The 72,089-nt window shown below is 34.8% G+C and overlaps 1 protein-coding gene across 1 annotated transcript; it reads left to right on the forward strand.

Moving 5' to 3' along the window:
- The first annotated feature begins 17,824 nt into the window (after window positions 1-17,824).
- Window positions 17,825-48,126, forward strand: LOC142349055 (uncharacterized). Its single transcript, XM_075400468.1, has 5 exons — window positions 17,825-17,866; window positions 21,736-21,847; window positions 25,677-25,825; window positions 47,476-47,606; window positions 48,022-48,126. The coding sequence occupies exons 1-5, from the start codon at window positions 17,836-17,838 to the stop codon at window positions 48,124-48,126; spliced, it is 528 nt and encodes a 175-aa protein (XP_075256583.1). The 5' UTR covers window positions 17,825-17,835.
- Window positions 48,127-72,089: the final 23,963 nt, after the last annotated feature.

The raw sequence follows: 72,089 nt of genomic DNA on the forward strand, positions 1-72,089 counted from the left end.
ATTTTTGTTATCTCAATTTCGAGCGTCTTTTCGTGCTTAACTGGCATCTCCAATGACTGTGTACTGAAGTGTGCTACACTCGGTAACACTATTTGATAATATTAGTGCTATTTTGAGAATTTACGTTATAGTGCGTGAAGCACAAACTGGAATTGGACAAAGTCCACTTTAACGTGTGAACAAATTACTAAGTAGTTTTGAATAAGCTACTATTTTAGGATCACTAACTTAAACTGAGAATACCATGACGTGATATTGTCACGCCACAAAGTGAACACCAACTTAACCTTGGTAACTCTGTCGACACTATTATCTCTATCCAATAGGATACTAGAGAACCACGTGTTCATAAGTATAAAAGGAGCTTGCACGCTCAACCACGACGCACTTCTTCACTTCAGCACAATTTGGTTCTTGATAACTTCTTATTTCTGAACTAAATTTAAATCATACACCCGTATTGCTCCCTTGCTTAAATCTCAGCTACTTGAGATAGATTTTAACTTAGAATATTTTGTGACAAGTTCTTAACTAAGAACTTCTAAGTCAGTAAATATTAACTTAGCACAATTTTGGAAATCAGGTAAGTTCAGTTAATTTTTCTAAGTTATAAAATATCATCTCCTAAATTCTATCTGAGTTAGAAGTTAACTTAGAATATTTCAATCTGTGCTAACTAGTGCTATATCTATTTTAATAAATTTAACTATTCTATCCCTTAATGGTCGGTTCATATTTGATGCTGTTTAACCTAACTTATTAATTCATATTTGCATTTAACTTTCTTTAATACTTAACTATATACCAAGAGTGGAACTAGGGTTAGAACTCTCAAGTTATACATGTGGTCCCGCGATTAACCCCGTCATTTAAGTATTTAATGTACGGACCAGCAGTATAACTGCACCCTAGTTAAAAAAGTAAATTAAATAATATAAAAAATTTCATAACTCTTCGTTATGCGCAATTATTAAATGGCACTCATTCTTATCTGAGATGAAAGACAATCTCAGCAGAGCACTTTGAATCGCAAATGCAGATGAAAAGTTAAGGTTGACGAAGAATTTTGTTTATTGAATTAGAAACCCTGAGCATATCAACTGTTTCAACTAATCAAAAAGTTGAGATTTAACTGTTTCAATCTACCATCCTGTTGCCGGCTTTTGACATTAGCAAAAAAAACTAAACACTAATTGTTAAATTTTTCGTAACGTTTATATGCGTGTATCCTAATAAATTCTTCTTTCCGAAGAGTTATTTTTTGATTTAAGTTTTGGTGATCTTTCTATTTAGCCTATGTTCGCTACCGCTAATCTTATATAATATTAGCGTTTCTGTGCCTAGATCCGACATTATTTTTGTCTATTGAAGCGTAGATCTCACATAGTTTAGGAGTATTGTACATCAGTAATTGCTAACTAATTAATGCTTTTCTAAGTATATGTCGAGCAAAATTTAGCGTGTTCAAGGAATGATGTTGCGAAGCTTCAACGTGATAGAACTTCGTCTGTGAGATTCGAACTGCTAAACTGCTGCGTGGTTGTCGCTTTTTATACTACTGTGCTATCATATTTTGGTTGTCTTTTAACTTTTTTTTTCGTAAACCAGACTATAACAACAAATTTTAAGTGGTGTTGGAGCCGTTAAACTTGCTGAAATCACATAAAATTTGATAAAAGTCGACAGTAAGTATTTGATGAGAAAACTCGCATCCCAATTGCGTCTTCCATCCTACAAATACGCCACTAGCCCATTCTGCTTCCTATTTTCTTCTGATATCTCGTTTTGGATTACCTTTTCCAAATCAAATGGCAACTCTAATGACAAACCTTTTGATTTGGAAAACAGTAAACGAAATTAAGATAAATACAAAAACCTAGCTCTTCTTTATGTACGATTAACTTAATGCGAAACCTTTTGATGTGAGATGATTGACTATCTGAGCTGACCACGTTCAGTCCTAATAGCGGATAAAATATTTACGATAGACAAAAAATTTTATATATGAGGTCAGAAACCCTTCGCAAAATGCGCACAATGTTGATTCTTCAGTTTTCTAATGAAAACAAACCCGAGTCAAGTTCCCAGTTTTATGTCCAGACAACAGGTCGTCTGGGGTGGGGAGTAAACACTGACCATTTTGTAAATGGTCTGGAAGAATTTTTGTTGTCTGGAAATTGTCTGACAATAAGACTGGGAGGTCTGGTCATAGCTCTGCTAGGTCTGATCATGAGACTGGAAATCGTCTGGACATAAGTATGGCAATTTTGGCCATAGTTCATCAACTTGTCTGCGAATAAGTCTGATAAGTCTGATCATGAGTCCGGAGACTGTCTGGATATCAGTCTGGAAAGTCTGGTCATATTTCTGCAACTTGTCTGCGAATAAGTTTGATAACCGCCTGACTGATCTAACTTCACTGCATTCACCGCTTATCTTGCATAATTTTTGCGCTGAAAGACGTTGACCCTACACCCGGGGTCTGGTCATAACCAATCTTTGTCTTAATTACCCGGTTCAATTTTCCACTACCTCACCCCTGGTGGTCTCGATGTTCTGGACATGATGACTTGTTGACTGAGATGCAGGATTGTCTGGGTTGTCTGGACATAATGACGTCGAATGGATTGGCTGGGATGTCTGGGTTGTCTGCGTTGTCTGGGTTGTCTGGTCATTAGACTGGTTGGGCTGGACATAGGCTTTTGGTTGTCTCGGTTGTCTGGAAGCGGTCTGGCTTGTTTGGTCATATGTCAGTGACCTCGACTCGGGAAGTATCTTTCAGATCTTCCTTTGGTCCGATCATTGCTCTGTTAAACCAAATTCAAGCTGAACACACAAAAAATTACACTTTTTTCCTTCAAAAATACCCAAAGAAGGAATAATTTTACTGAGTAGTTTCATAAGTATCATAAGACTTTTTGATGAAAGTGGCCGCTCGAACGATAATTCTGTAATTCGTTTTTGAAAAAATAGTACACATTTTTTTATTAAACTAGGTCGTTTTTTTCGGCGTTTCGAAGCGTACATCTTAATTATTTCTGCCATTTCTGAAAAGAATTTTTTACTAATTTTTCTCTGGGCCAAAACACCTATATTTTTAAGCTCAGTAACCGGCTAAAAGTTAATTCCTTTTCAACAAAAATGAAGAGTTCAATAAGAAGTTATAATTTTTTGCCAAATTTTTCAGTTTTTTGGAAGCAATACAACCTCTGTCAACAAACACACTCTGACTCTTCATTGGCAACAATAAATTTGAGTGCAACTGTTTTCACATTATTTACCTCAATTTTTTAAAAAAAAGTTCTATTAGCTTGACCATTTTTTTAAAAAAAAAAACGTAGACCGCTAAGAAGAAAAACTATGAGACCTAAACATTGGCTAAAAGGAAACCCAAATCCAACCAAATTCTGTGTTGAATTAATGTAAGGTCAAAATTTGTACGATAATTTTCATCAAAAAAATTTGAGTTAAACGCTAAACTTAGTAGATCGTGCATATCATAATTATAAAAGATCTATTTTTAGAAATGCCAGAAATATTCAATGTGTCACAGGTATTATTGTCAAATAAAATTTGAGAAAATCACAGTATTTAAATTAAAAATGGATCGCCAATAGGATTGCACTTTGGTTTATTAAAAGAAAAAACGTTGAAACATATCGGGCAGTTCAGAAGACTATCCTCAGCTATTATACTGATTGTTTGTCATTTACCTAATTTTTTTTAGATTGACACAACTAGTTTTGTGTTTAATTCTATCTAAATTTTGTAAAAATATTTGCAATTCATTGAAATAATGTCTTTTGACATGCTTTAGAGAAATCGAAAGCTAGAATTTTTTTTTGACTGCGAAGGTTTCAATTAGTTTGTCAAGCGTTAAAAGTTCGACAGATTAGAGTGGCAAGCTCGAGTAAAATTCAGCAAAGCGAAGAAAAGGTGAGAAAAATTTTTCGATTGTTTTTTTTGTGGGTGTTGTCGATTGAATGAAATTTACTAACACCCTTTGTTTCTTTTCCTCTGGTCGGTGGATTGGCATTAAAAATGCGTCCTTTTGGCTTCCTTTTTTTTCTTTAATTTCTCTTCATATAGTTTTTAGTGTTTCCAAATTAAGAACAAAGAACAATGAAAACATTCGTGTCTCTGTAAATTAGAAATAAAATTTAAAAAAATTTTTTATCAGAACTTAAAAACTTTGTATAAAAATTTTTTTGTCCGCTTATGGTTTTGATTTAGTAGCTACTATAAATTGCCGGCTATATTGTTATTTTTTCTTGGTAATTTTTGTGGTGGCGATGGTCTTTGTGGGATGCTCAGAATTTTTTTGACTGCTTCGTGAAACAAGTAAATTGAGTTTTTTTGCTCCAGAAACTGTTTACAAATAATTTGTCACAAAATGTTGAGCTTTGAACGAATCGTTAATTAAACCAAAATAAGGAAAGTTAGCAAATGTTGACAGATTTTCCAAAAGCCCCTCGGGAATTTTTTAACGGTTTTTCTCATCAAATACCAAAAAAAGGTAACAAATGATTGCTTTTGCTATACATTTTTTGAACTTTGTTTGTATGATTTGAGAAACGGAATCTTAAGAACTTTCGTTGTCATTTTTTGAAGTTATTGGTTTAAGCACGATGAGATGAAATCAGCTTTGATGTCATAATAATTTGTACAGAAAACTAAACAACAAATTGTAAACTTTCTTTAAAAAATACACACAAAAATAAATCCATAGACAAAATTATGAAACAATAGAGGAAATTAAAAACGAGAAGAAATGATTTTCTGGTTTCTCTTGGAAGATAATTAGTTGACTTTTCAAATCTGTTTTTCTAAGCAAAGAAAGGGCAAGCCTAAGACCTTGCGAAAACACAAAATAGTTTCTTGGTGGTTCATTGGAAACTGTCAGAGGTTCTTTATGGATAAAAGCTTTTACTGGAAACAGCTTTCGCATTATAATTTTTTATTTCAAAGGTAGGTTTTGTAAACATTATCAGAGAAGTGGAATCTTATCAAATTTGTTTTTTCAAACCTAAATCTGCCTTTTTCACTGAAACAACGATTAGGATGATGACTACAACAAAAAATAGGGAGTTCACTGAAGAAAAAAACGGTTTAAAAAAACTCATTTTCCTTGTGAAAAATAGTTATACAAGAATTAAGCTCACATTCACTTTATTAATTGATGCTTCAAGGTATATCCTCTGTCAACAAAAACACTCTGACTCCTCATTTGCAATCATAAATTGGGGCAAAACTGTTTCCACATAAAATTATAACCTTAGAAAGTTTGTTTATTGGCTGGATATGTTTTCAACAGGACAACTAGGAACGCAGGCCATTGAGAAAAAAATATGAAACCTAAAAAATGGCTAATAGGAAAATAAAAATCAATCAAATTCAATGTTGAATTAGTGCAAGGTCAGCGGTAAGTTTGTTTAATAATTTTTTTGGGAACAAACTTGAGTCAAACGCGAAACTTAGTTGATTGTTGATCAAAAATAAATAAGATCTACCTTTAGAAATGCCAGAATTGTTCAAATTTGTCACAGGCAATGTAGTCAATTGAAATCTGTAGAAATCAAAGTATTCAAAATAAAAAATGAGCAGCAATAGTATTGCCCTTTGGTTTATCAAAATAAAAAACATTGAAACAAAACGGACAGTTCAGAAGACTTTCCTCAGCCATTGTACTAATTTTTTGGCATATAATGATTTTATATGAAGTGGGCACAACTAGATTGCGGTTTTATTCTATCTAAAATTTGTAAAAAAAATATTTGCATTTTATAAGAATAAATTTTTTAAACATGTTTTAGAGAAATTGAAAACAAGAGTTGTCACCTATTGACTTTGGGGGTTTCAATTAATTTGACAGGGGTCAATAGTTTGAAAGACTAGAGTAGCAATATTTAGGAAATTTCAGCAAAGAGAAGGAAAAGATAGAAAATAAGTTTGCAGTTATTTGATGGTGTTGTCGATTGAATAACATTTACTAACAACCTTTTATTTGCTTTCCTCTGGTTGGTGGTTTGGCATAACAAATGCGTCCCTTTGGTTTGTTTTTCTTGTTAATATCTTTTCATATAGTTTTAAGAGTTTGCAAATAAGAACAAAGCACAAGGAAAACATTCGATAGCTCTGTATTTTAGAAAAAAATAAAAAACAGCAAATTTTTGTTCGCTTATGAATTTGATTTATCAGCTAGTTTAAATTGTTGTCAATATTCGTATATTTGTTTTTGGTTGTTATTGTGGTGGCGATGGTTTTTGTGGTAAAAAGAGCATTTTATTTACTGTTTTGTGAAACGAGTAACTTGAGTTTTTTTTGCTCCGAAAACTAATTTCAATGAATTTGCCACAAAACGTTGAACTGTGAACAAATTGGCAATAAAACAAAAATAAGGAAAGCTAGCAAAAGTTGACAGATTTGCCGAAAGCCCCTAGGGAAATTTTTGAACTGTTTTTCTCATCAAATACCAAACAAGAAATGTTAAAAACAGTCTGGTTCTGCTATACACTTTTTGAACTTTGTTTGTATGATTTGAGAAACCGAAACTGAAGAAATCTCACTGTCATTTTTTCAAGTTATTGGTTTCATCAAGACTAACCATCACAGAGAGATGAGTCCAGCTTCTGATATCAAAATAACTTGTACAGAAAATTCAACAACAGTTTTTGAACTTTTTTTGAAACACACAAATATGAATCCATAGATAAAATTATCATACGATAGAAGATTTTAAAAACGAGAAGAAATGGTTTGCTTGATTGTTTTGGAAAATAAATAGTTGATTTTTTCAAATCTGCTTTTTTAAGCAAGGAAAAGGCACGCCTAGGAACTTGCAAAAACACAAAAGAAAATTTTCTGTGGTTCATATGAAACTGTCAGAGGTTTTTTTTCGTACCGTACAAGGCCTTTTAAAAACTTTTATTGGAAACAATTTTCCTATTAGAATGTTTTATTTTAAAAGTAATTTGTAATTTTTATCAAAGAAGTAGATTCTTATCAAATCTAATTTTCAAAATTTGAAGTTGCCTTTTTTTCAGTGGAATTACAATTAGGATGATGGCTGCAACAACATCTAGGGCATTCACTGACGACAAAAAAAGATTTAAAAAACTCATTTTCTTTGAGAACAATAGGTAAACAAGGTATAACTTCTGTCAACAAAAAAAAACACTCTGACTCTTTATTTGCATTCATTAATATGAGCGCAAATGTTTCCACCTAAAATTATAAACTTAATTTTCTTTAATTTTGTTTATTAGCTGGACGGCTTTTCAACAAGACTGTCACTTTTTCAACAGTGAAAGTTTCAACAGAACTTTCACTGTCATTTTTTTGAAGTTATTGGTTTCAGCACGTTTTTTCATCACAGAGATGAGATCAGCTTTGATATCAGAATAATTTGTACAGAAAACTAAACAACCAATTGTGAAATTTCCTTGAAACACACAAAAATGAATCCATACATAAAATTATGAAACAATAGAAGAATTTAAAAAAGAGAAGAAATGATTTTCTGGATTGTTTTGGAAGATAATTAAATGATTTTTTCAAAAAAGTGTTTTTCTAAGCAATGAAAGGCAAGACTAAGACCTTGCAAAATCACAAAAAATGTTTTTCGGCGGTTCATTGGAAACCATCAGAGGTTCTTTTTTCGTATCAGACATAGTTTTTAAAAGCTTTTACTGGAAACAGTTTCCGCATTATAATGTTTTTGAAAGCAAGAGTTGTTATTTTTTGACTGCGAAGGTTTCAATTAGTTTGTCAAGCGTTAAAAGTTCGACAGATTAGAGCGGCAAGCTCGAGTAAAATTCAGCAAAGCGACGAAAAGGTAAGAAAAATTTTTTCGATTGTTTTTTTTGTGGGTGTTGTTGATTGAATGAAATTTACTAACACCCTTTTGTTTCTTTTCCTCTGGTCGGTGGATTGGCATTAAAAATGCGTCCTTTTGGCTTCCTTTTTTTCTTTAGTATCTCTTCATATAGTTTTTAGTGTTTGCAAATTAAGAACAAAGAACAATGAAAACATTCGTGTCTCTGTAAATTAGAAGAAAAATTTTTTAAAAAATTTTATCAGAACTTAAAAACTTTGTATAAAAGTTTTTTGTCCGCTTATGGTTTTGATTTAGTAGCTACTATAAATTGCCGGCTATATTGTTATTTTTTCTTGGTAATTTTTGTGGTGGCGATGGTTTTGTGGGATGCTCAGAATTTTTTTGACTGTTTCGTGAAACAAGTAAATTGAGTTTTTTTGCTCCAGAAACTGTTTACAAATAATTTGTCACAAATTGTTGAGCTTTGAACGAATTGTTAATTAAACCAAAATAAGGAAAGTTAGCAAATGTTGACAGATTTGACAAAAGCCTCTCGGGAATTTTTTAACGGTTTTTCTCATCAAATACCAACAGAAACGTAACAAAAAGATTGCTTTTGCTATACACTTTTTGAAATTTGTTTGTATGATTTGAGAAACCGAATCTTAAGAACTTTCACTGTCATTTTTTGAAGTTATTGGTTTCAGCACGATGAGATGAAATCATCTTTGATGTCATAATAATTTGTACAGAAAACTAAACAAAGAACTGTATTTTTTCTTTGATACACACAAAAATAATTCCATAGACAAAATTATGAAACAATAGAGGAAATTAAAAACGAGAAGAAATGCTTTTCTGGTTTCTCTTGGAAGATAATTAGTTGACTTTTTCAAATCTGCTTTTCTAAGCAAAGAAAGGGCAAGCCTAAGACCTTGCAAAAACACAAAAAAAGTTTCTTGGTGGTTCATTGGAAACTGTCAGAGGTTCTTTATAGATAAAAGCTTTTACTGGAAACATTTTTGCATGATAATTTTTTATTTCAAAAGTAGGTTTGGTAAACTTTATCAGAGAAGTGGAATCTTATCAAGTTTCTTTTTTCAAACCTAAATCTGCCTTTCTCACTGAGACAGCGATTAGGATGATGACTGCAACAAAAAATAGGGAGTTCACTGAAGAAAAAAACGGTTTAAAAAACTCATTTTCCTTGTGAAAAATAGTTATACAAGAACTAAGCTCACATTTACCTTATTAATTGATGCTTTAAGGTATATCCTCTGTCAACAAAAAAACTCTGACTCCTCATTTGCAATCATAAATTGGGGCAAAACTGTTTCCACATAAAAATATAACCTTAGAAATTTTGTTTATTGGCTGGATATTTTGTCAACAGGAGAACTAGGAACGCAGGCCATTGAGAAAAAAATATGAAACCTAAAAAAGGCCAAAAGGAAAATAAAAATCAATCAAATTCAATGTTCAATTAGTGCAAGGTCAGCGGTAAATTTGTTTAATAATTTTTTTGAGGACAAACTTGAGTCAAACGCGAAACTTAGTTGATAGTTCATATCAAAAATAAATAAGATCTACATTTAGAAATGCCAGAATTGTTCATATTTGTCACAGGTATTATATTCAATTGAAATCTGTAGAAATCAAAGTATTCAAAATAAAAAATGAGCAGCAATAGTATTGCCCTTTGGTTTATCAAAAGAAAATACATTGAAACAAAACGGACAGTTCCGAAGACTTTCCTCAGCCATTGTACTAATTTTTTTGCATATAATGATTTTATATGAAGGGGGCACAACTAGATTGCGGTTTTATTCTATCTAAATTTTGTAAAAAAATATTTGCATTTTATAAGAATAAAGTTTTCAAACATGTTTTAGAGAAATTGAAAACAAGAGTTGTCACCTATTGACTTTGGGGGTTTCAATAATTTGACAGGGATGAATAATTTAAAAGACTAGAGTAGCAATATTTGAGAAATTTCAGCAAAGAGAAGGAAAAGTCAGACAAAAAATGTTTGCAGTTTTTTGATGGTGTTGTCGATTGAACAACATTTACTAACAACTTTTTATTTGCTTTCCTCTGGTCGGTGGTTTGGCATAACAAATGCGTCACTTTGGTTTGTTTTTTTCGTTAATATCTTTTCATATAGTTTTTAGTGTTTGCAATTAAGAATAAAGTACAAGGAAAACATTTTAGAAAAAAATAAAAAACAGCAAATTTTTGTCCGCCTATGAATTTGATTTATCAGCTAGTTTTCATTGCTGGCAAAATTTGTATAATTGTTTTTGGTTGTTATTGTGGTGGCGATGGTTTTTGTGGTATAAAGAGCATTTTTTTACTGTTTTGTGAAACGAGTAACTTGAGTTTTTTTGCTCCGAAAACTAATTTCAATGAACTTGCCACAAAACGTTGAGCTGTGAACAAATTGGCAATAAAACCAAAATAAAGAAAGCTAGCAAAAGTTGACAGATTTGCCGAAAGCCCCTAGGGAAATTTTTTAACTGTTTTCTCATCAAATACCAAACAAAAAATGTTAAAAACAGTCTGGTTCTGCTATACACTTTTTGAACTTTGTTTGTATGATTTGAGAAACCGAAAAACCGAATCCGAAAATGCTCATTTTCATTTTTTTTTGAAATTATTGGTTTCATCAAGACTGATCATCACAGAGAGATGAGTCCAGCTTCTGATCTCATAATAAATTGTACAGAAAATTAAACAACAGTTTTTGAACTTTTTTTGAAACGCTCAAATATGAATCCATAGATAAAATTATCATACGATAGAAGATTTTAAAAAACGAGAAGAAATGGTTTGCTTGATTGTTTTGGAAAATAAATAGTTGATTTTTTCAAATCTGCTTTTTTAAGCAAGGAAAAGGCACGCCTAGGAACTTGCAAAAACACAAAAGAAAATTTTCTGTGGTTCATATGAAACTGTCAGAGGTTTTTTTTCGTACCGTACAAGGCCTTTTAAAAACTTTTATTGGAAACAATTTTCCTATTAGAATGTTTTATTTTAAAAGTAATTTGTAATTTTTATCAAAGAAATAGATTCTTATCAAATCTAATTTTCAAAATTTGAAGTTGCCTTTTTTTCAGTGGAATTACAATTAGGATGATGGCTGCAACAACATCTAGGGCATTCACTGACGACAAAAAAAGATTTAAAAAACTCATTTTCTTTGAGAACAATAGGTAAACAAGGTATAACTTCTGTCAACAAAAAAAAACACTCTGACTCTTTATTTGCATTCATTAATATGAGCGCAAATGTTTCCACCTAAAATTATAAACTTAATTTTCTTTAATTTTGTTTATTGGCTGGACGGCTTTTCAACAAGACTGTCACTTTTTCAACAGTGAAAGTTTCAACAGAACTTTCACTGTCATTTTTTTGAAGTTATTGGTTTCAGCACGTTTTTTCATCACAGAGATGAGGTCAGCTTTGATATCAGAATAATTTGTACGGAAAACTAAATAACCAATTGTGAAATTTCTTTGAAACACACGAAAATGAATCCATATATAAAATTATGAAACAATAGAATTTAAAAAAGAGAAGAAATGATTTTCTGGATTGTTTTGGAAGATAATTAAATGATTTTTTCAAAAGTGTTTTTCTAAGCAATGAAAGGGCAAGCCTAAGATCTTGCAAAATCACAAAAAAATGTTTTTCGGCGGTTCATTGAAAACCATCAGAGGATCTTTTTTCGTATCAGACATGGTTTTTAAAAGCTTTTTACTGGAAACAGTTTCCGCAATATAATGTTTCTTTCAACAGTAAGTTCTTAAAATTTTATCGAAGAGGAGACTCTTATCAAATTTTATTTTTCAAACGTAAATTTGCTATTTTTTAGTGCAACAACAATTAGGATGATGGCTGCAACAAGATCTAGGGCGTTCACTGACGACAAAAAACGATTTAAAAAATTCTTCCTTTGCAATCATAAATTTCAGCGCAACTGTTTCCATATTTAATTTTCTATAATTTTGTTCAAAGGCGGGACTGTTTTTCAACAAGACAACAGGAAACGTAGGCCATTGGGAAAAATTATGAAACCTAAAAATTGGAACCTAAATAATTGGAAACCAAAAATCAATCAAATTCAGTGTTGAATTTTTGTAAGGTAAACGCTAAATTTGTGCGATAATATTTCTGTTATCAAATTTGAGTCAAACGCTAAACTTTGTAGATAGTGCATATCTTAATTAGGTAAGATCTACAGTTCGAAATGCCAAAAATCTTCAAGTGGGTCACAGTTATTATAATGAATTGAAATCTGAAGAAATCAGAGCATCAAAACAAAAAAAGAGCAGCATAAGGATTGCACTTTGGTTTGTTAAAGAAAAAACGTTGAAACATAACGGACAGTACAGAAGACTATCCTTAGCTATTATACTGATCTTTTGTCAATTACTGATTTTTTTAAGATTGACACAACTGGTTTTTTGTTTGATTCTATCTAATTTTTCTAAAAAATTTTTGCATTTCTTTAAAATAATATTTTTCAACATGCTTTGGAAAAATCGAAGGCAAGAATTGTTATTTTTTGACTTTGAAGGTTTCAATTAGTTTCAAGGTAAGAAAAATTTTTTCGATTGTTTTCTTTTGTGGGTGTTGTCGATTGAATGAAATTTACTGCCACACTATTGTTTCTTTTCCTCTGGTCGGTGGTTTGGCATAACAATTGCGTCCTTTCAGTTTTCTTTTTTTTTTCGTAAATATCTTTTCTTATAGTTTCTTTTGTTTGCAAATTAAGAACAAAAAACAATGAAAACATTCGTATCTCTGTAATTTAGAAAAGAATAAAAAACTTTTATCAGAAATTTTATATAGTAATTTATATAAAAAACGTTTTGTCCGCTTATGGTTTTATTTTAGTTGCTAGTATAAATTGTTGGCTATTATGGTTTTTTGGTCTTGGTAGTTATTGTGGTGTCAATGTGTTTTTGATTGTTTCGTGAAACTAGTATTTTGAGTTTTTTTTGCTCCAGAAAATGTTTTCAAAAAATTTGTCACAAAATGTTGAGCTTTGAATGCATTAATATTTAAATCGTATGAAGGAAAGTTAGCAAATTTTGACAGACTTGCCAAAAGCACTAAGAGAAAACTTTTAACTGTTTTTCTCAACAAAAACCGTAAAAAACTTAACAAAAAAATTGTTTTTGCTCTACACTTTTTGAACTTTGTTTGTATGATTTGAGAAACCGAAAAAACGAATCCGAAAATGCTCATTTTTATTTTTTTGAAATCATTGGTTTCATCAAGATTGATCATCACAGAGAGATGAGTCCAGCTTCTGATCTCATAATAAATTGTACAGAAAAGTAAACATTAATTTGTGAACCTTCTTTGAAACACAAATATGAATCCATAGAAAAAAGTATCATACGATAGAAGATTTTAAAAACGAGAAAAAATGGCTTGCTTGATGGTTTTGGAAGATAAATAGTTGATTTTTCAAATCTGCTTTTCTAAGCAAAGAAAGGGCACGCCTAAGAACTTGCAAAAAACAAAAAAAATTTTCTGTGGTTCATTGGAAATCGTCAGAGGTTTTTTTCGTACCGTACATGGCCTTTTAAAAGCTTTTATTGGAACAAATTTTCCCATTAGAAGGTGTTATTTTAAAATAATTTGTAATTTTTATCGAGGAAGTAGATTCTTATCAACTTTGATTTTTAAAATTTAAAGTTGCCTTTTTTCAGTGGAATTACAATTAGGATGATGGCTGCAACAACATCTAGGGCGTTCACTGACGACAACAAAAGATTTAAAAAACTCATTTTCTTTGAGAACAATAGGTAAACAAGGTTTAACTTCTGTCAACAAAAAAACACTCTGACTCTTCATTTGTAATCATAAATATGAGTGCAACTATTTCCACTTATTATTATAAACATAATTTTCTTTAATTTTTTTTATTGGCTGGATAGTTTTTCAACAAGACATAGGCATTTGGGAAAAAACTATGAAACCAAAAAATGGGCCAATTGGAAACCAAAATCAATCAAATTCACTGTTGAATTTTTGTAAGGTCAACGCTAAATTTGTTCGATTATATTTCTGAGATCAAATTTGAATCAAATGCTGAAAGTTAGTAGATAGTGAATATCCTAATTATAAAAGATCTACATTTAGAAATGCCAGAATTGTTCAAGTGTGCCACAGTTATTATAATCAATTGAAAACTGAGGAAATCAAAGCATTCAAATTAAAAAGGAGCAGCGATAGGAATGTACTTTGGTTTGTTAAAAGAAAAAACGTTGAAACAAAATGGACAGTTCAGAAGACTATCCTCAGCTATTTTTCTAATTTCTTGTCGTGTAATGATTTTTTAAAAGATGAACACAACTAGTTTTTGGTTTGATTCTATCTAAATTTTGGAAAAATATTTGCATTTCATTAAAATAAAGATTTTAATATGCTTTAGAGAAATCGAAAGCAAGAATTGTTAATTTTTGAATTTGGAGGTTTCAATTAGTTTGTCAAGAGTTAATAGTTTGACAGATTAGAGTAGCAATCTTAAGTAATTTTCAGCGTGGAGAAGGAAAGGTTAGAAAAAATGTTTCCATTTTTTGGTGGTGTTGTTGATTGAATAACATTTACCAACAAACTTTTGTTTGTTTTCCTCTGGTCGGTAGTTTGGCCTAATAATTGCGTCTGTTTGGTGTCCAATTTTTTCGCTGATAACTTTTTATAAAGTCCCTAATGTTTGCAAATTAAGAACAAAGAACAATGAAAACATTAGTTAGCTCTGTAATTTAGAAAATAAATAAAAAACTGTAAGTTTTTGTCAGCCTATGATTTTGATTTAAAAGCTAGTATAAATTGCTGGCTATATTTGATTTGTATATTTTGTTGTGGTAGTGATTGTTTTTGTGGTGTAGACAGAAATGTTTTGATTGTATTCTCTGAAACGAGTACTTTGAGTTTTTTTGCTTCAAATAGGAGCTTTGAATATATTGTTAGTAAACGAAATTTTGAAAATTAGCTAAATTTTGTCAGAATAGCCAAAAACACTCCAGGAAATTTTATATCTGTTTTTCTTATCAACTACCCAAGAAAAAGATAACAAAAAGATTGTTTTTGCTGTTCACTTTTTGAACTTTGTTTGTATGATTTGAGAAACCAAATCTGAAGAACTTTCACTGTCATTTTTTGAAGTTGTTCATTTCAGCACGCCTGATCATCACAAAGAGATGAATCCAGCACCGATATCATAATAATTTTTACAGAAAACTTAACATCAACAACTTGTGAACTTTCTTTGAAAACACAAAAATGAATCCATAGATAAAATTATTAAACTATAGAAGAATTTAAAAACAAGAAGAAATGATTTTTTTGATTGTTTTGGAAGATAATTAGCTGACTTTTTCAAATCTGTTTTTCTAAGCAAAGAAAGAGCAGGCCTAAGAACTTGCAAAAAACACAAAAAAAAAATTTTTCGGTAGTTCATTGGAAACTATTGGAGGTTCTTGTTTCGTACCTGACATGATGGCTTTTTAAAAGTTTTTACTGGAAACAATTTTCATATTAGAATGTTTTATTTTTAATTAATTTGTAAATTTTATCAAAGAAGAGGATTCTTATCAATTTTTTTTTCAAACCTAAATTTGCCTTTTTCACTAGAACAGCAATTAGGATGATGACTGCAACAACATCTAGTGCGCACACTGACAAAAAAAGAATAAAAAACTCGTTTTCCTTGTGAACAATAGGTAAACAAAATTTAGGCTCATTTTCACCTCATAAAGTGATGCATTACGGTATACAGCAATAACAGGGCAAAAAACAAAACCATTTTGTTCAATTTTTCAAATATCAGTTCAAACGTCAGTTTCAAACATGCAGGTTTTGCTTAAAAATTGAAAGGTTTTTTCTGTTCTACACCAAGCATAAATTTGAAACTGACAAAACGTTCTTTGGGGTTGACGAAAATTTAATAAAGAAAATTTCACACATTGTATAACGTAATGATTAAAGTTAATTTCTGAAAGATTCCAGATTTCTTTTTGAAATTTTCATATCTATTTTTTTAAAAAAAATTAAAATCACGTTGGTTCTATAAATATCTTTGGATCAGTTTTTTTGGTATTTTTCTTATCTCAAGTGATAAAGCATAATTATGACAGGAGTTTTATTTATTCAAGCTCCAACGTTGTGGTGTGGCTGTGAGAATGCAATTTTATGGTAAGCTGCGTGCATTATTTATACTTCAGAAAAATTTCGACTTTGATATCAAAGTTATTCTACATTTCATGGAAAGCAACAAAACAAAAAAATGTCTGAGACGAGACAATTCAGATAAAATTTTCTGAAATTTATGCTCTAAATCAAACAAAGAACAAACATTTTTTTTACCGTGTTAAGAATTTTGAATTTGTGTAAAAAGATAGCAAAATATCATGGCGAAACAATAGCGAAGGTTAAGAAGCCTGAAATTGATAGTGCTCATCGATATTTTTCGACAGTTTTTAGCCGACAATATTTTATAGATCACTTATTTTTTTCGACGATTTTTCATTCTACATTCATCAACAGTTTTTTGTCGATTTTTTGGAGTGAAACCAAAAGGTACTTTAATGTTCAAATAGCTTATAAATTTGTATGTGCAAACATTACTTTATTGCAGGGTATTTTTTTTATCAAAAAGCGGTTTCAGTTTCCGCACACACTAATTTCCCAAAAGATGAGGTGAAAATTATGCCAAATTGTTGATTATCCTAAATCGAAACCCAGTAACTCGTGTGTAGTTCCCGTTATGATTAACATTAAAAGTTTATATGAACTCCACAATTTCTCTGATTTACGAGAACAAATTGACGACACAGTTTTCAACCAATATTTTAAATTAAGTTAAATGCAGCTTCTCTTTGCAGCTGTTTGTTTTTTGGCTGGAGGATTCTAATTGTTATCTAACAGGTTATTGTTGACAAAAGTAATAATATTCACCTTTTTTGATTTTTTTGTAAATAACGGGATATTAACGCTAGCTTGATAATTTTTCAAATATTTTGCTGTTATCCCCCGATTTTTGGCCCTTTGTATCGTTTTTTGATATTATCGGTAAGGAATTAAAACCCTCGAGGCACTGATTACTACAAGGAATGCAAGATGATTTTTGTACAAAGTGGTTTTTTTTTCTACGAATGTACGCTCATACGTTTGTATGTGCGCTTGTATAAAATAAAAGATACATTGAATTTTTCATGTTCATTTATTTTCATTGTTGTTAATGTTCTTTTGTTGTTTGACTTAAGATTGTTGTTTTCTCTGAATTGATCCGTTCTTCAAGAATATATGGGCTATTTGCAAAGCCGTTATTTCGGGGGATTTGAATTCGGGTCGTTTGCGGAATTCTTCCGGCTATTTTTTTTTCACTACATATAAAAAAACGCTCCAACTATTTTCGGATCTAGAATTTTCGATATTGTCTCATTTTGAGAAAAATTTCCTAAAATTAAAATTATCGTTTTAAAAGAGCTAAACTGGTCCTGCCAGCCAAAAAGAGAAACGCTTTGGCTGTTTTCGCAAATTTTTTTCTTATCACAGACGGCTATTTCTTATGTTAATAGGGGGGGGGGGGTCTTAAGTGGATAAACAAGCTAAAATAATGAATCCAGTCACCATAGACTGTTTTGAACTGAAGCAAAAAGACAAATATTTATCACCTGACTCGTTAGAAAGAATTACATTTGACAAAGTAAGCAAAAGTAAATCAAACAAAACGCGACACGCGAAGTATGACACGCGACACGCGACATGCAGCACGCGAGGCGCGACTTCTATCTAAAATTGTTTTGAGTTAAAGATTATTTGTTTGCAGTGTTTCTTTAAAGTGAACAAATTTATATTCGCGATTAAGTAAAGTCCAAGGTTTGTCTATCATCCTTGATGTCATGTTGTTTCTTTATATTGCAGTTATCTTATAAACTGATCTAGATATAATATTTATTTCTAATTAATCGCCAATATCTGATGGTCGCGTTTCGTTCAAAATGAGATTCCCAAGATATTTTTCTCTGATTGGTACGTAATTCTTCCTTTTTAAACGAAATTATGCTACTACAAGACAGATAACTTCCATCAAGTTTGCATATGATAGGAAAACTAGCACTTTTTGAATGTTAATTTTTCTTGTATTTTTCGAGTGCTTTTTTAAAACTCGTGTAAAAATGTGCCTAAAATCAACGAAAGTTGAAAAGGAAGTTGAGATTGAATTTGCGAATTTGAAAGTGCGTTTTTTTATTGTAAGTCAGGAGAGGAAACGGTCAAATAGATATCTGAAATCCTGTGAGCTGCAAAGTATACATATATAAACATGAATATATACATAAAAACACATAAATACAAACTGAGAGCAAGAGGAAGAGAATTTGCGAATTTGAAAGTGCGTTTTTTTATTGTAAGTCAGGAGAGGAAACGGTCAAATAGATATCTGAAATCCTGTGAGCTGCAAAGTATACATATATAAACATGAATATATACATAAACACATAAATACAAACTGAGAGCAAGAGGAAGAGAAAGTGATTTCACACGAAAGCGCCAGCACAATCACACTAACCCACACCTAAAACAAAAAACACCCAAGGTTCTGCTACCAGACGGAAACAGGTACATCCACACCGATCCAGACAGAAAGTGTCTATGTCTAATCAGTTTTGGGCTGAGGATCTTTAGAAAATTTAAATAACAAAATCGTAGCCATTTCTATACATACAAATATCAAACTGGGCGGTCGATGCTAATTATGAGCTTTTATCGGCTAGTGTCCCGAAATGTCAGCCGATGAATCATTCTTTGTAAGCAGATAGCTTGCAGCTCACAGGATTGACAATAATTGATACGTTATTTTGATGACTCAATACTCAATTTACAATTAATTCATTTGTTGTAAATTGAGTATTGTTGTAAATTGAGTAAATCAACACTAGTTCATTTGAAATTTTTTAGTATTATAATTCATACGAGATTACGTGTTTTTTATTTTAGAAAAACAGATCGAATAAAGTTTTTTAGTTTACTCCTCAAATTTACATCAATATTTTTCTGAAAAGCACAATATCAAATACAAATTAACACAATTATCTTCTTTCAAATCCCTATTTTTCAAAACAAAAATTGCGCAAACTGACGATCGATTCTAAAGCAGAGATTAGATATAGATTTTATCCACTTTTAGTTTTGATTAATTGTGCGGTGAACTTGTTCAAGCCTTTTTTTCAGAAAAAAACTAAACAAATTGTTCACAGTAAAATCTAAATCAGCGCAGAACTATTTTCCAAATCACTGTGTTATGTTGCTTATAAAACTCCGAGAGGGCAATTACGCAAAAAATTGGGCAATATTTAAATTGAGGTATTTAGTTGATAATCTTTTTGGCGTATTTTTTACTTCACGTCGTATTTAGTTTTAGCAATAGTAGAAAAACTTAAATCTACAAACTGCCCTTTTCATCATTTCGACCTTTATAATTATTGAACAATGTGTTCTAAGACTGAAAAAAAAACGGTGATTTTTAGTTTGTGGACTCAGTTAGTGGTTCAGTTAATTTGAAAAGCTTCGTAGCATGTTTTCTACTTTTTAAGGTAGTTAATTTCAACAGTTAACGGAAACTTGATTTCCCGAATCCGTTCTGATTGTTAGGGAACAATGTGCATGCAAAAAGGAAACAAAGCATCAAAACATGATGTAAGGATGGAGTTGCGCTTGTAAATCTTTTTAAACCGAAAATTCATCAGCTCTGTATTTGTTTTGGTTTTCGTTCTATGTGAGTTTTTTTGAAAATAATGATTTTGGCTATTAAACTGAATATTAAACTGAATGCTTTTTTGCCATTAACCCAGATGTTATTTAAACAAAGTTTTAGCTTAAAGATCCGGGTTGACGGCCATAAATAAATCCCGGTAATCAGTCAAGGTCATATATGACAACAGGTAAAATCATTTGAATTGTGCTCATTTCAATGAGCACATCTTGTTTCGTTTTGTTTTCACTCAGAAAAAAACCAAAAATTAGTAATCACGTCTTTATATCAAACCAGGAAAATAAAAAATCATGTAATTCAGCCACGTATAATATTGATTTAAAAAAGCTTTTAATTAACTGTCAGTTAATTGACGCTGGCTGCGTTAAAAATGATAACAATTAAACGAGTTTAATTCGAGAACATGCAAAAAACGGAATTCAAAAAAACTATTGGAACTTAGCATTTAATTTTTCATGGAATTCATCAAAAATTTTTGGATTATGGTTAAATAATTTTTTATTACATATAAAGTACCTAACACTTTTGAATGTAGCTCATTTTCGCAAAATATGAAAATAAGCTCCACAAGACATGTGGAGCCTACTTGCCAAAATTCAAATAAACCAAAATCTGCGAGGGCAAAATTTGTTCTCTAAAAACGCGTCATTAAACTTTTAGCCCTTTTAGCGGCTAGCGGCCGGTTTGTATAGTTTTCATACAGGTTTCTCACGACTTCCGGGTCATTTTTTTTCCAATTTGAGACACTTTTTTTTCTAAATTTTCCCGAAAATCCGTCTTTTTTCGTAATGGCTGCTTCCAAATTGCCCAGAAATGTCCAATAGGATTCAGTTTCGGACTGCATGCTGGCCATTCTAATATCTTCTACTTCTTCTCTTGGAAAAAAGCCGATAGTATTCGACTTATGCACAGGAGTATTATATTGTTGAAAAATAATGAACAGAAAAGCATTGATTTCTTGTAATTTTTCAAACGTTCCATATAACCGTCAGCGTTTTGCCTGTCGGGACACTTAACAAGCATTTTCTGTTCATCTGATCTTACCTCAACCCAAAACATAACTGATCGTTTGTCCGAACTCAAAAATTATGTTTTTTTTTCAAGAGATCTTGTCTTCTGAAAACTGGAACAGTTCCGGCACTGGAGATGCGCACCCTTGTTTTATTAGCACAAATAACTTTCTGCCAGAAAAAGGTTTCTTGAGCATATTGATACACCATTGTGAGCAAAAATACTTGTTTTTCTTCTTCGAACTGACTCTTATGCAGCAGTTCTTGAAAAAACACAATACTTTTTGAGAAATCATCTAACTGTACCTCTGTAAATTGTATCGTAGCAAGAGAAAGCGTTATGAGTAACTCTAAACAATCCAGTGAAATTTGGGATTTCAAAAGATCGCTAATTAACGTTTTTTTTGACAATTTTGGGGGTCTTCTGCTCAATTTTTTGGCCTAGAAAATGTTATTTTTCAAGTAACGTTTGTATGCATACCGTGCACTGGATCCTGCATGCTGATTCAAAGTTGGGTTGCTTTTGTATTTTCGTCCATGAAAATCCGACACCTTGTAGCGTAACATCTTGGCAAATAGTGAAAGAACAAAGCGGTTTAACCATTTTTTCTGTTTAAGCGAAGGAGAAAGTGAGAATAAATTTTTCCCTTAAAATTTCTAGATTTCACACCTTTTTTCTTGCCTTACCGCAAAATCATGCTTATGAAGCACGATTCATGTTTTAAAAGCAGAAATCATGCTGTACTTAGCTTTTTGGTACCATAGTGTAATTCTTAATGACCGATTTGGCCTTCGCAGATTTCGGTTCCATTGAATTTAGGAAAGTAGATTACATTCCTTCATTGTTGAGTAGTTCACTATGCTTAATTTAGGTATGACTTCGCAGTGTTATGAAGGATGCAAGTTTTTGTACATGCCTATAATTGGCCGCGCTCTTTTCTTTAATATTGGTACCGATTTAATTTAGTTATAATTATTGTCACAGAACTATGGAAAGACGCATACTTGACCGGGTACATTACAATTGATTATCAGTGAATGTCTAAACAAAAAAAGTAGAGCTGATGAATAATGTGCTAAGCTATTGTTAATTGAAGCTCATTGTCAACTTTTTTCAGTTCTCGCTCTCAGTTCACTTGAGTTCTCCAGCTCCAATCAAATCCGAGAATCACTTACATTCATTCTGCCATTCGAAAAAGATGGGCTTGGAAAACAGTGTCTTCAGTACAGGTATGCGACAATCTTATTAAAAAAATTTTCATTCCTTTAAGATTTTACCTCTACATACAGTAATGAACTCTATAATCAGACTTCCTCATGATTTAGTGAACTCTGATCACACCAGCTCAGACTGTAATGAATTCTGATCAGACTACATCAGACTGTAGTCAACTCTTGATCAGATAACCTCAAAGTGTGACCTGAAGGGACTATCCCAATTTTAAGCACCAGAAATCCGGCCATATATGACCAATAAAACTCTGATCAAACTGTCCTACATTTTTGCTATGGGTCTCAAAATGTAGACTTAGGCCTCAGTGTCCGCTCACAGGAGTGGTTTTTAGAGGTTATTAAGTTTCTGAATTTTTAACAACCTCTAAAAAACAATAACGATCACTGAAATCTGAGCGAGATTCTTTGGGTTGAGACTCACACAAATTGCGTCGAGCTGGAACAAAAATTGAGCATGGTTAAATCTGGTTTAAGCAAAAGTTCCAGCTTGGTACGATTATGGCCCGGCTAATGTCCAACAAAAGGAAAATGGAGTGGGCCATAAGACGAAAATTATGTATTCACTAAAGTTGAGCAACAGTTTCAATTCCAAGTTTTGTCAAATGTAGCCATAACCCAGGCCCAGGTAGAGATTTATGAAAAGACAAAGCTCTATCAAAATTTACTATTTTAAAGACCATACTCGACTCATTCCAGCTCTGACTACTAAAGCCCGAGTTTAAGACATGCTGGACTTTAGCTCGACTCAAATTTTTCTCAGGAGGCTTTAGCTGGACCCCAATTTTTCTCAAAAAACTTTAGCTCGACCCATGATTTTACAAAAGACTTTAGCTCTACCCAAATTAAAGACTGGACTTTAGCTCGACACAATGTTTGCAAACGAGACTTTAGCTGGACTCAAAAAGGTCTTTTCATGGGTCCAGCTAAAAGTCATTTCATCACAGCCAAACAAGGTCTTTTCATCGGTCCGTCTTTAGTCTTTTCAGTCTTTTTTGACACCGTCTAATTGTGGTCAATATTGCCACCTTTACTAGAATTTAAAGTCTTTTCATTAGTCGAGGTCTAGGCCTGGGAAAGGAACGGTACCCCCAGCCAAAAATGGATGGTTATCTTGTAGGAATCTGGCTGATTCGTACAATACTATGCATCTGCTTCCAGATTTCTTCAATATACTTATTGTTCTGCCAGAAATCTGAAGCCATTTTTGTGCCAAACTCCTTCAAGATAACTAATGTGCGTAAATGAGATTTTAATTGGATTTATCATTCTTTTGGTTGAAACTTTAAAAATGCATGTGTTCTCGCAAATTTGAAATAGAAACTCTCTACTCAATTTTTTGAATTGCTGAAACAAAAAAACTGTTTTGTATATTTAAGCAAGCACCTTTTTTAAGTGGAACAATAAATTGGCCTAGAAGTTGCTCCAAAACTACAGTAGCGGAATTTTGAACAAAAAAGTGCAATATGTTCTGACACAATTTTTAATCCAGCAATCTACAGTTTTTTTTCAAATGTTTTTTTTGACGATCGGATGCCAAAGCAGGTACCACGGTTGAGTTGACGGCTTTAAGTGTAGATTGAATTTATCTGCATGATTAAATGTTTCCCGTTTTATTCACGTATATTACATTTGGGGTTTTCAATTTGATTTTTCTCTAAAGAAATATTACGCAATTGAGTTTAGTCTCATCACGAAACACTTAACAATGTTGATGAAGTATCGCAATTTAATAATTAAGTCACCAAAATTTTGCTTCAAAGCGTTTTTAGTAGTCAAATGAGCAGTTGGAATTTTTGAATGACTTTTCTCATTACCTTTTGAATAAGTAATTAACATACAAAACAACTAATTATATCAAAATTTTTCTCAGAAATTCCTACTCCGGCTAAAATTTTTGTTCGTGATGAAACTTTGAGGCAACTAAAATTTGAGGCAATCGAAGTTCGAGTTGGCATCAAGGTGTTCTTTAGACCCCGGCTATATTATGTTATGGTCCCTTTTTGAATGTGGAGATGTTAACTAGGGTGATTAGGCAGCATGACAACTTCAACAAAATTGTTTCTGAATAGCAGTTTTGCAAGGCTCAATTTAGAGTCATAATGATTACTTATACACTTATGCACTTTAAATAAAAAGATATTAAGTGATTCTTAATTCATTTTTTTACAAAAATATATTTCATCACTGAATATCAATATTTTTTTTTGCCATAATTCACTATTTTGCGTCGTAAGAGCTTCAGAAAGTAATCATAAAGTTATATAGGAGTGAAATATTTATCTGTATTTTAATTTTTTGTTGAACTGTTCTGCTTTTTTTCGACTTCGATATCAAAAATTACTCAGCAATCAATTTTGAAGTCTTAGAGATAACGGAGAAAATAATGATCAACAAGAAATTCCAATTGTTGGCCAAAGAGGCCTATTAGTTTCCCATAAAACCATCTGTTGTTACGAGAAGAAAGAATAACTCTGTATACAAATATTATCGGCTTTTTGAACTTTTTAAAAGTGGATTGATATTTTGTTTTTTTTTAAAGTTCTCTCAGATTAGAGTGAATTATAATTGCGCTTTTAATGAACTTTGCTAACAATTTCGACCTCTGTTTGGATTTTCCCTGACCTCCTCAACGTTTTCCCCATCTCATTCAGCACATTGATTTACATTTGCATTTGTCTTATTAAATCACTTGTTTTGTCCCATCTCAATTTTAGTACAATTTTTTCCAATCGTTGTCGGTTATGTCACTTCAGAGAGTTAATAGACAAATAAACTGGGGAATAAAGGTTTGCCACTTGCGCAAAAAGTTTGACAGTGCACGAGATCTTTTCTTGAAAGACAAAAGTTTACCAGCAGAGCTTTTCATTGAAAAAGTTTGAGTTCTTAAATTTTTTTTACTTCCTCTCACAATATAAAGAAAGCAGTCGAGAAACCAAAAACTCCTCATTCAGGATTTTTGGAAAGTACGAATTGACCAAAAACTCCAGAAATGTCCAGTTTTTTTCTAAAGAATAAATGCCAATCCAAATGGAGTGACAGGTCACTGATCTGAAATTTTTCTAGGAAGTGGAATAATTTACCAATTGAAATCCGAAAAGAAAAAACTAAAAATAAATTTAAGGATAAGCTAAGCAGCGAAATGGTCAAACTGCATGAACGTGTTCCAATAGATAGACATATACTAGGCTTTAGGAATTTTTTTCTACTGAAGTATAAAGACCAAACTATTCATATATTTACGAAGCGATTTTAAAAATGTAAATATTTAACCAAACGTTTTTGTTATGGTTATGACTTTCAATTTACATTTTTGAAGATTAAAAAAAACTTGATTTCTTTCCTACTACTTATTACCCCTACCATCAACTGAATTTCTTATTTTTCTCATTCCGCAAACTGTATGGGCTTCAACTCTTTACATTGTTCCACGTTCATTCCAGTCTTTGCATGCGTTTCATGTGCTCATTCCGCGTATTCCATGTTTTTCCCGCTTATTATTTATTCCGGTTGCTCTACCCTAACCTCTGTGAATTGTTTAAAGCTCTTTTATATAAAATCTTTGCTCGCCTGTGTGCCGAAAAGCGCGTGATGTAATTAATAGAATGTTAGTTTGTCTTGTTTCCTCAAATTAATTGAGTCCAAGACCGGCACGACCTCTCATAAAGGAGGCCCTCATGAGAACAGTCTGACAAAATCTGATCAGAGGCCATTTCGGTCTGCTATGCTCCAATGACAGTTCATTTTATTCATGAACTGTTTGGTTATAAATCATTTTGTTCTGGGACCTCAACCTGGGCTGAGTTTATGTCATCAATTTGTTTTGCAGCCAATGGTTTTGTCTACAAGGGTTCCACACAACAGAAATGAAATCGAGACAGCCAGAAGAAGGTGACTTGCAAGAGTTTCAGAGAAAAATTTTCTATTCTCACCAGGAACTCAACTGGTTTTCATTCAAGCAAAATGACAAAGCAAACTGTGAGTATATTTTCAACAACCAATCACTCGAAACATTCAGTCGAAACAATCTATACTTTTTTTATAAATCGCAATATAAGTTGGTGGGTTTATTGGAATCTGTGAGTTCAGACTAGATTTGCATTGAAATCGGCGCAGTATAATTTATTATTAATGAAGTTGTTCGCCTGATTCCCGTTTTGACAAGAAAACAATGCTCAAGAATCGGTAACCAAGTTAGTGTTTCCACGTTTGAAAATGGTACTTTTTTGTTTCGATTTATTTAATTCTTTTTTTTACCTCTGAAGTGAGCACTTGTAAAATATATACTGAACATCAAAAGTAAGCTAGCACCCGCTAGTTTTACGAAGTAGAAATTCAACATTCGAGAAAATTTTAATGGTCTTGTCTGCAATTGAAATTCAAATAATTCGCGATTCTACCTAAACAGATAACCCCTTGTAACGTTGGTAGTAGTATATAGGTGAGTGATAGTCCCGGGGGGGGGGGGGGGGGTGGGGGCCCCATGTATTAAGATAGGGTATAGCGGTATTTTCGGAGTAGGGTCCCCCTCCATGTATTAAGATAGGGAATAGAATCTCCATGTATTAAGATAGGGTATAGGCGCGTACATGTATTAAGATTAGGAATAGAATCTGCATGTATTAAGATTAGGGATAGAATCTCCATGTATTAAGATTAGAAATAGAATCTCCATGTATTAAGATTAGGAATAGAATATCCATGTATTAAGATTGTGTATAGCCGCCATGTATTAAGATTAGTCATAGCGGCCAACATGTATTAAGATTAGTTATAGCGGTCGACATGTATTAAGATTAGTTATAGCGGTCGACATGTATTAAGATTAGTTATAGCGGACGACATGTATTGAGATTAGGTATAGGCTACATGTATTAAGATTAGGTATAGGCTACATGTATTAAGATTAGGTATAGGCTACATGTATTAAGATTAGGTATAGGCTACATGTATTAAGATTAGGTATAGGCTACATGTATTAAGATTAGGTATAGGCTACATGTATTAAGATTAGGTATAGGCTACATGTATTAAGATTAGGTATAGGCTACATGTATTAAGATTAGGTATAGGCTACATGTATTAAGATTAGGTATAGGCTACATGTATTAAGATTAGGTATAGGCTACATGTATTAAGATTAGGTATAGGCTACATGTATTAAGATTAGGTATAGGCTACATGTATTAAGATTAGGTATAGGCTACATGTATTAAGATTAGGTATAGGCTACATGTATTAAGATTAGGTATAGGCTACATGTATTAAGATTAGGTATAGGCTACATGTATTAAGATTAGGTATAGGCTACATGTATTAAGATTAGGTATAGGCTACATGTATTAAGATTAGGTATAGGCTACATGTATTAAGATTAGGTATAGGCTACATGTATTAAGATTAGGTATAGGCTACATGTATTAAGATTAGGTATAGGCTACATGTATTAAGATTAGGTATAGGCTACATGTATTAAGATTAGGTATAGGCTACATGTATTAAGATTAGGTATAGGCTACATGTATTAAGATTAGGTATAGGCTACATGTATTAAGATTAGGTATAGGCTACATGTATTAAGATTAGGTATAGGCTACATGTATTAAGATTAGGTATAGGCTACATGTATTAAGATTAGGTATAGGCTACATGTATTAAGATTAGGTATAGGCTACATGTATTAAGATTAGGTATAGGCTACATGTATTAAGATTAGGTATAGGCTACATGTATTAAGATTAGGTATAGGCTACATGTATTAAGATTAGGTATAGGCTACATGTATTAAGATTAGGTATAGGCTACATGTATTAAGATTAGGTATAGGCTACATGTATTGAGATTAGGTATAGGCTACATGTATTAAGATTAGGTATAGGCTACATGTATTAAGATTAGGTATAGGTTACATGTATTAAGATTAGGTATAGGCTACAGGTATTAAGATTAGGTATAGGCTACGTGTATTAAGATTAGGTATAGGCTACAGGTATTAAGATTAGGTATAGGCTACATGTATTAAGATTAGGTATAGGCTACATGTATTAAGATTAGGTATAGGCTACATGTATTAAGATTAGGTATAGGCTACATGTATTAAGATTAGGTATAGGCTACATGTATTAAGATTAGGTATAGGCTACATGTATTAAGATTAGGTATAGGCTACATGTATTAAGATTAGGTATAGGCTACATGTATTAAGATTAGGTATAGGCTACATGTATTAAGATTAGGTATAGGCTACATGTATTAAGATTAGGTATAGGCTACATGTATTAAGATTAGGTATAGGCTACATGTATTAAGATTAGGTATAGGCTACATGTATTGAGATTAGGTATAGGCTACATGTATTAAGATTAGGTATAGGCTACATGTATTAAGATTAGGTATAGGTTACATGTATTAAGATTAGGTATAGGCTACAGGTATTAAGATTAGGTATAGGCTACGTGTATTAAGATTAGGTATAGGCTACAGGTATTAAGATTAGGTATAGGCTACATGTATTAAGATTAGGTATAGGCTACATGTATTAAGATTAGGTATAGGCTACTTGTATTAAGATTAGGTATAGGCTACAAGTATTAAGATTAGGTATAGGCTACATGTATTAAGATTAGGTATAGGCTACATGTAATAAGATTAGGTATAGGCTACATGTATTAAGATTAGGTATAGGCTACATGTATTAAGATTAGGTATAGGCTACATGTATTAAGATTAGGTATAGGCTACATGTATTAAGATTAGGTATAGGCTACATGTATTAAGATTAGGTATAGGCTACATGTATTAAGATTAGGTATAGGCTACATGTATTAAGATTAGGTATAGGCTACATGTATTAAGATTAGGTATAGGCTACATGTATTAAGATTAGGTATAGGCTACATGTATTAAGATTAGGTATAGGCTACATGTATTAAGATTAGGTATAGGCTACATGTATTAAGATTAGGTATAGGCTACATGTATTAAGATTAGGTATAGGCTACATGTATTGAGATTAGGTATAGGCTACATGTATTAAGATTAGGTATAGGCTACATGTATTAAGATTAGGTATAGGTTACATGTATTAAGATTAGGTATAGGCTACAGGTATTAAGATTAGGTATAGGCTACGTGTATTAAGAATAGGTATAGGCTACAGGTATTAAGATTAGGTATAGGCTACATGTATTAAGATTAGGTATAGGCTACATGTATTAAGATTAGGTATAGGCTACATGTATTAAGATTAGGTATAGGCTACATGTATTAAGATTAGGTATAGGCTACATGTATTAAGATTAGGTATAGGCTACATGTATTAAGATTAGGTTTAGGCTACATGTATTAAGATTAGGTATAGGCTACATGTATTAAGATTAGGTATAGGCTACATGTATTAAGATTAGGTATAGGCTACATGTATTAAGATTAGGTATAGGCTACATGTATTAAGATTAGGTATAGGCTACATGTATTAAGATTAGGTATAGGCTACATGTATTAAGATTAGGTATAGGCTACATGTATTAAGATTAGGTATAGGCTACATGTATTAAGATTAGGTATAGGCTACATGTATTAAGATTAGGTATAGGCTACATGTATTAAGATTAGGTATAGGCTACATGTATTAAGATTAGGTATAGGCTACATGTATTAAGATTAGGTATAGGCTACATGTATTAAGATTAGGTATAGGCTACATGTATTAAGATTAGGTATAGGCTACATGTATTAAGATTAGGTATAGGCTACATGTATTAAGATTAGGTATAGGCTACATGTATTAAGATTAGGTATAGGCTACATGTATTAAGATTAGGTATAGGCTACATGTATTAAGATTAGGTATAGGCTACATGTATTAAGATTAGGTATAAGCTACATGTATTAAGATTAGGTATAGGCTACATGTATTAAAATTAGGTATAGGCTACATGTATTAAGATTAGGTATAGGCTACATGTATTAAGATTAGGTATAGGCTACATGTATTAAGATTAGGTATAGGCTACATGTATTAAGATTAGGTATAGGCTACATGTATTAAGATTAGGTATAGGCTACATGTATTAAGATTAGGTATAGGCTACATGTATTAAGATTAGGTATAGGCTACATGTATTAAGATTAGGTATAGGCTACATGTATTAAGATTAGGTATAGGCTACATGTATTAAGATTAGGTATAGGCTACATGTATTAAGATTAGGTATAGGCTACATGTATTAAGATTAGGTATAGGCTACATGTATTAAGATTAGGTATAGGCTACATGTATTAAGATTAGGTATAGGCTACATGTATTAAGATTAGGTATAGGCTACATGTATTAAGATTAGGTATAGGCTACATGTATTAAGATTAGGTATAGGCTACATGTATTAAGATTAGGTATAGGCTACATGTATTAAGATTAGGTATAGGCTACATGTATTAAGATTAGGTATAGGCTACATGTATTAAGATTAGGTATAGGCTACATGTATTGAGATTAGGTATAGGCTACATGTATTAAGATTAGGTATAGGCTACATGTATTAAGATTAGGTATAGGTTACATGTATTAAGATTAGGTATAGGCTACAGGTATTAAGATTAGGTATAGGCTACGTGTATTAAGATTAGGTATAGGCTACAGGTATTAAGATTAGGTATAGGCTACATGTATTAAGATTAGGTATAGGCTACATGTATTAAGATTAGGTATAGGCTACTTGTATTAAGATTAGGTATAGGCTACAAGTATTAAGATTAGGTATAGGCTACATGTATTAAGATTAGGTATAGGCTACATGTATTAAGATTAGGTATAGGCTACATGTATTAAGATTAGGTATAGGCTACATGTATTAAGATTAGGTATAGGCTACATGTATTAAGATTAGGTATAGGCTACATGTATTAAGATTAGGTATAGGCTACATGTATTAAGATTAGGTATAGGCTACATGTATTAAGATTAGGTATAGGCTACATGTATTAAGATTAGGTATAGGCTACATGTATTAAGATTAGGTATAGGCTACATGTATTAAGATTAGGTATAGGCTACATGTATTAAGATTAGGTATAGGCTACATGTATTAAGATTAGGTATAGGCTACATGTATTAAGATTAGGTATAGGCTACATGTATTAAGATTAGGTATAGGCTACATGTATTAAGATTAGGTATAGGCTACAGGTATTAAGATTAGGTATAGGCTACATGTATTAAGATTAGGTATAGGCTACATGTATTAAGATTAGGTATAGGCTACATGTATTAAGATTAGGTATAGGCTACATGTATTAAGATTAGGTATAGGCTATATGTATTAAGATTAGGTATAGGCTACATGTATTAAGATTAGGTATAGGCTACATGTATTAAGATTAGGTATAGGCTACATGTATTAAGATTAGGTATAGGCTACATGTATTAAGATTAGGTATAGGCTACATGTATTAAGATTAGGTATAGGCTACATGTATTAAGATTAGGTATAGGCTACATGTATTAAGATTAGGTATAGGCTACATGTATTAAGATTAGGTATAGGCTACATGTATTAAGATTAGGTATAGGCTACATGTATTAAGATTAGGTATAGGCTACATGTATTAAGATTGTGTATAGCCGCCATGTATTAAGATTAGGTATACCCGGCCCCATGTATTAAGATTGGCTATAGCAGCCGCCCTGTATTAAGATTAGGTATAGCCGCCGACATGTATTAAGATTAGTTATAGCCGCCGACATGTATTAAGATTAGTTATAGCGATCGACATGTATTAAGATTAGGTATAGGCGCCGACATGTATTAAGATTATGTATAGCCACCATGTGCTAAGATAAGTTATATCCGCCATGTATTAGGATTAGTTATAGGCGTCGCAATGTATTAAGATTATTCATAGCCGCTGACATGTATTTAGATTAGGTATAAGATCAGGGGTATTTTTTGAGATTTTTTGAGATTTTTGTACAATTTTACGCTGTTTTTTTTTTCAATAATTTCTAAATACTCTCTTCCGATTGGTTGAAACTACCAGTTTAAAAAATCAAATGAGTTGAAACAGGGCATAAACAGAAAAAGATTACACATTTTGCGAAAAAACAATATGAAAACAAATAAAAGTGGTCAACAATTTAAAAGTTGACTAGTACTATACAACTTTCGTCAGAGTGAGCAGTTTGCTATGTGGTGCAGTTTTTAGCATTAAAATACGATAAAAAGCTCAAAATTACGCAAAAATGATGTCAAACAGCATAAAATCTGCTAAATAAAATCAAACTTTACGAAAGTTTTACTGAAAACTGAAGTCAAAAATTCACAATTTAACCTAGATGTTTTACGATGACGTATAGTCGACATTAAACAGCAAGATGGCGCAGTGGTAGCGTGCTGGGCTCATAAACCAGAGGTCGGTAGATCGAAACTACCTCTTGCTAATCTGACATTGTCACAGTACTAGTGAACTCGTTATCGCTGAAAACTTGGAAAAACGTCAAATAATAGAAAAGCAAATGAACTAGAATTTAAAAAATCACAGACACAAAATAAACTAAACACATAAAAATACATCCTCAATCTAAGACTAACATTGAAAAAGTATCAGGAAACTGAGTCACAATTACCCGAGTGGGTTAATAAAGTCGATAAAAAGAACAACTTGCGTAGCTAACTGAGTAATAGTCACAATTGTTAAAAAAATAATATCGACTTTATTAGTCAGCATGTTCTTTTTATTCTGTTTCTTGCACTCAATTTACGTCGAAACATGAGAACTACTACCCGCACTCAATAAAATGCTTGTTTTAAAACGTGCTTAGTCGATTAACTGGTTAGAATCTATGCTAAATATTTAGAAAAAGGATATTTTGAGCAATTTAATGTATTTTTGTCATAGAGTGCTCTTTACCATATGTTCTAGAATAAGTTAAGTACTTGATTCTGATTGGTTGAAAATACTGACTTTCATAAAACAAATGAATTAAACCAGTTCAGATATAGCGAGATTAAAATATGAGCAAAATACTATATTAAAACCACAGAATGCTGATCAACAACTTATAAGTCGACTAACGCAATATAAATTTCGTCAGAGTGAACAATTTGTTATGTGATGCAGATTTTTCCAACCAATATAGATTGACAAGGGTCAAAATCACGCAAAATTGATATCAAATAGCATAATCTCTACTAAATTGAAACAAACTTGAAAATTTTTAATTCTTTACAAAAACGAATGCAATATGAAAATTTTTTTTCACCCATCAATTTTAACCAATTCTGTTACAAATTAAAGGTGATCAGAAAAAAGACAGCTGAAAGACTAGTGCACACAATTTCTTGTCAACTAGTACAAAATGCGTTGATTGGAAACAAATTTTGTGAAGAAATGTGACTCTCCACGAGAATTTCTCAAGACAGGCAATGAAAGCAAAGGACTTTGCGCGCCTAGTTCAACCATTCGTCTACGTGATACAGATGAGCTGCAAAATTTAACAGAAGAAGTACAAAACTCATACAATAAACGTTGCATATGACATAAAATTTGTCTGTTCGTCGCATAATATCTGTAAAAATTATAATCTGTTTTCCAAAATATCTCTGGAAAGTCAAAAAAGCAATAGGAGCTTGCCTACCAAATTCAACAATTTTTTCTTAAGATTAGACTGTCAACACAAAATTAGAAGAACATTGCTAAATTTTTTCATGCTAAATAACAAGGTCTGGTAGTATTTTGGATACAGAGCAATGATATTGATAATTTTTTGTTTGTTTGCTACCGTGTTTAATCTGTTATAGAGATGAAAAATTTTGGGGATAACTAAATTTTTATCGATTGATTACCAAAGCAGGAACAAAAACCTAATGTCATTTTACAAAAGATTTTTCTAAGTAGAACGATTTTACCTATCAAAAAGAACAATCTTCCAATTGACACTGTTTTCCAGCTAAAAACGAGTAAAATTGTTGAAAATTTGCTTTTTTTGTTCAGGCTAGCCTAACAACCAAATCCTTGAAATGAAATGTACGTACTTATGTCATACTGTTAAAATAAATCAGGAAAAAAAATATTCCTACAAAGGAGGATTTCGAATCATTAAAATTATTTTTAGCAGAATCCTAACATTTTTTCTGATGTAATTTTTCTCTCATTGATTGCTGCCAATAGTGTTACTGAAGCTATTGTTTAACATTAATTTACACTAAAAATTCTTAAAGTCACTTGTTTTCAATATTAGGTGGCAAAAAACTCAGAGCAGAAAATTTACAAAATCAGTTAACAAGATAATTTAGGAATAAAAAATAACAATAATTTTACTTTACAAATGCAACCAATCGGCTATATGAAACTCATTTTCTTACTCACTAGCAGTGCTCAAAGCAATTAACACCTAAATTTCGTAGTATAAGATAATTGTTATTGAAAAACATATAATAATTAGATATCAATAAAAGTCAAGTACAACTATTGAAAACAAAATATTGCTAAATTTAGAATGCATCACAAAGTCAACAGAAAATATTTTGTTTTAATGCATTGAGAAACTCAGTTTGTTTATGACATGTCAAAAAAGGGTACCATAATCAGCGACGACTCATCGTCTAGAAAGATTGCAAGGATCGTCAACAGAGGAAAGCACTAATCACCTCATCTGTGTTTTTATCCAGTTCTTGTGATCCATATAGTTTAAAAGCCAACGTCTCCAATATCAAAAGATAGTTCCGCTCGAAATTCTCAGACTCATGAAATTTCGTAAGTTGTTCCCTCTGTTCGTTATCACTTTCTTCCACTGATCCATTATCCTTCCTTGGAAGTTGCTGAACAGGGATGGATTTGGAAAAATTTTCCAAACCCATAGCTTAATGCGTATTGTTCTTTGTTGTCTAATGCTAAGAAAGATGAATCTTTACTCTTCTTCGTAAAGATTTGAGAATATACGAGAAAAGATAAAGTCTCACTAATCAAGAGTTTTATTGTTAATCATGTTATATTCAGCAATCAAAATTTGAACTTTTAGCTTTTCAATGTGAGATTTAACAAAACCAGTAAATCATTTCAAGTTAAATTGAGTAAAGAGTAAAAAACAACGCGGAACAAATTATTCTTCAAGATGAATTGAGTAAAATTCACGTAAATTGCGGAGCAACTCAATCTGAAAAAACAAAATATAATGATTAAAAGCTGATATGTAACTTTGAGCTACTCGACGATGACTCATCCCTTCCATATATGAAAATGACGTCATTTCTTTGAACTCCGTTCCAACGATGTTGTGAAATGGAAATTTCGTGTTTATCAGATTGATATATTAAAGTAGTGCGTCGTAATCCGTTATGAATAACCCACTTTAGTTCTGAAAAATTGGACTCACTGTCAAGTTTATCAATTTTGGGAAAATTTAGAGCTTAAAGAACTTTATAAGAAGACTTTTTTAGTTCGTAGTGAAGTCTAACGTGGAATACTTTAGATTTATTTCTTAGACTCAGAAAAATATTTCTGGAGGAACCAATATTCCAACTCATTTTCAGTTTGAAAAAAAAGAAAAATGATTCAAATAGTATGAATTAAAAAGACAAATACATTATAAAATCACACATTTATTGAAATGTACATTCTTGAATATTAGAAAAGTCCTTCAGATTTTGTATCAACTCCTTGAATTCATCCAGAGTGTAGCTGACATAAGTCACTTGTTTGAACTCGTTGTTCTCCTTTCAACAAAAAAGTCGAAATTGTACATAAGTTGAAGCTGGGTTGTCCTTGATGTATTGGAGGAAAGTAACATAGAGTCTGCGATTTCGTCCAATGCTAATCTCTCTCACTTTGTGACACTGTTCCAGCACGTGTTCCGTACCTATGTTTTTGTCGAATTGGGGTTGGTTTTCTCTCATCTCCAGTTCTCCATTGAGAAGATCCTCCTTGAGGAAGCAGAATTTCTTAAACTCATAATCTCCAATTCGCAGTTGCTGGTACTTTTCAAAAGTCCCAGAATTGTCTTTTCTAAAGACTTGGAAGGTTGGTTCAGTATAAAGTTGTCCGTTTCTTGAAATCTGGGACATAGTAAATCTCCAACAACTTGTGCTTAGAGTGAAAGAGAAAGTAAATGATGTATATGTACGCAATTCCTCTCAATAACTTAAAATTTCCTTTTATGGTAATGACGTCATGTATACCCATAAAAGGTATTCTAAATGACGTTATTTCCTTATAGGGTAATCTATTCGGAAATGTTGAGGTTCGCAAATTTTTTAACCAGAATTTCAAACGGATCCTGGTGTTTAGCTCGTCTGTGTTGCATTAAAGAAAAATAGTGCTTGAAATATTTTGAACAAGTATAACAACGAATTTTTTTAGCCTTCTGTTTCTTGAACTGTATCATTTCGAAAATGGATTTTTATGGAAACAGAAATTGTTACCTCTAAAAATAGAAATTACGTTACCGTAATTTTTGTTTCCATATATAGGTTCTATAGTGTTATCCCGATATAGAAATGGCAGCAATAATGTGTCAGGTTTTACCTCAACTTTACAGAGATTTTAATGACAAGACAATATTCATTTCTGTATCAGTTAAGGAGTATAAGCCTTATCTACTCACTAAAAAATACTCCGTTGCTACTCATAATGACAACTTTTGTCCATTAAGGACTTGTCGCTACCACATTATTCTCATTTCATCCTCAGTGAAAGAGATACTAGAGAAAATGGAAAATTTGTCTTATGTTTATCAAAGAGTTGATTGCTTGTACACACTCTATAAATATCAGTTCTTTGGTTCCATTATAGAAGAGTCAGGAGTGGTCTAGTGGTCTTTACTCAGTTAATCAGAGCGGTAGAACACAACTTGGAGAATAAGTACGTGGAAAAAGTGCCCAGTATCTCCAAAAAACGATTGAGCAGAAAGAAGTTCAAGCGTCACCTTCTACGCGCTGAGCAAAGAAATGCGAGTACTCAAACCCTTGGATCATCTTTTCTAGATAGGGTGCATTCCCTTAGAAATTCAAAGTATGAGAGTGAACTTATAAAGATTGTTGATTGTTTGTTAGATGGACATGGCATAATTGATAATCCTCTTTTGTATCTTGAAATTAGAAAATAAAGTATATAATTTCTTGCTTGTGATTTGTATTTACCTTTATAATTTAAATTAACTTATTGTTAAAAATCAATTTTTAAAAAACTTTTCTTACAAATCAAAAATTCAAACAACTTTTTTTTTATTAAATATCGAAAAATTTTTCAACCTTTTCTCTTAAAAATCGAAATTTTTTTCAAAAATTTCTGTTAAATATCGAGTTTTGAATTGAAAAAGTTTTCTTGAATGTCAAAAAAATTTTCAAAAACTGTCATTTAAAAACGCAAAAAAATTTTCATTTTTCTTCATTTTACGGTATGATTTTGCGCAAATAAAAGAAATTTTCTTTACATTTTAAAATGACAACTTTCGAACTTGTTTTGTTTCAATAAATATCAACTTTTAAAACAAAGATTTATATTAAAAATTGAAAAAGTATTTCAGTTTTTTTCTTAAAAATCAACTTTTAAAGGACCGTTTTTGTTAAGAAACAGAATTTTTATCAAATTGTTCTTAAAATTTTGACAAAAAAAATTGCTGTGTTTTTTTCAACATAGCTTGCATAGTGTTTGTAGTAAAGAAAAAGTTCAACTTAAAAAAAAAGAATTCAAACAAAAGTATAAATACACCACAAGTAATTCAAGTATAAAATTTACAATATCAGGTTCATTCAAAAAGAGTTCTCACAACGTGATCTGGCAAGTTTTGAATCTCATTGCCAAATGGACGGACTTTTTCAACGATTGCTGGAGGCTCTGTAGGTCGAACACTGATGGGGGTTACCGGAACCTCATCAGTCAGCACAATGGGGTTGTGAGCTGTTCCGTCCTCTATGGAGGGGGTTGTCATTGACGGTGTAGTTGACATATCAGTCGAACCATAATACTGAGCTGGATCGAAGTTTTCCAGATCGTTAAAGGACCACGTGGTGCTAGTATCAACACTCAGTTCGCTTTGTTGACTGCTGCCAGCATTGCTCACTATCTGGAGAAGGCTGCTTTGCTGCTCTGGACTGGATAATTGACTTGTCTCGGCTGTATTGAACCAGTTGTTGGGAATCTGTCCTTCCTCCCACGGAAATGTGTACTGAATGCTTCCAGCAACGTAGTTGTCGGGAAAATCTGTTCCGTTAACGTGAGGGTAGTGATGCCCACTGATCACAGCAACTTCGTGGCCCATTGCGTGAGTTCCAAGCTGATTCTCCGTGATTGGAACCTGCCCCTGATGATATGTGTCAAACTGTTGTCGCTGGTGCTCAATAATGTGCCACACTGTGATAGGCAGGTTTAGAATTGACTCGTAGAACCCATTCGATAGGTCTCTGATGCTGATCCGAGCAGTCTCCTCTGTGAAAGAAACTGAGTAGAGAAGGCTGTTGTTCTGCACTGTAAATTCCATTTCTCAATGAGGTGAGATTAGATGAGAGATTAATGTAGTTGAGACAGAGGTGATGTTTTTTTAGAGAATAGAAAGCAAGTGATGCCAGGTGAATTTTTCAGCTCTATTTATACTAAACTCCAACCAACGAGAACAAAGTTTCCAAAAAGGGTAAAGTTTAGCAGAAAAAGTGACGTTATTTTCCAGAAAAGGAAATGCCTCAGTTGTAAAGTTACCAAAGAAGGAATCATCTCATAGAAAATCTAACATTACTATCCGAAACACGTAAGCTCAAAACTGAATAGTGACCAAAAAAGGTACTTTTTGCACGTGTTATCCTAGTTAACAGCCAAAGATGGATAAGTTAGAGGAAATGAGTTGACGTAATTGATCAAAAAAGTCAAGCTTTGATAAATTCTCTCCATCTCGTTAAATCTCAAATCGATCTCGGAAAATGTTCCAAATTTGGAACTAAATTTTTGTATATAAATGTTGGGGAGTCGTATTCCAAATCGTAGTCTTACCCCCTCTGCATTGTAGTCCTTGTAATAATGAAAGAACAGCGCACTCTGCAGAGATGAAGTAATTGTTACTGGTTCAGGAATTGGGATATAATTAGATTGAGACAAATTTCTGTACTGTTTCATTATCTCTGGGACAGAATTCAATATGAAAAGCATTTCATAATTGTTGATGTGTAGTTCTGACGATAAATCGAAAGATTGTTTTGTTATGTAGTCATCATACTCGAATTTTTTATAGAAAAGGTTGCATATTCAAATCCTTTACTAAATCGGATAATTCTGTTGTTTTGAGTAAAAACGTCCAAAAAAATGTAAAAGAAATAAGAGTCAACATCAATTTCGTCTACTCTGTAAGCATCAGCAATTCCTTCCTTTCTTTTGCAAATTTTTTCCAAAAGTTGTAAGTGATTTTTGATCAATATTTTTCACAAATGAATACGGTATCAAGTAAAACTCTGTTAATATAAAAGAAAATTAAAATAGAAAAAGCAATGCATAAAATGAAATCGTTTATCTTGAGAATTAGATTTCTAAAGCTGAAGTCTGATTGGGCGGGATGTTCTATTACAACAACATTAAGTTGTACAACGTAAACTTGTTCTTCAATAGTAGATGGAAACTTTTTCTTGATCTCTCTCTTGTTGTGTTGGAAGCACATTCATTCACTAGTTTCTATTTTCAGTAAAACTAAATTTGATCTCAGACAGTAAATTTTATCAATATTTGAGATACAAAATTTTGGACTAAATCTATACAAAATACTGTTACAATCGTGAATTTTTAAAGAATAGTTTTCTTGTTGTAAATTCTTTGGGGAAATAATCTGTATGGAAAAATTCAAGTAAAGTTTAACAAATAAGAGTGAGAAGAAAATGAGAAAAAGATGTTTAGTTCGAATTTTTTGCCACGGAATGAATTTGTACATTTAAACTGAAAGCTAGTTAATTATATACAGAACTGTCGCAATTAGAATCATATCAATCTTCTAGAATGTTCTGACATGACGCCTGAATCTAAAAATAGAAATGACGTCATTTCCATATATGGAAGGGATGAGTCATCATCGAGTACCTCAAAGTTACATATCGAGTACCTCAAGATTTTAATCATTATACTTTTTGTTTTTTCAGATTGAGTTGCTCCGCAATTTACGTGAATTTTACTCAATTCATTTTGAACTAACATAACAATGCCTGCTCTCGATAGAAATCTCCCAGTGAAATGCACAAAGTGCGAAAAAATGGTGGTGAAAAAGCATATGGCCAGACACAAACAGTCTTGTGATAGTGGGACTTTATCATGCCCCAAATGTCCCAACTTTTTTACAAAGAAGAAGGAAGACTTGAATTATCACCTTGCCAAGCATCAGGCCCCAAAAGATGTTAAGCTTAGTACTGTGTGTACTGTGTGCTTGGAAGAGTTCCCAGGTTTTCATTCTCTTCAACAACACAAGAGGAGAAAGCATGGAACTTCGACAAAAGTTGGGACCAAATCGTGTGAAAAGCTCAAAGAAGTCCTAGAATCAGAGGAGCTAGACCAGAACAACGAGCAATTGCAGCAGGAACTTAGTGCTTGCCAGCACTTTTTTGATGATACGGAAATGGAGAATGGGAGACATCGAGTGTTTAACTTCAAGTTGTCCAAGCTCGATCCCAATGAGATCAACGAGAAATTAAAAGAAGTTTTCGAAAAATTAAATTGTGCTGCCAAAGTGAATCTGGCTCTTGGTTTTATCCTGCGCAATGTGGACACAGATGAGTATCGATACTTTTATGCGCATGAGAACAACACTTTCTTTGAAAAATATCATTTGCTCAGTTCAAAAGGTGACTTGGTCTCTCTTCAAGACAGAGTAGAGAAAATGGATCTAGTGGAGACGTGTGCACAGGAGAGGGAAAATACAAAGTGGCGATTTGCTTTGACTACTAACGTAACAATATTTTGCTCTCTCCTAAAAAACATTCCAATGGGATGTATCAATGCTGTTCTTCCTGAACAGTTACTTAGACGAACAGATGTGAATTGTCTTGTATCGAATGGTTACGGCGAGACCTACAAAGATTATCTTTGCCTGTTCAGAGCTATAGCTGTTCACTTGTACGGATCATCTGAGTTGGAAACGAATGCAGCAAATTTGTTTAGTGCTTTTCTTCATGAATCCGGACATGATGCAATCAACTTCAGGGGAGTATCAATCGATCATCTCGTGTTTGTTGAAAATGCGATAAAACATAAAATCTTTATATATGATATTGATATAGAAGAAGGAGAATTCGTTGGAGAACTTGCAAGAAGAAGTGTTGAAATGTACGAAAAGAACATTAATTTACTGCGATACAACAACCATATATGCTACGTGGATGATATTAACACATTCTTTAAACGATTTCGTTGCCCCAGTTGCGATACATTTATAAAATACGTAAGTAATTTCAACCGTCATGTAAAATCCTGCAAAGACAGAGTACAGCATATTTATCCAAAGAGTGCGTATGCTCTGCGAGGAACTTTGTTTGATAAACTCGATGCAATTGGAATTTCCTACAACGATGATCAAAAATTGTTCAAAAACTTGGCTATTTTTGACTTTGAATCTATCTGCGTTCCCACTGAAGAGTTAAAAGATACAAATACAACTACCTGGATTGGAAAACATGAGCCAATATCTGTCTCCATTTCCTCCAACTTGATTGAAGAACCTGTGTTTCTATGCGACAAAGACCCTAAGAACCTGATTGTTTCTTTTGTCGAAGCTCTTGAGGAGTTAGCTAACAAGAGTAAAACCGAAATGCAAACAAAATTTGTATCAATTCAAGAGATAATCAATAGCCGAGTTAAAGCCATCTTTGAAAAATTGAACGAAAGGAAAGGTCGCACAAATCCTGCATTTGATTTCGAAGATGAGTGTATTGAGGAGAAGGAGGAAGCTGATATGTCTACTCAGTTCCTACAAATGCAGAAAAATCAACTTTTGGACTTGCAACAACACTTTGAGCGTTATATCAACACATTACCCGTATTTGGATTCAACAGTGGAAAGTACGATTTAAATCTGATCAAATCCTACCTTCTACCTTATCTCATTCATGAACGGGATATTCAACCTACAGTTATCAAAAAGGCAAATCATTTTGTTTCCTTGAAGTTCGGTGAAGTGCAGTTCCTTGACATTCTGAATTTCCTTGGAGGAGCTAAATCTCTTGATTCATTCCTCAAAGGTTACAAGACAAGTGAGACTAAAGGTTTCTTCCCATATGAATGGTTCGATTCTCCAAATAAACTTGACGCACCTTTTCTACCCCCCTATGAATGTTTCTTCAGTAAGCTGAAGAATCACAACCCTTTGGAGAAAGAATTCACTGACTTTACTAAATTGCTGAACAGTGGGCTATCTCAACAAGAAGCTCTGAAAAAATTGAGGCGGAAAGAAGTTCCCCCATGTGGAGTCGACAACTACAATTACTTGAAAGTGATTTGGGAGGAAGAGCAAATGTCTACATTTAGAGATTTTGTCAAGTGGTACAACAACAAGGATGTTGTTCCAACACTAGAAGCAATGCAAAAAATGATGGAATTTTATCACAACAAAGGAATCGACATGTTAAAACTCGGATGTACACTTCCCAATTTAGCAAACATTTGTCTTCACCAGTCAACAAACCACAAATTTTTCCCATTTGTTGAAAGGATTTACATGATAAAATACGGGAGGACATGACTGGTGGACCTTCTATTGTGTTCACAAGAAAGGCAGTAGTTGATCAAACCTTTATCAGGAATTCAGAAAATATTTGTAAATCTATCGTGGGTATTGATGCTAGTCAACTCTATCCCTTTTCAATGTGTCAAGAAATGCCAACAGGAATTTACACACGGTGGGAACTTGACACAAATTCTCAAAAATTCAAAGCTCGAACCAATAAATTTCGAACATTTGAGAACATGGTCATGTCTTATCTCCAATCACAACGCCCGGAATGCATAATTGAAAGCTATTATACGACCGGGAAACAGAAAAAGATTGACTGTTTTAGCGTGGACGGTTTTTGTGCTCATTGTGACACAGTATTCGAAGCTATGGGTTGTTATTTCCATTTTTGCCCATGTCAAGAAGCTCGAGCAAGCCTCTCGGAGGAGGAAATGCAGAGAGGAATCAGAAAAAGAGAACACGATGAACTGAGAAGAGATTATTTGAGAAACAAAGGATACAATATTGTTGAAGTCTGGGAGTGTAAATGGTGGGAACGTGTTAAAGAAGAGGAAAATGTTAGAAATCACGTGAGGAAGAACTTTCCCTTAAAACTACCTATGAAGCAAGCGTCTCTTTTAGCGAAAATAAGAGATGGGAAAATGTTTGGATATGTACAGTGCGATCTCGAAGTTCCAGACGGATTAAAGTACAAGTTCTCTAATTTTCCTCCTATTTTTAAGAACTTTAATGTCAGTCGAGCTGATATTGGAGAATATAAATACAACCTAATCTATTATAATATATAATACCTAATATATAATACAACCTACTCAAACAACCTCAACGAATGTTGATTTCGAGCTTCAAGTTGGAAAATGGGACAATCATTACACCTTTACTCAACTTTTATCTCAGTCTTGGTCTGAAATGTACAAAGATTTATAGATTTGTACAATACACACCCGAAAAATGCTTCAACAATTTTGTTCAGTCAGTGGTAGAAGCTAGAAGAGTGGGTGATGAAAATCCTGACTCTAGCGTTGTGGCTGAGACAATGAAATTGTTGGGTAACAGCTCTTATGGGTATCAATTTATGGACAGAAGTAGACACACAGAGACCAAGTACTTGAATGATGAGAAGACGCGCAAAGAAATCAATGGGAAAATGTTTAAGCGTCTGAACAATGTGTCAAAAGAAATTTACGAAGTTGAGCTTGCAAAATCGAAAATTGAGCATCGAGAACCTATAATAGTTGGATTCTTCATACTTCAGTACGCAAAATTACGTATGTTGGAGCTCTACTATAATTTCTTCGACAGATTTTGCGATGTGGATAAATTCGAAGAGTTAGAGATGGATACAGATTCTCTTTATTTAGCGCTAGCGCACGAGAACTTGTATGATTGTACTCGACCTGCTAAAAAGGAAGAATGGGAGACTTTGCGAGAAAAGGACTGTGATGATTCCTTCAGAGCAGATGCTTCACACAACTTTTTCCCTAGAACATGTTGTTCTAAACATAAGAAGCATGATAAACGGGAACCAGGTCTTTTCAAGGAAGAATTCAGATGCCCCGAAATGATTTGTCTCTGCAGTAAAACCTCGTGTTGCTACGATGCTAAGTCGGACAAGTACAAATTCAGTAGCAAAGGTTTGAACAAAAGAACTCTGGAGGAGACTGGAGATGGACATATGGAAAAATATCGACGAGTGATGGACGAAATTATCAACCTTACTTCGACAAATAGAGGTTTCAGAACAATAAATCATTGTGTTGCTACATATGAACAGACAAAGAAAGGGTTATCCTATTTCTATCCCAAGCGAGTAGTTCTAGCTGACGGTATCCATACCGAACCCCTCAAATTGTAGAGCTTTTATAATAACTTTTATTATTCTCTAATATGTGATATTTTTATTATTTTGTCTTTGTGAATTTTTACAATTATGCTTTAAACTTTATACCAATTTAATGTAAAGGTTTCAGTGATTTTGTATTTTGATGTGCATAATTTATACTATGTCTGTCATTTATAACTTTTTCAATTCATTTTTTTTAAAAAAAGCTGTCATTTTTAACCAATCAGAAGAGAATATTTAGAAATTATTGAAAAAACGGCGTAAAAATGTAAAAAAATCTCAACAATTTTTCAAAAAATACCCCTAATCTTAATATATGTCAGCGGATATAAATAATCTTAAAACATGTCAACCGCTATAACTAATCTTAATACATGTCGACCGCTATAACTAATCTTAATACATGTCGACCGCTATAACTAATCTTAATACATGTCGACCGCTATAACTAATCTTAATACATGTCGACCGCTATAACTAATCTTAATACATGTTGGCCGCTATGAGTAATCTTAATACATGGCGGCTATACACAATCTTAATACATGGTATTCTATTCCTAATCTTAATACATGCAGATTCTATTCCTAATCTTAATACATGCAGATTCTATTCCTAATTTTAATACATGGAGATTCTATCCCTAATCTTAATACATGCAGATTCTATTCCTAATCTTAATACATGTACGCGCCTATACCCTATCTTAATACATGGAGATTCTATTCCCTATCTTAATACATGGAGGGGGACCCTACTCCGAAAATACCGCTATACCCTATCTTAAGACATGGGGTCCCCACCCCCCCCCCCCCGGGGACTATCACTCACTCTATTACTACTGTTGGTGAACTCCATCCAGATTTCACATTAAAAAGAATGTTGTCACAAGATCACAATATGCTAGTATTCATTACACCTTTGATTCCCTACACTTGTGGTCTCGCCAACCTCTAAAAATCAGATAAAAGGCAAAGTTCACTTAAATAAAATCCCAATGTAAAACTGATGAACTCCATTCAATTTGCATATTCAAAATGAAATTAATAATAATAATAATTTTGGTTCCTGCGTAATCGCAGCGGAACAGCATTAGGCCTACAGAAGCCTGTTTTCAGCTGCCCTTTTTCTTACTATTCCCCACATTTCAGACTGTTCATTTTATGAAAAATTGTCTTATTATGTGATACGTTTTCTGGTTTGTTCACCAATGGCTAAGTTTGCACTTGTGTTAAACATCAGAGAAAAAAGGTGTAGATATATTATGATCTTGTGACAATATTTTTTTAACCGTAAACTTGAATAGAGATCATCAAGCTTGCACTAGGTTATCTGGTTAGCGCCCAATGTATTTTTATCTGACTCTCATATGCAGTTGAAACCACTAGTTTAAGGGGAACATTGATGTAAAAGTTGATTTTGAAAAGCATTTTTTTAAATTGCAGTAAATTTTCCTCAAAATTTGAATTTTTTGTAAAACCAGTGGGAACTAGTTTAATGCTGATGTTCAGCAAGTTAGTGTAGAGTCGGGCGGACTCTTGAACAAATTTGAAGAGTTAATTGCACAAAAAACTGACCAATTGTACAACTATCATCTACTAGAACAGCTGAGAACCTCGAGCAAACCTCTAGTCAACATAAAATAAAAGACAAGGGTGATATGTATTGAATGACTGCATATAATTTTTCAATTCATCGAATCATAAGAACAAAAATTGAAAAATAGGAATTTTGCTGGCGAATAAGGAATAACAAAGTTTGCGCGCAATTGTGTACCGTTATAATTACAAAATATATGATTATCTTTAGATATAGTTAATTGAATTTTTCAATTGCGAAAACCAAAAATGGAGTAGAAAAACATATAAAATGGAAATACAATTTATTTGTTAATTGTCTTACTACGATGAAGTATGGTTATTGCATTCAAAGCGCATCAAATTTAAATTGATTGAGTAAAAAAAATGATATTGATAGCAAAAGATAGTGGAAACTGGAATACTGAGCACTCATTGTTACCGCGTAAATGAACAATGCGCTATTTAAATAAAGCAGCGAGAAAACTATGACGTAATCTCTTAACCATGTAAGCCTTATAAAAAGATTAAATGCACACAAAATACGTTCTATTTGGCATAGAAAGCTCGGAAAAAGTTCGTTAAACATAATTTTCGTTGAGCCTACTAATATACTGAATCGATTGCGCTCTTTTTAGGCTTAATATTTTTATGTTTCGAAAACGCATCGGTGACCAATCTGAGTCGAAAATCGACTCAGACAAAATACCTGCTAAAAAAGATCGAGCTAGATTTGCCGGGCCATTGAGAGAGGCCGTTGGCCTTTATGCGTTGTTGAATACAGTTGCCTTCTTGCAAAAAACGTTGCTATCTTCGATTATAGAGATGAATTGAACTTACTACGATTGTCTGAATTTATCAGCTATACTCATATGAACAGAAAAAAATTAAATGACATGCAAGTGAAACACGTTTTGACCTGCTGTCCTTTAGTGAAGTTTAATGAAGCTATTTTTGAAAAACACTGCCATTTTTGCCACGCCAAGTTTTCTAGGAAAATGCAAGGAATAATCTCAATGATAAAATAAAAAAAGAAACCATAAACAACTTATAAAAATGTTCAATTTCTCAGATGCTTCTGCAAGTGTTCCTTCTTATAATCAAATTTTCACACAGTATTAGGGAAGACAAAATGAACCATGAATTTCACTTGTTTTTAACAAATTGAGAACAAAAAACGGTAAGTGGAGATGGTAACAGTTCTATATTTAGTCTTATTTCACAGCCAAAAAACTAGTTTTTGCCAAGAGTTTGTTGTCAGTTATGTGCGCATAGTTAAAGTACGCACATATTATTTACTGTAATTATGATAAAGTTCTAGCAGATTACGGAAATCTGAATTTGATTTTTTGAGCTTTATATTGGTGCATGCAAATGTATTAGATCTTTTCACCTCTTTTTATGTTATATTAAAAAAAATTCGTACAAAAATCCCGTATTAATCTTTTAACGCAGTGTTATATGAAAAGAAAGTTTTGTTGACGAGTAGAAAACAGTCTAAAACATTGATTTTTAATTTCAGATGGCTGTTGTTCATTGCAAGTGGATGCATATCAGGAGCATGGTAGATCCAGGGGCTTCTCTCCTATGGAATACGCCTCAAAAATATTCGACCTCCAATTCCCCAGAAAACTTGATCTTGTATACCTTAAGGTTAATTTTGTTATTTTCTTAAACCTAATCTGCTACGGCCAACAGTGTTTTTTTAATTACCACGGCATAGCACTATTTTGTAGCTTTAGCACGTTATTATACAAAAAATGCTAGCGCGAGCACCTCGAGGCGTAAAAGCTACATGCCCACGAAGGAGCTAGGAATTAGAGCCGAACGGATGCAGAGTCGAATGAGAGATACTGAGAATCAGAGCAGAATGCTTAAGTTTGGTTGGCCAAGTAATCTGATTGGTTGAAATTAATGTACAACAAATGTAAGAAATGGCTAAAAAAGTTGCCGTTGCTTAACTATCTATTATGTGCGGTCGGGTTGCACTCTAATCGACATTTGACCGAGAGAGGTAGGACGATCACGGATAGACCTACGTTGCGCTATTTTGTGCATGTTTTCATAGAAAATTGGCTCTGAAGCAAGGAGTTTAAGATCAACCAATCAGAAACATTCGGTTTTAAATCTCATGTTATGGCACTCTGCCTCCGAGCAGGAATCTGGGCGATAAGGGGCGAATTATGTTAGCGCCCATTTCTTCACGCTTGTTTGCCTCGGTTTTTGCTTCCATAAATGGGAAGTGAATGATAAATCTGCTATAAACAGGTGGAAAACACTTGAATTTAGAATGTCTTTCTTTAGTAAGTAAAAATTACTCATCATTAATGTCTGAGATCAAATGATTACTGAAAATGGTTTTTGGTAAGTATAAACACTCAAATTTGTAGTAGATGATTATTTATCGGCAAAGAAGAGTCATAATGAGTCGAATTTTGTCACAAAATATCTTTTAGTCTTGATAATTCTAATTCTCGTTGACGCTGACTTGATCTTTTTGAGGAAGTCATATGCGAACCTGATCTTGAGTGGTGAGAGGTATACATCTCTGCTGTCTCTTTGTCTTGGACCGAATTGATATACCCTCGAGCAGCAGCAATGAACTCATCAGTTTTCTTTGTTACAGTCTCTAACCATTTCTCAAGATTCTTACAGGCAGCGTCTGGATCTTCAGTCTTTTGTGCCAGATCAAAGAGCTCTTCATTTTTATCAACTACTCTAGTAAAAGCATCTTTGCACTTCACAATCAGACGTTCGATCTTAACTTTCCTGTCTTGCTTATCAACAGCATTGTTAATTTCCCCATAGATGTTATTAAGTTCAGCCTCTAATTTTGATCTTGCGCTATAAAGTTTGTTGAATTTGTCCTGCAATGTTGTCATGATCTTAAGAAAAACAGGAACCACAAGTTTAATTTGGTACTAGTATAAAGTACACACACACACATATGCAACAACACAAATGGGTTATACCGAACCCTAGTGTGACGGTTTGCCTAGTAAACCGCCAAAGAGCGAAGAAGTTCGTCGAGTACAATAGTACCCGGCGAAAGAAAAAGAGAACGGTGCGCAGGAAGCGCGAAAAGGGGGGAGAACGGGAGACGGGACGGACGGGAAGAGACGCCGAACAAGTAGCGCACGACGCAACGGGAAACCGGACGGACAAACTGGAGCGTCGGGCGAATGGCGCGCGACGAAACGGGAAAACGGCACGGGCGGGGCGGAAACGTCGGGCGGATGGCGCGCGACGAAACGGGAAAACGGCACAGGCGGGGCGGAAACCACAAGCGAGGAGGCGGGAAGATCGATGCTAGCAGACCACAGCAACAAACTCAACCAAGCAAGCTAGCCGTAACTCCAGAAAAAACTTAAGTCACACCCTAGAAAGAAGGAGAGGAGCTACTGCCAGGTAAACTAGCACAAACATTATGGGGTTTTCTCAACGGCATCAAAACATGAAACAATTTACGGCAACGATGTAGTATAACCAAAAGTCGAAAGGGTCAGGAAATTTACTAGCCGTAACTCCAGAACAAACTTAAGTCACACCCTAGCAAACCACCATACCCAGACAACAAAAGTGCATACTACAAAAATTAATAAAGCTACAACAAATTGCTAGCAAACAAATGTGGTGAAAGTCACGAAAACAAACCAGCCGTAACTCTAGAATGAACTTAAGTCACACCCTAGCAAGGAACGAGACTAAACAACAAACCAGCATACTAGCAGAAAGAAATTCTACTACAGCAAAACTCAACATACTACATCATACAACAAATAAACGGGGAATAGAGAGAAAAAAGAAGACACGGAAACAAAGAGGACGGAAACGGAAAATGAAACCAGGTAACCTGCGGAAAACGGACGGTAGTGAATAACTCAAATGGGGAGAGCGAAACGTTTAGTAAAGCGCTATTGGAAGGAATCAACCACAAACTAACCCGCACAACAACGCAAGACTAAGAGACATTTAGGTTATTAAAGGCTTGAGTAAGTTCCGCCTCCTCGTACGCATGGCGGTTGCGGAGCGTTTTTCGACGGCGCTTGGAAAGTTTTTTCGGTCGGGACCGTGTTATCAAGGACCGGAGGTTGTTCTTATGAGTTAAGACTATGGTCAGTGTTTTCAGCTCAAGCGCAGGCCTTTGGTGTAATGCTCTGTACTCTTTGAGTAAACTAAGATCTTTCTGTTTACGTCTAGACACAATGTCTTTCACTAAGTGTATGGTAACTAGAGTACTACGCTTGAGCTGATCAGAAATATCAGGAGTTCCCTCTCTGGGGCAATACACTATAGCTTCTATGCGCTCCTGATAGTTTTCAAGCACTGCAATGAGCTGTGAAGGTGTTAAAGGCTTATTGTTGTTGCTTCGATGACGTGAAAGCGAATTGTTCACTACATCATGCCATATAACTAGGCGGTTCTTATCATGAAAGAAATGACTCAACTGGAACTGCGCTGTTTTTCGGACTTTCAAAGCGTTAGGGTTGAAACTTAAACCCGGTAATGCGTAAACGTTACGTTTGTAACGATTTTGTGTTACTTGAGGCGCAGTTTTTATGGCGTGATGAAGTGAACTAGCAGCTAATATGAAAACCATATAGTGTTTTTACAGCATAAATTATTTGAGCCTTGCTCAAACTCCGGGCCTTGATGTTAAATACACGATTTTCACGAGTTACCAAGAATAAGCGCTTAGTTGAGAAAAAAAACTTGAAAAACTTGACCAAATTGTCTTTTTTTTTCTTTTAAATCGACAACTTTATGCAATTGTTACATCCGCATTTAATAATTTTCCTTTAGAATGATAGGGTCAAAGGATTTTTTTTTTCAAATTTGGTCAAATTTTTCCAAGATTTTTAAGTTTTTTGCTACGCTTCTATGTCAAGAACTATAAAAAACACCGCAATTTGATTATTTCTGGATTTTGACAAAAAATTTGTCAAAATTATTGTTTTTCGAAAAAAAAATGTGTATGGGATGGGTTATCGGTGACCAGGGGTAATGACAAAAATACCAGATTATAGGAAATGAAACCAAATAAAAATTGAGGGGGGTTACTAGATTTGCCGGATAAATAATCAATTTAATGCATCAAAACCAAGTTTTTTTTGTCGAGTCTTACAGTTTTTTTGCTATTATGGTCCCTCGGTTAACCTGCATTTTTCCTCCTCGGGTTCTCCGATAGCGCTGAAATCTGTAACATCCAGGTTCAAACTGTTTCCTGGTGTCCCACTTCGACCGGCATTGGGGTAAACCTGAGTACGTTGGGGGTCCTCGTTTTTTTTTCGGATGTCAGCTAAGTCTCGTTTCCAGATCAATTTGAAACTGCAGTCAGTCCAAGTTGTTTGTACTGTAAGAGTAGGTCCCACTGGGTGTAGTGTAAGTAGGCTGTTTGTAGGTCACACAAGGATTCTCAAGCACCATAGGAGCAGCTGCACTGCCAGCAAGCTCCAGTCTAATACTCCACAGCTGCAATGCTTTCTCTATCACTTGGACTGAGAAGTATCCACTGTCATCATAATGGTGGCTACCATTCGGACCACCTTCCTCTTCCTCTGCTCCGGCGGAAAATAAACTTTCTTCAATGCCAGCCTCCTGTAAGTTGTCGCGCTCCAGCTGGTCTAGATCTCGCGCTATGTCTGCTAAGTTGTTTATGGTTTCTTTTTTTATTTTATCATTGAGATTATTCCTTGCATTTTCCTAGAAAACTTGGCGTGGCAAAAATGGCAGTGTTTTTCAAAAATAGCTTCATTAAACTTCACTAAAGGACAGCAGGTCAAAACGTGTTTCACTTGCATGTCATTTAATTTTTTTCTGTTCATATGAGTATAGCTGATAAATTCAGACAATCGTAGTAAGTTCAATTCATCTCTATAATCGAAGATAGCAACGTTTTTTGCAAGAAGGCAACTGTATTCAACAACGCATAAAGGCCAACGGCCTCTCTCAATGGCCCGGCAAATCTAGCTCGATCTTTTTTAGCAGGTATTTTGTCTGAGTCGATTTTCGACTCAGATTGGTCACCGATGCGTTTTCGAAACATAAAAATATTAAGCCTAAAAAGAGCGCAATCGATTCAGTATATTAGTAGGCTCAACGAAAATTATGTTTAACGAACTTTTTCCGAGCTTTCTATGCCAAATAGAACGTATTTTGTGTGCATTTAATCTTTTTATAAGGCTTACATGGTTAAGAGATTACGTCATAGTTTTCTCGCTGCTTTATTTAAATAGCGCATTGTTCATTTACGCGGTAACATCCTACGGCCCGGAGGAAAATGTTGGGAGGATCGGTACAAGCTTAACGAGTGGGCGGAGGAGCGATCCGGATGACGTGCGTAAGACGGCGGAGCGGGCGACGCTGTCGGAACCGTACCGAAGTTCCTCAATCCGAGCGGTTGGATAGTAACCCCTAGGGTTGCTTTCTTCAACGATCCAAACTAAATCACCGACCTTGAGGTGCTGCTCGGCAGGCGTCTGCCACTTAGATCTACGGTTCAACGCAGGTACATACTCCTTGAGCCAACGTGCCCAAATTGCATTGGCGTATGACTGTGCACGGGCGTATCGCTTACGATGATCGAACTCGTCGACGCCAACGATAGACGGAATTCTGGTTGCTTGGTTACAGAGTAGAAAATGATTAGGTGTTTTAGCGCATAGGTCGGACGGGTCGGCGCTTACGGGCGTTAAGGGACGTGAGTTTAGTGCGTATTCGACCAGACAAAAAGTAGTGTTCAACACCTCATCTGTGAGGCGACGCGTACCGAGGATAGTGTACAGTACTCTTTTAAAACTCCGAACTAACCTCTCCCAGATGCCACCTTGGTGTGGCGCACTGGGTGGATTGAACCTCCACTTAATGCCCTTATGTGCAAGTTCGGTGGCAATGTTAAGCGTATTCCATTTTTCCACACATTCACGGAGCTCTTTCTCCGCTCCAATGAAGTTCGTACCATTATCCGACCAAATCATAGCAGGAGTACCCCGACGGGAGACGAACCGCTCCACTCCCATTACACAAGAACTAGTGTCCATGGACGGGACAACTTCAACATGGACAGCACGAGTAGTGAGACAAGTGAAGAGAAATCCCCACCTCTTCTCGGTAGTCCGACGAACTGTGACGTATAATGGGCCGAAGTAATCAGCCCCGGTGTTGGTAAAGGGAGGAGACTGGTATGCGAGCCTCTCCTTTGGGAGGTCTGCCATGATAGGTTGAATGGTTGCTGCACGGAACTTTCTACACAAGACGCAGTTTGATTTGATGGAACGCAGTGTGGAACGTAGTTTTAGGATGGCATAACGTTCCTGTACCTTTGACCTTAAGTAATCAATGCCCTGATGATGGTTCTTCAAATGAGTATGCCGCAGAAACAGTTTAACAAAAGTATGACGCGCATCTAGCACGATAGGATGCTTAGTGTCGAAGTCAATTTCCACTAGCCGTCGGAGTCGACCAGAAGAACGGATGAGACCATGAGGCCCAATAAACGGAGTAAACTGAGCAATGCGACTGCTCTTCTTGACAGATTTGTTGTCAAGAAGATCCTTTCTTTCAGTACTAAAGGACTCTTCCTGAACCAAGTACTGGAGATGACGCTCGGCTTCGTCAAGCTCAACAGGATCGGCTATGCTGCCGTCTACGGTACGGTAACTTTCATGAGATGGTAAAAGACGGAGCACATATGCGGTGACACGAAGTAATTTTTGATAAGAACTGAACTTATCAAACGGAATTAGATTGATGCTTTGTTCCTTAGGGGGCTTGGTTACGGATGCGGCTAGAGATGAGATGGAGTCATCATCTTGTTCCTTAGTTACAACGCCGAGCTTGATGTTGTCAACGACGTCAGTATTTGGTACAAAAGGGAATTGCTTAGTTCTCAAGAAGTCAGGACCCCTCACCCAGCTACTTGATTGCAAAACTTCAGCGGACATGCCACGCGTGCCAGCATCTGCCGGATTATAACAAGTGGCGACGTGGTTCCATTGGTCAACGCTGGTGTTCTCCAGGATTTCACTAACACGATTTGCAATGAAGATGGGGTGTTTGTTCGTTGAGTTTATCCACTGCAAGACGATGGTACTATCTGTCCACATAAAGACTTTGTCCACAGTAACCGTTAATGCTCGACAGATTTCCCTTTTTAAACGGGCAGCGAGGAGAGCGGCTTGTAATTCCAACTTAGGAACTGTCATTACCTTCATAGGTGCAACACGGGCCTTGCCCAAGACAAACGCCAGCTCTGTTATAATCTCCCCGGAGGAGCAAGTTACTTGAGCCCTAAGAAATCCTACTGCACTGAATACGTCTTGCGAGCTATCACCAAACATGTGGAGTTCAAGATGTTGGAATGGTCCTGAAAAGAAACTTCTCGGTATAGTAATCTCAGCTAACCGCGGCAGTTCAACACACCAGGCAAGGAATCTGTCAACTGTGTCTTTAGGTAACTCGTCATCCCAGCTTTGTCCATTGACACGCCAAATGTCTTTCAAGATTAACCGAGCACCAACAGTAAACGGTGCGACAAGACCAATTGGGTCATAGACCTTTGACACAAGACTTAGGACCAAGCGCTGTGTTAAACTTTTCGTGATGGTGCTGTTAGTACCCCTGCTCACAACCAGAGTATCGTTGTTGTGATCCCACTTAAGCCCAAGCACGTGCATTGATTCCTCCTTCGATGAAACGATGACCTTCGGTTCAGTGGATTGAGTAGACCCATCAATTCGGTCAGCCAGATCTGGTACATTGCTTACAAACTTCGTAAGCTTGAACCCACCTAGATGGAGAAGATGTACCAATTCCTTCGACCTAATGAGGGCCCTCTCGGGGGATTCCACTGAGTCCAAGTAATCGTCCATGTAGAAGTTCTCAAGGACGGCTTTCGCAGCTTCTGGGTACTCCTTAGCATTATCGCGTGCCGTGCGCTGAAGTGCGTAGTTGGCGCAGGTGGGCGAATCTTTTGCCCCAAAGATGTGGCGCGTATACTGGTGTACCACAACATTTGATGTGGGGTCCTCCCGCCACAAAAAACGCAATGATGGTTGATCACATGGCAACACTCCTACTTGGAGGAACATTCCCTCGATGTCGGCGGATACGGCAAATGGATGTTGTCTGAACCGTAGGAGTACATAGATTAGGTTTTGCAGTAGGTCAGGTCCGGTGAGTAATGACTTATTAAGAGATGCGCCATGGAATTTTGCTGCTCAGTTTAGTACCCTACGAACCTTGCCCGGCTTGTTCGGGTTAACAACGGGATGGTGTGGTAGGTACCACTCTCGTTCCGAGCGACTTTCCACCTTATGAGCATCTTTGACCCTTACTACGTAGCCTTTGTCTAAGTCATCTTTGATGGTATTCGAGTATTTTTCCCTTAATGTCTGATCTTTCGTTAGCCGCTTTTCCAAAGACTTTAATTGAACAAGTGCTGAGAAATAATTGTTGGGCAGTTCGATGTTATCTTCAGCCCATAGCATTCCTACATCGTACCTTTTTCCATTATGCACGGTGGTGTTTTCAAGAATTTCATGCGCACGCGCATCCGAGGCGGATCGTGGGTCTACTTGCTTAAGTGCGCCGTACGACTCCATGTCGTACCAAGATTTTACCTGACTAGCGAGTTCAAAATCCTGCTCCAAATTAGCTTTGAAACAAGTCGAGACTAAACCTGAAGACGACGGTAGAGGGCCGCTTAGAACCCAACCTATGGGCAAGCGAACAGCGAAGGGCGAGGACTTCTCGTCGGCAGCGAAGTACTCTAACGGGCGGATGGCATGATACACATCCTGTCCAAGTATCATCTCGATGTTTCCATAGCAATATGTAACTGGGTCTAGAACTGCTAGGTGCGGGTATGTTTCCTGAAGTGCTTTAATGTTAATGACATCGGCGCCTACATTCAAATTTTCCTTTACGTAAGGGCTTACTTTAAATGGTTCAAATGCTTGGTTGTCGCGTGGTGTTACAATTAGTTCAACTAACTTAGTGTCTACAACCTCCTCGGTATTTATACCCTTGACTGTTAATTTCAATGCTGTACCGTGCAAACCAAGTCTATTTGCAAGATCATTGGACACCCAAGAGTTACTGCAAGCGGTATCGCACAAAACTAAAGCCTTGGTATCTCTACCAGAAGAGCTCTTTAACTGTAATTCAGTCACCTGAAGGAGGCCTTTCACATTACTCACAGATGACAAAGTGGTGGTCTTACTCGATGATTGGACACTAGGAAGTTTATTTTGATTTGCGCCAGCATTAGAGTTATTGTTGTTGTTTGAAGGGGATTTTGATGGATAAACCCTCTCAGCTCCATGGAGAAGAGTATTATGGGAGCTGTTGCAACCGTCCTTCCTGCATTTCCTGGGGTTTGGGCATTGCCTGAACATATGCTTTTCTCTCAAACATGAGAAACACAGTTTTGCTTCAGCCACTACCTTTGCTCGCTGAGTGGGAGACTTTTCTTTAAATACCCTACACTCCCAGATGCGGTGGATACCTTTACACACAATGCAGCGAGGGGTTGCAGGCGTTGCCGATGTTGAGGCTGGTCTCTGAGTGCCCTTAGTTTGTGTATTAGCAGCAAAAGTTCTTGAGGCAACTTTGGTCTTTACTACTGAGTTGGTGTTATCCTCAGTTCTTGCTTTCGACGAAGTTTGTTTCATTAAATCATGTGCCTCGGCCTTCTCCTTCAACCAATCGTTGAAGTCGAGGAGTGTTGGCTTAACCCAATGTTTCTTCACGGTGAAGAGTGACCAAGACTCTTTCAGATTGGGCGGCAAGTTTTGCACAGCCGTGTTGAGAAGTGAGGCACTCTTAAGGTCTGCGTCATATGAAAGTGATTTAAAGACCCCAACAAGACTTGAAATTGTTGCAGAATAGTTTATGATGTTATCACTATTGTGCATCTTTAGTGGTGGAAAAGAGCTGAGTTTTTCCAAGTGTGCACTGACTACTGCCTGTGGTTGGCCAAATTTACGTTCGAGTGTCTTAAGTGCGTCCTTATACATTACACCACAGTATGCGAACTCAGCGATGGCGGTTTTAGCTTTTCCAGTTACAAGAGTTTTTAAGTATGTTAACTTGACGTCATCAGTCAAGGACTGTGCGTCTATGGCGCTTTTAAACTGCCCGAACCATTCGTGCCACTGCAGGGGATCGCCATTGAACTGTGACAACTTCCACTCGGGCAGTGGATCGTTCTTCTTACTAGTAATTGCGTCCGCCAACTGCTTTATCAAATCCGCAGAGTCCAAAGAGGGAGCCGATGGTGTGGGATGCGGCGGGCCACCCCAACACAACGGGTTCGGAACGGTAGCTCCATACGTTGGCGGAATGATCGGAGTGACAAAGGTGGGGGCGGTACCTGTAGAAGAACTAAATGGATTCGCTTGCATGAAGTCTGATGTTACGTAATTTTGAGCGCCTGCTGCTGCTTGTACATGAGGGGAGCGGTGCGATGTAGATATATGAGGGTTGATTAACGGGGCCGGTTGTACGGTGTATAAATTTGCAGATGTACGTACAAGTGGTACTGCATTAGATGGGACTGCTGCCGGAAAACGCCAGACATTTGGATCTGGAGGGGCAGGAGGTGCGTGGGTTATGGGTACAAAGTTTTGGGGCTGAAAAGTCTTTTGTGGAGGTGGTGGATGAATTAATTGAGGCACGAAATTGTTTGCCGAGGAAATGAATGGTGCAGGCGGAGAATGGGGTAACAGATTGACATTATTCGCCACGGGGTTAGTGGCTTGTAGTGGGAGTGCTTGTGGCGGTAAAGGAGGAAAGCGGAATGCTGGTGGGATTAAAGGAAAATGCGGTGGTGCGGGGTTTATAACGGGGGGTGGAGGGGCTGGTACATTTATTTGTGCCTGTTGCGGATTAAGTGCTAGCGGAGCATTAACAAGTGTATTTAAAGGTAGTGAACGGGAAGGGCTGACTAAATTCAACTGTCCCGGCATGCTCGACCTGCGAGGGACTTGATGATCTAACTGTAAACCATCGAAGTGCATCGTTGCTTGGGACAGTTGCCGGGCTGTGTTTGGGGCGTTTAGTTGAGTAGGCATACCAAAGTTTATTGGTGGTGATGGAGGCGTAAATTGATGCTGTCGTTGCTCTTGCATGATGTTGTTTGCAACATGTGCATCATTGATTACATTGGTTCTACTACTTGGTTCATGGACAGGGAGGTTGATGTTGGCCTCAACTTGACCATGTGTATTGAGATTGAAGTGTGAGTTTGGAAGTTGAGCTGAAGAAGGTCGTTGGACAATTGCTTGGTTGGATTGGGCGATGGAACCAGAAAAGTGCAAACTCGGTTCGTTTGCAACATCTGCCATGTTCCCGGCTGGTGACGAATTAACCCAATCTTGAACAAGTTTCTTGCTCTTGACTGAACTTCTTTCCGTAAAGAGCCCACTCATTGTGCCTGTACCAGACCCGTCCGCTGATGATTTTGTCATCAACTCAATTTCATCAAGGGCTGCAGCAGCTACTTGCTTGCGATGATCCTCCTCAAGCTGCTCAATTTCTAATTCCCGCAATTTCGTTTGTTTTTCAATTTCAAGACGTTGTCTAGCAATGCGAAGCTTTGCCTCATGTTGTTTCTCAAGTTCCTCCCTTTTTAGTCTTGATAATTCTAATTCTCGTTGACGCTGACTTGATCTTTTTGAGGAAGTCATATGCGAACCTGATCTTGAGTGGTGAGAGGTATACATCTCTGCTGTCTCTTTGTCTTGGACCGAATTGATATACCCTCGAGCAGCAGCAATGAACTCATCAGTTTTCTTTGTTACAGTCTCTAACCATTTCTCAAGATTCTTACAGGCAGCGTCTGGATCTTCAGTCTTTTGTGCCAGATCAAAGAGCTCTTCATTTTTATCAACTACTCTAGTAAAAGCATCTTTGCACTTCACAATCAGACGTTCGATCTTAACTTTCCTGTCTTGCTTATCAACAGCATTGTTAATTTCCCCATAGATGTTATTAAGTTCAGCCTCTAATTTTGATCTTGCGCTATAAAGTTTGTTGAATTTGTCCTGCAATGTTGTCATGATCTTAAGAAAAACAGGAACCACAAGTTTAATTTGGTACTAGTATAAAGTACACACACACACATATGCAACAACACAAATGGGTTATACCGAACCCTAGTGTGACGGTTTGCCTAGTAAACCGCCAAAGAGCGAAGAAGTTCGTCGAGTACAATAGTACCCGGCGAAAGAAAAAGAGAACGGTGCGCAGGAAGCGCGAAAAGGGGGGAGAACGGGAGACGGGACGGACGGGAAGAGACGCCGAACGAGTAGCGCACGACGCAACGGGAAACCGGACGGACAAACTGGAGCGTCGGGCGAATGGCGCGCGACGAAACGGGAAAACGGCACGGGCGGGGCGGAAACGTCGGGCGGATGGCGCGCGACGAAACGGGAAAACGGCACAGGCGGGGCGGAAACCACAAGCGAGGAGGCGGGAAGATCGATGCTAGCAGACCACAGCAACAAACTCAACCAAGCAAGCTAGCCGTAACTCCAGAAAAAACTTAAGTCACACCCTAGAAAGAAGGAGAGGAGCTACTGCCAGGTAAACTAGCACAAACATTATGGGGTTTTCTCAACGGCATCAAAACATGAAACAATTTACGGCAACGATGTAGTATAACCAAAAGTCGAAAGGGTCAGGAAATTTACTAGCCGTAACTCCAGAACAAACTTAAGTCACACCCTAGCAAACCACCATACCCAGACAACAAAAGTGCATACTACAAAAATTAATAAAGCTACAACAAATTGCTAGCAAACAAATGTGGTGAAAGTCACGAAAACAAACCAGCCGTAACTCTAGAATGAACTTAAGTCACACCCTAGCAAGGAACGAGACTAAACAACAAACCAGCATACTAGCAGAAAGAAATTCTACTACAGCAAAACTCAACATACTACATCATACAACAAATAAACGGGGAATAGAGAGAAAAAAGAAGACACGGAAACAAAGAGGACGGAAACGGAAAATGAAACCAGGTAACCTGCGGAAAACGGACGGTAGTGAATAACTCAAATGGGGAGAGCGAAACGTTTAGTAAAGCGCTATTGGAAGGAATCAACCACAAACTAACCCGCACAACAACGCAAGACTACGAGACATTTAGGTTATTAAAGGCTTGAGTAAGTTCCGCCTCCTCGTACGCATGGCGGTTGCGGAGCGTTTTTCGACGGCGCTTGGAAAGTTTTTTCGGTCGGGACCGTGTTATCAAGGACCGGAGGTTGTTCTTATGAGTTAAGACTATGGTCAGTGTTTTCAGCTCAAGCGCAGGCCTTTGGTGTAATGCTCTGTACTCTTTGAGTAAACTAAGATCTTTCTGTTTACGTCTAGACACAATGTCTTTCACTAAGTGTATGGTAACTAGAGTACTACGCTTGAGCTGATCAGAAATATCAGGAGTTCCCTCTCTGGGGCAATACACTATAGCTTCTATGCGCTCCTGATAGTTTTCAAGCACTGCAATAAGCTGTGAAGGTGTTAAAGGCTTATTGTTGTTGCTTCGATGACGTGAAAGCGAATTGTTCACTACATCATGCCATATAACTAGGCGGTTCTTATCATGAAAGAAATGACTCAACTGGAACTGCGCTGTTTTTCGGACTTTCAAAGCGTTAGGGTTGAAACTTAAACCCGGTAATGCGTAAACGTTACGTTTGTAACGATTTTGTGTTACTTGAGGCGCAGTTTTTATGGCGTGATGAAGTGAACTAGCAGCTAATATGAAAACCATATAGTGTTTTTACAGCATAAATTATTTGAGCCTTGCTCAAACTCCGGGCCTTGATGTTAAATACACGATTTTCACGAGTTACCAAGAATAAGCGCTTAGTTGAGAAAAAAAACTTGAAAAACTTGACCAAATTGTCTTTTTTTTCTTTTAAATCGACAACTTTATGCAATTGTTACGACGGCACTATTTAAATAAAGCAGCGAGAAAACTATGACGTAATCTCTTAACCATGTAAGCCTTATAAAAAGATTAAATGCACACAAAATACGTTCTATTTGGCATAGAAAGCTCGGAAAAAGTTCGTTAAACATAATTTTCGTTGAGCCTACTAATATACTGAATCGATTGCGCTCTTTTTAGGCTTAATATTTTTATGTTTCGAAAACGCATCGGTGACCAATCTGAGTCGAAAATCGACTCAGACAAAATACCTGCTAAAAAAGATCGAGCTAGATTTGCCGGGCCATTGAGAGAGGCCGTTGGCCTTTATGCGTTGTTGAATACAGTTGCCTTCTTGCAAAAAACGTTGCTATCTTCGATTATAGAGATGAATTGAACTTACTACGATTGTCTGAATTTATCAGCTATACTCATATGAACAGAAAAAAATTAAATGACATGCAAGTGAAACACGTTTTGACCTGCTGTCCTTTAGTGAAGTTTAATGAAGCTATTTTTGAAAAACACTGCCATTTTTGCCACGCCAAGTTTTCTAGGAAAATGCAAGGAATAATCTCAATGATAAAATAAAAAAAGAAACCATAAACAACTTATAAAAATGTTCAATTTCTCAGATGCTTCTGCAAGTGTTCCTTCTTATAATCAAATTTTCACACAGTATTAGGGAAGACAAAATGAACCATGAATTTCACTTGTTTTTAACAAATTGAGAACAAAAAACGGTAAGTGGAGATGGTAACAGTTCTATATTTAGTCTTATTTCACAGCCAAAAAACTAGTTTTTGCCAAGAGTTTGTTGTCAGTTATGTGCGCATAGTTAAAGTACGCACATATTATTTACTGTAATTATGATAAAGTTCTAGCAGATTACGGAAATCTGAATTTGATTTTTTGAGCTTTATATTGGTGCATGCAAATGTATTAGATCTTTTCACCTCTTTTTATGTTATATTAAAAAAAATTCGTACAAAAATCCCGTATTAATCTTTTAACGCAGTGTTATATGAAAAGAAAGTTTTGTTGACGAGTAGAAAACAGTCTAAAACATTGATTTTTAATTTCAGATGGCTGTTGTTCATTGCAAGTGGATGCATATCAGGAGCATGGTAGATCCAGGGGCTTCTCTCCTATGGAATACGCCTCAAAAATATTCGACCTCCAATTCCCCAGAAAACTTGATCTTGTATACCTTAAGGTTAATTTTGTTATTTTCTTAAACCTAATCTGCTACGGCCAACAGTGTTTTTTTAATTACCACGGCATAGCACTATTTTGTAGCTTTAGCACGTTATTATACAAAAAATGCTAGCGCGAGCACCTCGAGGCGTAAAAGCTACATGCCCACGAAGGAGCTAGGAATTAGAGCCGAACGGATGCAGAGTCGAATGAGAGATACTGAGAATCAGAGCAGAATGCTTAAGTTTGGTTGGCCAAGTAATCTGATTGGTTGAAATTAATGTACAACAAATGTAAGAAATGGCTAAAAAAGTTGCCGTTGCTTAACTATCTATTATGTGCGGTCGGGTTGCACTCTAATCGACATTTGACCGAGAGAGGTAGGACGATCACGGATAGACCTACGTTGCGCTATTTTGTGCATGTTTTCATAGAAAATTGGCTCTGAAGCAAGGAGTTTAAGATCAACCAATCAGAAACATTCGGTTTTAAATCTCATGTTATGGCACTCTGCCTCCGAGCAGGAATCTGGGCGATAAGGGGCGAATTATGTTAGCGCCCATTTCTTCACGCTTGTTTGCCTCGGTTTTTGCTTCCATAAATGGGAAGTGAATGATAAATCTGCTATAAACAGGTGGAAAACACTTGAATTTAGAATGTCTTTCTTTAGTAAGTAAAAATTACTCATCATTAATGTCTGAGATCAAATGATTACTGAAAATGGTTTTTGGTAAGTATAAACACTCAAATTTGTAGTAGATGATTATTTATCGGCAAAGAAGAGTCATAATGAGTCGAATTTTGTCACAAAATATCTTTTACTTTTTTTATAGCCGGTACCATAAATACATTGTGCAGTGTGCGCTTTAAATTTCGACATGTTTTTTAAAAGTTGCATTCATCTATTTTCTACATCTTTTTAATTTAAATGTGATTTTGTAATTGAACTTTGACGTTTTTTTCCCTTGGTTGTTATGAAACCTTCTCTTGTTACCACACCCTGTAGTTACAGCGAGGATTTTACATGCATGATGATAACAAAAATACAATCGGATACTGCAACCTAATAATTGCATTCAGTATATTAAAATTGAAACCTTAAAAATTTTGTTTATTGCACCATGTTTTAAGCCACTGTTTAATTATCTAGATCTGATTGTTTTCCTTTTTATAGATGTGAATCAGAACAAGCCAGAAAAAAGCATAAGAGGCTGCAAATTCAGACTCTGTTATGAGTAATTTTGTGGCAAGCAAAAAATTTTTTTGAGCTAAAAGCATTTGTTCTTATTTATCCTGCGAAATCTAACTGACAAATCCTTCCCAAATTGTCTATTCTTATGCAGAGGCCTAAAACGTTGAGTATACAGATGCGAAAAGTGAGCTCGCAATAGAAATTTCTGCTGGCAGATTCCAATGCCAAATTTAATGGCAGTCAACAACTTGTTTCATTTAAAAATTAGGAACATAGTTGAACATAAACCAATTCAATAGTTTTCCAATACCCGGGTCGAGACCGAATGGTTAACTTCTAAGAACTTGCAAGTTTCTTGCAAAAGATGGCTAACTTGTAAGAACTTTCAAGTCGAATGATTAACCTGTAAGAACTTGTAAGTCGAATGGCAAACTTGTAAGTTTCCTGCAAGTTCGTTCCGGTCGAGCACAACTCTTATTGGTTAATTCAATTCAACATTCAGTCATTTACCGTAGAAGGCGCGTGGGAGTTAGGTGCTCTGTTTCGATAACATAATACAATTTGACCAAAGTAGACAAAATGCTCCCAAAAAATTCACGTCGATTGAATTTTCAAAATCATATGTCAGTATTTTCTCAAAATAATTTAGTGGCCCTTCATTTTTATACCTTTTTTATAATTTAATTCACACTTTTCCAGATTCTATTTTTCCAAATATCCGTTTACATTCATGTCTCGCAACGTTTTATTCACGGTTTAGTGCGTATGTGTGTGTGCGTGTGTATGTGTGCGTGTATGTGTGAGTGCACGCGAGTGTGTGCGTGCGTGGTGTGTGTGTGTGTGTGTGTGTGTGTGTGTGTGTGTGTGTGATGTGTGGTGTGTGTGCCAATGGCTAACTTGTAAGTAACTGTAAGTCGAATGGTTAACTTGAAAGAGCCTTGTAAGTCGAATTGTTAACTTGTTAGAACTTGCAAGTCGAATGGTTAACTTGTAAGAACTTGCAAGTTTTTGGAAGAAAAACTTGCAAGGCGAAGCATCGCCTTGTAAGTTTTTGCCAGAAACTTGAAAGATCGTACAAGATAACCATTCGGCCTCGACCCGGGCACAAAATGCATAAATAGCTTTCACGAGAAACCATTATAAGGAAAGCTTTCTGTCATGTAGAGAGTGCAGTATAGCATTCCATTATGCAAGATTGCACAAGATAACCAATCATCTTATCAACTCCTGTTGTCGTTCAGAATTAACCTTTGTAAAATGTCAAAAGATCCTATATACAAGAATCCTGGGGAATCTTTCAAGGTAGTCTTCCCATTTCAAAAATTTTGAGTCTACTTTTTCACCCCTTCATGCATGCAGCCGAGTAAATTTGTAACAAAAAACGTAAAATTATTTTAATTTTACCCTGTAGACTCTACTTTCTGTGACAACACCAAATTTATTGAAGAAGCAGAAAAATAGGATGTGAAAATACAAAAGTTTGAAGACAATTTTGCATTCAAAAGTAATTGCAGTCAACAGCTTTCAATTATAAATTAGGAACAAAGTAGAAAACAAACCAATAAGAAGTTTCTCCACACCATGCTTTTATCCCTAAGTGAGAAAAAAGTTATATTTGCAAGAAGTTCGAAAAGATCTTGCTTTTAAAGTCGATTCATAAGCTAATTGAACGGAGGAACCATCTCTCAAACGCTTTGAGCAAAAAATAGTCATAAAACTTATCCAAAATTGGAACAATAAAAACACTACTGGGCCAAAAAAATTCGAATTGCGAACGACAACTGTTTTTTTATCGAGCAATACTTTGCAATACATCATTGTCCAGCTTGCAAGATATAGCAAGATCACATATCATCTTGCCAATTCTTACAATGTTTCAAAAAAACTTTTAATATCTCAAATGATAATCTGAACAATAATTTTTCAATGTTTTACCTGCAAGCATTCCGGTTTCAAATAGTGACAAAAACTTAAACATAAATTTGTGAGCTCATTATTTTCAGTTTGTTTTTATCTGGGAAAATTTGTATTTGTAAAAAGCTAATGTATCTTAATACATTTTGCCCACATGTTTTAAAGATATTTACACTTTTTCACGTTGTCAGGAATCTGCTACACTTGAACAGAGAGAAATTACTGAGAATGTCTAATCTTTTTCAAATTGTTCCTAGAGAAATCTTGAGAAAGTTAGAAGTGATGTCTATTTTCGTCAAATCGGTAATCCACCCTAAAATTGGTTCAGTTTGTGTCTCGCACAAAATCCACGAAACAGAATTGTTTAATATAAGTCTAATATTTGGGTTCTTGCTATACGAAATGATGAGCTGCATTACGGGCGTCTACCGATACCAAATGTTTGAGTAAATTTACTCGCTTTTTTAAAACCAGATTTCACGTTTACTACGTTAATACATTTTGCGTGTGGAACATACTTATAGACTTCCCGGAAAAAAAGGCGGTGCCCTATATGGAAATCCCAATCATTGTTTTTCACTTTTAAACTAGAAGTTGAAAAATGAAAACTGCTTTTTAATCCCTCATTGTAGTAATATTACAATATTAAATCGTAAAATTGAGTAGCAAAAGGATTAAAAGGATTAAAATGTTGTGAAATGCCCTTACAACCGAATATAACTACTTGTCACATTTTTTTAATCCTGGTTTTCGTTTCACGGCTTTTAATTGCTTTGTAGAAACAACTTTCGTAATATTTAAGCACTATCAACATTGAACGGATATCGGCACCGCAAACCGCCTGCCAGTTTCTTTCTAACTTGTTCTTTTTTTTCTGTACCGGTAGACGCTCGTAATGTGGAAATGATGCAATTATAATTTGAAATTTCCACAAATATGCAGAATTTGCTCACCAAATTGTGACTGACCAACATGAATTCACTGATTTTGGAATAAAATAATTCATGATCAAAAGCTTCGTGGTCTAAAAAATGAAATATACATTTCAAAAAGAACCAAAGCAAGTGTAAACAATGAGCATAGCTCGAGCTAGAGCTAGATTTCAACAAGACGACTCGGTAAGGTGCGATTGCACATAAGGTTCAGACCCCGCTCATCCACAATTTTGGATTGATTGTCTACCAAATGAGGAACATAGAAAAACCCAAAAATTCAAGTATTTTTAAAAAAATGGCGTATGAACGAAAAGAAAGTCTCCAAAGCAAATAACTGTGGCGGAGTAAAAAAGGCGCATTAGATTGATGAGATTTGCAAATATTAAAAAAAGCGAGTTAAGACGAACAGCAAAATCAAACAATAGCAACAAGAAAAATTAATTACATCAAAAACTTCATGTCCGTTTTAAAAACAAAACTTAAAAAAAAGTCAAAAAACCGTCAGTTAAAACTAATACTAAACAAAAATAACTTGTAATTCAACGGAAAAGATAAGGGAGTAGCCAATAAAAAGGCTTGGTAACAACTAAACAATAAAGAACAAAAACAGTAAAGTTGAAAAATTCGCTTGTTTTTTTTTTAAAACCATTAATTTGGAAATAATGAAAACCATTAGAAATCAAATAAAATATCCCATGGGTGTAAAATTACCAATGCTTCTATAGAAGGAATTAAGAGCTGGCGGTATTCAATTTTTTACGCGGTTACAAAAGCAACATATAGACAACAAACAAAAAGTCAAAAAAAAACTTGGCAGAAAACGCTTTCGAAATTGTAAAGCCATACTATGGCCAACAAAATGTGTTCAATTGCACTTTCTTCAACCACCAATAATGTATTATGTGACCTCTCATTAATGAAGTAAGGTAACAGGTAGACAAAAATGGAAAACAAAATGCAAAAATAAGTAACACTTTAAATTTTTTCGAAAAGAAATAATTCCAAAGACATGAACGCCATTAATCACAGAAAATAAATATTAGTGAGGTTCGTATATTTTTCCAAAAGAAGCCCATGAGAATGGAAATTATCCAGAATATGTCGTATTTTTTCAAAAAGAACGTCAAACATGACAAAAATCAAAATTTAATTTATTTTTTTTTCGTGTCGAAGCCAGTAAAGTAAATGAACTTTCAAAAACATTAGATTGTGTGACAATTATCCCCTTTTGAAACCTTCCTTTGACAACAATAATGTCATAATTGGCCTGTAATTAACCAGACTAGATAACAACCAGACAATGAAAAGAAAAAAAATTACGAAATTAAAAAGTGTTTTTTTTTATTTTGGAAAACATTTGTTTTCAGAGCCATGAAAGCTATCAGCTACCTACTAAAATCAGAAAATCGTCTCATCTATCTTTCCATGAAAAGACAATTAAACGGGGTCATTGTACTGTAAATTTTCATACGAAAAAAAAAGAGAAAGTAAACACGGCAGTAAAAGACAATTTAAAAAAAATCAACTAAATTATTTGAGAAAGTAGTGTCGAAAACCATTATCTATATCTTCAAGCATCAATTGTGTCTTAGTTTGAAAGCCAATACTGTGATATATGAACTGTCAATAACGTGATAATGTGGCAAATCTAGAAAAGGTGAAAAATGGGCAAATACCTAAAAAATAAGAAAATTTGAAAACTAGTTGTATTATACTAGTTGTATCAAAGCCAGTAGCCATAACTTAAGGCGTGAAACCGCAATATAGATTGAATTTGATTCCAATAGAAAGAAGAAGCATTCTTTCTTTGCGGACAATAAGCTACAAGTTGACCAAAGAAAGAGAACATAGAGGCAAAGTTCAATAAGTCATTAACTATTTGAAAGTCAAATAATTTAAAAGTCAAAACGACCATAAGCTTTCAAGTAATCAACTAGATACAATAATGTGGAGCTAATTAGGAACCCAATTGGAACTATCATTAGTGAGCTTTTTTTGAAATGTTCTGTTATTTGATTATTGTAAAAGAGATCGAATTTTTTTATAAAAAAGACCGACTGTTTACAATCCGAAATATTTTTGGATTATACCAGTCTAAGATTGGTCCAAAACTAGCCTTGCTAATGTTGTTTGTTCTCTAAGAACACTTAATCTTAATTTTTCGCATTGATTTTGATTTTTTAGATATTATAGATATTGATTTTTTGTTAGTTAAAAAATCAAAAATAGACGCTGCGTTTTCGATAATCAACAAATAAATTTAGCAAAAAACGACGAAGTTTTAATTACAGAGTACTCTCAACGGAATTTGATGTAAAAAAGCCCCCTTTTGAGTCTAAAAAAATTGTGTTAGTGGTGTTTGAGTCTGTACTTCCTGTAAATTTAATCAAAATGGACTAAAGAATCTTATTTCGTGCTGTTTTTGAAGAAAAAGTCTTAATTTTGAAATATTTAGCCAGATTTTTTGACAAAAAAAATAAAAATAGCCTACAACATTCTTTTAATTTTTTTTACAAATAAAAATCAACAGCACTTCAAAAAAATTAACAAATTTTATCAAAATTGGCGAAATTTTATTCAATAATTCCGGAAAAAGTGAATAAAATCTCGCCGGAATTCACCCTATTTTCTCAAATTTTAAACCTCGATAACTCCCTGTAAAAAACGAAAATTAAAAAAATCTTTTTAATTCCATATTCTAGGCTGGACAAGCTTTCGAATGATACCAGTCTCAACTCTCTAGGATGAATATATCGATCGGCCAAAATTGACTGAACAAAAAAAACCCGTTTGAGTATAGAGTTCCTTCCCCCTCAAGAGGGGCCGGAACAACTAATAAAATTGTCACTATATTTTCCATCAATCAGGAGAAAATTAAGCTCTAAAAAGTTCTTCGCACACTAAGTTGTGGGCTGAATTTGTGTTTCAACGGGCTGAAGTTAGAACCCAAAATACAAATTTTTGCCAAATTTTTTCAGACCATACAAAACGTAAGCAGCAATTATGTCAAAAATCAAACTAAACTGAATTGATTTTACAAATGAACATCCTCTAGCAATTTCAAATTTAGATTAAATGGGACAGCCAGTACCAGTTGAACTTCATAACTCAAGTTGGATTCGGCCAGGGCTCTCTGAAGGTCACCGGAGGGCGGCCTGGATGTTTCACTTATGTCTTCCCACCCCTTGGGAATCAACACGGTCGAGAAGTTAGGGCATTTAGCAGAGGAGGAATTCAGAACAAACTCACTTTCAGGTTCTTCCAAGCTCATGTCCTTTGTGGAGAGAAACCACAGCACTGCATTTATCCGGACAACACAGTGAATCGAGATATTTTTTAGGAAACTCTTTTCTCTATTTGGCTGTTCCAATTATTGGATTGGAGGACCAGTCAAATCCGTTTAATCAAATCTGGTTGCAATTACAACAATTACTAGTTACAATCAAAACTACGAAAAAAACAATGCCGAAATTCTTCTCTAGGATCAGACTATATTTTTGCGTTGTTCGTTTTACGCCAAATTTTTTACATGACGAATGGCAAGAAATAAGGCGCGAAAATGGTCTACATAGCTACAATAAGATGTAAGTTATGCAAGAGTTGTAATTGCACCATTGAAAATAATAACACACGGTAATCATCACCATATTGAAGTCCTTTAACAACTCGGCTTCGCCAAAGATTTTGATAACTTCTAGGTGGCGATAAACACCGCGTGGTATTATTTGTTATTACCTAGCAATTACTTCATGACGATACACGCAACGATATTTGGTTCCTTTGATATTTGGCCTTAAACGTATTTTTTGTATATAAGAATGTAAGGTGTTATAATTTGTCATCTTTCATCTTTGTGAAAAATTAATTAATTTTTTTTTCAAACTACTCCATTTATCTAGCCACAACATTCATTGGAAATTCATTTCGACTGAATAATAGGGATACCCCATCCGCAAAAGAAATCTAATGAAGATCGAATTGAGTTAAATCACCGAGTAAAAACATTACGCCGCAGAGTAAAATTCGCTCGAAAATTAGATACATAAAATGAGCAAAAGTAGGAGACATCTTTTGTATCTTATTTTTCGGAAAAAGGGTTTGCACCATTTTTGCGAAATATAAATGCTTTAAAATTGTATAATAGGTGACCAGTCTTGTAGCACGCTTCCGCTCATTTTTGGTATCTATTATTCGCATTAAAAATTTCTCTAATCCTCAACTAAGACGAATTAAAAGCCCGCATTTTGAGCATGCAAAAGTGATTTAATACTTTGTAATATGCACTTAATTAAGATTTTGGTGAAGTTTTTAAAGCTTTAAAGTCATTTATATACAAACAATTTTAAAGACAAACTAAAAAAGCCGAGCCATCGATTTTATCAGTTTCTGACCATTTTCTATAGCTTTAGTGGTCCTGTAGGTCCACTCTAACAACCAGTTTCATAAAAGTCGGATTGTTTTTCCTCTAGACTTTGAAATTTAGAAGACATGGGTATACTTTGCCTTTAATAATTCAGCCTTTCTTTTGAAAATATCTCACTTGCTTGTTTTTTTTGGTTCTTTGGCGGTCAGAACCTGGTAGTTACCACTAGTAGACGTATCTAAATCTAAAAAGGACAACAGTTTCTACTATAGCGGGTCCTGGAAAACAACAGTGGTCTTTCGTGTTCAAAAATTCTGCCTCCGAAAACGTCATCTACTTTTACAAGCTTCTTTTTCAAATTTTTCATGTTCGTAGGCTTTATTTCGTTTCTACCAAATATATAGTGTGTTGTGATGTGCCTAAACAGCCAGAAATTTAGAGTTTTTTTTTAAAAAAAAGAATCGTGAAAGTTTTATTTTTTTTTAATTTTTTTTTGGGAAAAAAATCTATCACATCTAAGTTCGGCTGCCGGTAGCAAAATTTGTTAGCTTCTGACCATTTTCTGTCGCTTTAAGGGTTCTGTATGTTCATTTTAACAACTTTGTTTTAAAAAAACTGGGAGCAAAATTTGTTATTCTAGATTTGCAAATTAGAAGACATTGGTATGCTTTGCCTCAAAAGTTTCAGCATCTTTTTTAAAAATTATCTAACTAATTTGATTGTTTTATGTTCTCTTGCGGTCAGGACAAGATAGTTACCAATAGTAGACTTATTTTATTCCAAGAAAACCACAGTTTCTACTTTAACGGGTCCAGGAGAAAAAAGGTTATCATTCGTGGTCACAGATTCTTGCTTTGATAGAGTCTTCTAACTTTATTTTAAAATGTATTTTTTTCCAATTGGGTCTCAGAGTTGACCAAACTTTACAGTAATCAATCTAGGAATCACACTTGATCTGTGGGCTCTAGTGCAAAATCATTTTTAGTGTAGCTTGTATAGAAAAAAAATGCAAAATGCGTCTGTTGGTGTGACTCCCTTTTCTTGCGTAGTTTTTAATGCAAAAATAAATTCTGGTATAGATCTAGTAGAAAAAAAGTTGGTCACTTAGTTTTTTCCTAATCACTGAGTTGCAAACTTTATTTTGAACGTCGGTTTTTTCAATCGGGTCTTAGACTTGTCAAAAGGTGAAGAAAATCAACGTAAGAGTGTCGCATTTTTTGTAGATTCTAGTGCAAAACAATTTTTGGTCCAGAGTTCTGTGCAATTTAACTTCTGGCACTGTAGACATTCGGCATTTCATTAGTTATTGAGTAGTTTAATTTTATTTTGGTTTATTGGTTTTATTTCAGTTAATTTTAGTTAAATCTTAGTTTAAAATTAGTTTAATTCTAATAACTATTAGATATCTGTTGTTCCATGATATAGGCAGGTATTATCTCAGGTATTATTTTACCTTAAAGTTCAAAAAAATTTTGAGGAATTTTTCAGAAATAAGTTGAATTTTTTTTTCTGTTTTTATTTCACTGAAAAATAAACTTAGTTTGCTAACTAGTTTAGCTTGTAATTGATTGAAGCAACATAAACAACCAAATTAAAT

The sequence above is a fragment of the Convolutriloba macropyga genome, chromosome 11, assembly GCF_964194025.1.
Source record: "Convolutriloba macropyga chromosome 11, txConMacr16.3, whole genome shotgun sequence".
Lineage (NCBI taxonomy): Eukaryota > Metazoa > Xenacoelomorpha > Acoela > Convolutidae > Convolutriloba > Convolutriloba macropyga.

Coding starts and splice junctions, on each gene's coding strand:
- LOC142349055 (XM_075400468.1), top strand. CDS start 17,836: ATGAGATTCCCAAGATATTTTTCTCTGATTG. Junction 21,848..25,676: donor AAACAGTGTCTTCAGTACAG/GTATGCGACAAT, acceptor TTTGTTTTGCAG/CCAATGGTTTTGTCTACAAG. Junction 47,607..48,021: donor TTGATCTTGTATACCTTAAG/GTTAATTTTGTT, acceptor ATGTTTTCATAG/AAAATTGGCTCTGAAGCAAG.